The following is a 72089-nucleotide window of genomic DNA, read 5'->3' on the forward strand; positions in this document are numbered from 1 at the left end:
AGTGCTCATTCACAGGACGTGTATGGTGAATTCTCCACATAATCTAAACCTAATAATAAATGGAATGTAAATGTGTTGTTATTTAAAAAAGAAACACTGAATTATTGATTTGGTGAAGTTTTCTTTAAGGAGATGTTTATTTTATTTGATATATATTGAAGGAGTTTCCCGAGTCAGAACATTTTATTTATTATTTTTTTTTATATAGTCAGAGGTAAAGCTGTAACTTCAAGTTTTCCACTATGGAAAAGTCTCCAGGAGAGAGGATGTTTTTCTGTAACATGACAAATTGTGTGGGTTTTTTTTTTTTTTTTTTATCTTATTCATTTCAAAAACAGAAAAATGAGGCTGGAGAAGGAATGACTCTTTATGGCTGTTATAATGTAAGTGATAACAGGAAGTAACTTGTCTTGTGGATGTCCCACGACACTTCATGTAGCATATAAACACTTTGAGATGTGCTGTCAGACTGTATCACACCACCCCATCATGGATTATTTTCCTATACTAGTATTTCCCATGGAGTTTTATTCCTTACTTATTGCATCTCTCGGTTGTGTATTTTGTAGCTTAGGTGTTTAAATCTTTTTAAAATTATGTGTGGAACACGCATCAAGTTTTTAGACAACTTTCCCCACATCTGTTGATCTGCTACTTTAAATTCTTCCCACCCTAAGCAATATGGTTGACATGTGACTATGGTCAATGTACCAACAATAACAACAACAACAAAAACAATCACTAAACATAAACCTTCCACCTCCAGGCACAAACGTGATCACCATGTCAAATCTCATAAACTGAAAATGACTGTCTTCAGCAGTGGTATGCTATTGAGAACTCCCACCTCATACCAGTGCTAACCTCAGACCATTCGTTCTGGTTTGTTTTGAGGCTTCATATGCAAACATTTGCATGCATTCTCACCATTCTAAGTAGCCATGCGTCTTGATCAAGTTCAAGAGCCTTTCTTGGAAACACCTAGCACTTTGGTCTTGTTCCTTTTTGAAGAGCTATCTAAGGGAACTGGTTGAGGAACAGAAACAGGCAAAGAAATGCTCAACAGGCCCAGAAACATATGGCACTGCGTTTTTCATTGTTCATGTTTCTTCAAGTCTCTCTGTCATGCTTACCCGGCGTTAGCGAATTTGTCATGGTTAGCATTTTTGCAGTCTGCTATCTGGTATGTGATTTTTATTAACACCTCACTTACAGACTTACCTTGAAGGAGGCATGTCCAGAGATGTCTTTCTGTGAATTATGACAAATACACAGCCTTGAAATTCTAGTGCTTTTTTTACTTGCATGGTTTCCAGTAATTATCAATAGAAATATCTTATTAGGAGTAAGATTAGCGGTATATTGATGGATATAAAATGAGCCCTGATTGGGGGAATCCTGGTACCTGCCTTCTCTGGTTACTGCACTTTTTGTGTCCTGAAAACATAATGAGTTGGCACAATTTAAAACGGTGAACACTTGGAATGTGCCATGAAAAGCATAGTTATTAATAGTTTGAATCCGCCCTAATACCTGCATCAGCAAGAAGAATTTCAAGTGCAGAAAATGTGGTTCCAGTGTTATGGTTTTGTTCTTTCAAGATGTTTTTTTCTCTTCCTGATGGGTTATTTGAATGAACAAACACCTCATTAAGTAAGGAATAAAACATGTCAGGGCATGAGGTTATAAGAAAGTAATCAGCGATGAACCGGTGTGGTACAATGTGAAGCAGAGTTACTGTTACCACCCCAAAGTTGATTATTTTATGATACACTACTGCAATTTGCCAGAGATTACAATTTCATTAAGTAAATAATGACACAGTACTTTTTATTTATTTATAGTAATGATTAATATTGTAGAATGTCCTCAAAACAAGTTAGTTCCAGTATCACTTATGTTAAAGCAGCAATACATAATCGTTCCCTCACCACATTTTTCGTCTCTATTGACATTATTAAGACAAACAAATGCAGCATGTCATGTTACCAAGAAACCGCATAACCTTCTATCCTGCAAATCATCCCGTAATGAAAAACTTACAGCTTTACTTACTTTACTGACTGCTGAAAAGATTTTTGTTCTCCAAAAATGCTAAATAAATCTCCAGTGTCACCTTCTGACCAATCATATTTGAGCATTGTGATTTAAATGTCATTAACAGACAATTAACATACTACTTTTTCATGACCTTATGAATATATTAATCTCTAGAAGTATACAACCTTACAGATCAAATGTAGACATGTTTAGCTTTTTTACAGTGCTAGGAAATGCTTCCATAATCAATAAGATGAAACGCTCAAAGTTCTCTGCGCTATCACTGTGTGTGTGTGTGTGTGTGTGTGTGTGTGTGTGTGTGTGTGTGTGTGTGTGTGTGTGTGTGTGTGTGTATGTGTATATGTATGTGTGTGTGAGGTGAGGAGATTGGGCCTTGAGAAAGCAATGCTTATTGACATGTTGCTTCCGATATTTCATCCATAATCTTGCCTGGCTGTCAGAAGTGTTGATCGTGGAGATGTGTACCGGCCAGGCCGAACACGACATCTTGACCCCCATCATCTGTCATTAATGAGGCAGGGGGAGGTTGCTAGGCAGAGTTACAGGCTGAATTATCATATTAATTAGCTCCTTGTCTGGTTGGGGGAAACAGTGTTGAAGCCAGGCCAGGTTATTAAAGCTCAGGCAGAAAAAATAGATGTAAATACACCCTCCTATATCCTTTGTGCATTTCATATTCTTTTAGTGTTTTAAATAAAAGGTGGAATAAAAAAAGAAGAAAGAAAGAAAGAAATTAATCAAAATAAGTTTTCCTCATATTGATCAAGCAAATATCCCCACAAATTGAAAATTGTAGGATGTTCCTATCCTCGAGGACACCTTTGGTCCTAACCAAGATATAAAAGTATGCACCATATAGCCCCGCCCCCCCAACCCCCACCCCAAACCAAGACACACACACACACACACACACACACACACACACTCACTCATACAAGCTCATACTCATACACAGACTGACAAAAATCCCTCTTTTATAGCAGTACGATTGCCAAATCTGAGTCTGCAACCATGGAGGGCTGATTTTCCTAAAAGCACCACATTCTTATATCATGGTTAAGTGGTAGAGTGAGCACCAAATTGAAATCTCTCTACTAATCAAGATGATCTTAACTTTACAATACTTCTGGGAAAACAGGTCCTGTTCATTTCCCCTGCAGTGGAGAGTCTTGGCACAATTGCTTCAGTTCCTGCACAAAAACAGATAAGTCCCCTTTATAGGTACACACACGTCTGAATCTCTAAAAAGTTGCCTCTCAAGCCAGTGTAAAGGCAACTTGGATCCCAAAAGGATTAGCAAATTTCCTGAAGCACTAGCATCTGTCAGTGAAAGAGGGGTAACAGAGAGAAAGACAGTGCAACACTATGGCTGGATTCATACACAGAATCATACACACAAAGCAGACGGTCACTCGTGAGTGATGTGATATTATTAGAAATGTCAAAGAAGACTTACTAAGTCATCTCTGTGCTCAACTTGTACACTCAGGATGCCCTTTCTATTACAGAAATGTTCATGCGACTAATTTTGAAAACCAATTTTCCATGTTTTCAGTGAAGCTTGTGTGTGTGGTGGTGCAGAGGGTACTTTGGCTGCTAATCCTGTGACTGAACAACCTTTTAGAATTGTACTTCTCATTCAGCCCTCTGGCTTCAGGCCATACAGATACATACTGTATATATAGTGCCCTGCACTAATATTGGCACCCTTGGTAAATATGAGCAAAGAAGGCTGTGAAAAATTGTTGTTATTTTTTAAACTTTTGGCAGCCTTTTTTGATAAACCCTTTGTTGTGTTTGCAAATGTTTGATATCCATGAGAGCAGAGTATGTTTGTGTTTTTTTAAACAAAAGATAAAAAGGTTAAACAATAAAGACAATTGTGCACAGCCTTCTTTGCTCATACTTTTGCTCATATTAGTGGAGGGCACTGTGTGTATGTGTGTGTATACAGTACTGTGCAAAAGTTTTAGGCACATGAAAAGAGATGCTGTAGTGCAAAGATGCCTTCAAAATAATTAAATTAAATGTTCTACATAAAAAAATACCATGAATACATGTAAACAGTAGTGAATAAAATAAAGTCAATATTTGGTGTGACCAAAATAAAAAATAAAAATAGTCTACAAGTTCTGCAGTTTTGTAAGGAAATAAGATGTAAGTTTTATTGAGCATCTTGCAGAACCAGCCACAGTTCTTCTGGAGACTTTGTCACACTTGCTTCTTATTTTTGCAGCAAAACCTAGCAGCATTTATTGCGTTTTTTGTCTTAAAAGTGGTCTCTTACGTAATATGCTGCTTTCTTTAATGACATGTACAGTAAACATGTTTCTGTAACATTTAATTTTGTGCTAGAAAACTAATGTACGAACTGACTTGATAATGTAGAAGTCATGAAATAAAACATCTATAACAAAGTTTGTACTACAAAATAGAGTGTCTAAAACTTTTGCACAGAGAGAGAGAGAGATAGAGAGAGAGAGAGAGAGAGAGAGTGAGAGAGAGAGAGAGAGAAAGACATTCTGTCAAAAAAAAAGTAATAAAATAGTGAACATACTTCCAAAATGCTTCCCAAATACATCCACATTTTAAAATTCTGTCCTAATGATCAAAAGGTTGTGAGTTTAAAATCCTACTACTGCCAGAGAGCCGCTGTTTTGCCCTTGCGCTCTTTACCCTCAACTCAACACATTTCTAACAACACAATTTTGTATCATAAAACTTGCATATCTTGCATATTTATGTATAAAAGCACGAAAGGTTACAGCTGTTAAGGTTAGGTTTATGGACAGTGTTAGCATTCATACCTTTTCTTACTACATTATCTGGATGAACTCATGGTTACAAAATGTAACCATATTGTCCTTCTTGTTTAAACTCATACAATTTTTTTTTTCATGTAGGTTTCTGAACTATAAGCCTCGACTGTATTATGGTTCACATCAATGAAAATATATTCAAATAATTTAAAAAAAAAAAAAAAAAAACGCACTTTCATCTGGGTATTCAGTGTTCCCTCCCACCTCCCAAAAATATGCCAGTAGGTAGATTGGCTACTCTAAATCGCCCTTAGGTGGGAATTATTGTGCATGAGTTCAAGTTCAAGTTCAAGTGGTTTTATTGTCATTTCAATCATATACGGCTGGTACAGTACACAGTGAAAAGAAACAACATTCCTCCAGGACCATGGTGCTACATTAAACAACACACTAACCACGAGACGACACAGAACTAAATAAGGTCTACAAACATACTACATAAAGTGTACGTACACACATGTGCTAAAAACACAGGACAGTACAATACTACTAAAACAGAACAACAGGTACAGTAAGTGATAGCGTAGCGCTGAACAGTACACAGTCTTAGTGTGGAAATGTCTGATATGATAGGTAGTGCAGAAGATAGGTGCCAAGGAGTAACAATGAATGGATGAATGAATGAATGGATGCATGCGTAAATGAATGAATGAATGAACTTTTTTTAAAAAACTTGTTATTTAGATATTTGATATAAAAAAGAGACAGTCTAAACATGATCTAAACAAACACCTCCTTGTCTGCAGTGTGTGTGTACCGCAGTGAATAGATGACCTGAAATTGAGAGTAGGAGCAAATGTAAATACTGTTTGGGTGGAATTCCACACTTGAACACTTACGTAAGTGTGTGTTGTGTGTGTGTGTTTGGAGAAGGATGTGTGGGAGGATGGCCTGAAGCAGTGTCAATCCTCCATCCTACCAGATTACAAACACAGCTTCGTGTTTATGGCTCAAATCCTCTTTGAGGGAGTACAAGAATATCTTTCGCTATGATGTATGGAAAACTCTTTTTTTCCCCCCACACATGTGAGTTGTGTATTTTGTGTGAGACATGACGGTTCTGGCGCAGATTGTAGTATTGGATATGTGATGTCTCTGAAGTCATAAACACTCCTACCAAAGCAGCCAGTCAGCCAGCAATGACACAGAATCCAGGGATTATAATCATAAAGCCTGTTTCTTTTAATGTACACTCTCTTCAGCCTGGCTGTGTGTGTAAAGATGGAGGAGGGACATCAGCTACTCACACACCCACCCTCACCGCTCGTGACTTACAGCATGCACAGTCAGCACAGATGAGCTGCCAACAGAGCCGGTGCAGAACTGCAGATCTCCTGAGTAAAAATGCATCCAGCATGCAGAACACTTTACCGTTACTGATAATCATGAGCAGAAAAGTTTGCCGGTGCTGATTAAAGGAAAACTGGACAGCACTGAGGCAGTATTACACCAGAGACTTTACAAAAGCTGTTTAGAGCATATGAACGAGTTTGCAGGCATCATATAGCTGAACAGTGGGCTACTAATTATTAAAGAATATTTATCCCAAGCAGAAAAGTGATGCAAACTATTAAAATGATATAATCTAGAGTATCCATCCATCCATCTTCTATACCACTTATCCCTCCTTCAGGGTCACGGGGAAACCTGGAGCCTATCCCATGGAGCATCGGGCACAAGGCAGGGTACACCCTGGACAGGGTGCCAATCCATCACAGGGCACAATCACACCCATTCATACACTACGGACACGCCAATCAGGAGGAAACCCCCACAGCACAGGGAGAACATGCAAACTCCACACACAGGGCCACAGTGGGAACCGAACCCCCAATCCTGGAGGTGTGAGGCGGACACTATACAAACAGTCAGCTAACCATCTGTAAAGGGGTGGTGTGATATCACCCAAATGAATTTGATTATTTATTATCCTGTACAAACACATCCTGAATTGTTTTTTTTTCCCTCTCATATCACACTTTTTGGCATCACACCTCATTTTTTTAAAAATCTTTAAGTTAATAAGGCAAAACAATTTTTTTGTGATTTTTTGTGCAAATCCCACCGCCCTGAAGACTTTCTCATGGCAGAAAACGTACCGACTGTTACAAAGCACTGACACTGGTGACACTCCATGAATGCTAAATACTACATATACTATTTAACCATTTTTAGTTACTAATGAAAGAACCTTCATGAAGCACAAACAGTGTACTTCTGTAAATGACTACTAAACTATTGCTACTATACATTCATACCTTTCTTACTATATCTTTCCTTACTATTCTTCATGTTGTTTGCACAAACCTTTGCACCTAGAATATGACTAGAAGGAGTGTGGAGAAGTGGCCAAGAGTGAGTGAGTAGAGATGTGTATATATGTGACTCTGAGTGTTTGTGTCTGTGGGTCGTGCTGTCTACTTGTAGGTTCTCTAAAGATCAGTTCAGGATCTTGTTCTCCAAAAAAACAGTAAGCATCTGGTATATTTGGGGGTTTTTTTTACGCGTACGCTAGCATATGTGCACAGTCGTACGCAAAGTCTTTCAAAGTATACTCCATTTAAAATGTACGCGTACACAGGCGGTCGACGCACGCGCATTACGACAACTTGCACTACCCTTCCTGGCCTACAGGAGTCAGTACAGAGCAGTACAGCAGGTCTTTGGTGCAAAGGACGACAATGAACAATGCTTGGGTAATCTCTCGCCACGATTAGCACCCATATACAAATCCTTATAATCTTTAAGGCTAGAATTATACAAAAACGGGTACTTTCTAACCTGCACTCGTTTCCGTCTCTTCCGTTTGTTCCGTTTTTTTCTTCAGCTACCTTGAGAATCAGTGGCCCTGGGTCACTGTTGCCACCTTGTGGAACAACTAAATAGTGCAGAATTATTAAATGTGAATGTGCAACCTGCGCGTACAAAGTGCTAATGACAAAATTTGCGTCATGCGTACTGTACGCTATAACTAGCTTTAGACTATTAGGATCACGTAAAAGATACCAAAAAAAGGTCTTTCACAAAATGGCACATATGCAATATTCAAATTGTGGAAGGTGTTTTATGGCCTGTATTTGCATACTTGAACCTGATTGGCACTTATATTTTATGATGCAGTGGCACTTCATCACTTCATTTCTATTTTCCAGTGAGAATATCAGCTCTGTTTATTTCTTTACAAATGTCAAAAATACAGCAGTGACCATTTTTACAGTTTGAGTTTAATTAATTAAATTAATTACAATAATTTTTTTTAACTGTTAGAGAGAGTGTAAACATCATATAACTCTATCTACCATGTGACATGATTCTAAAATTGGAGAGATGGTGCAAATCCTTCAGTGATGTTTGTGTTCTTCTACTTCCCCTACTAATGAAGTTTCTCATCCCAGCTGCAGCCCCCTCAGGACGAACTCCAGCTCCTCCGGCGACACATCATCACCCACTGCTCATTGTTCTTCTGCTCCTTTTACCGTGAAACCGCCTCCGAAAAAAGCACCAAACTTTGCCACAGTGTGGGTGGTGAGGAGAAAAAAAAAGTGACAATGCCCGCATGCCCGGCAGGCTTTAATCTGCTGTGTTAGGAGGCTTTTTCAGGGGGGTGGCACTGACGTATGTGTCAGGCCATCTTGGGAATGGAAGATGCGCTACTGTCCTTCAGGGCCTTGCAGACGTGTGTATGTGCAGTAAGCGTGGGTTGTTTATTTACTGCAAGAGCTGCCCACTTCTCAGGCCTCTAGGGGAAGGATCGTATCCTGTCGTTATGCCCTAAGGCCATTCGTGACTCCGTGGGCCGCGGTTTGGCCAAGCTGAGTAGGAGAGGAACTCGAAGGAACTTGCCTCTGGGTAATCTCTCCTTTTCACTCAAAAAAAAGATAGAAAGAAAACATAGCCTAAGCTAATGCCAGAGATGTGCTCATTAAATCACAAGGCCAGCCAGTCAAAATAAAAACTGTTTGTTTGCTGGTTATTCACCCCTGCTTTACACTCGTTTCCTCTGCTGACTTAACCTTGCCACAACCTCACTCCAGTGTTTTGAAGGAACATTTCCAAGAGTGAAGTTGTGACCTTAGATTTGCAAAGGAAGAAGCTAAGAATGTGTAGAGGAGGAGAAGGAGGAGAGTGTCAGGGAAGAGGGAGAGAAGACTGAGGGGGCGAATGATGGGGAGATGCATGGCATCTGCTGCCCTGCTGTTTGGAGCTCTTGCTGACAGCTGAGGAAAGACTTGTAGACCTTCCTCTCCAGAGGCTGCACTGAATTCACACTGAGTCCAAACTGAACTTCAAAAGAGCTGGCAAAATCACTCAAGGACTTTAGTCAAGTAAAAAAAAAAAAAAAACCCAGACTTGTCTAAATAATACTTTGATAAATATTGAAGTACAGCTTCAAATTCTTCACTCAAAGTAGAATTATGAAAGTAAAAATACAAGAAAGATTCACAAAATAAAAAGACGGATGGTTAAAGTGTCTCTTTCACCAAGTAACCAAGGAACACAACAAAAAATTTCAGCTAAGGCAAACTAACTGCAGCTTTATTCCTAATCTCTCATGTTAGCTAGCATGATCCCTAGGGGCAGCTGGTATAAATGGGCTTGCTTAGCTTAGCCCCATCTTTTTCAAAGGTACAACGAACACAGATACAGTACAGTAAAGATACTTAAGTACAGTAACTATGTAATTGTACCTTGCTACGTCCCAACTTTTGGTGTTGCTCTGATAAAATGCCTACAAACCTCTTACTGTCTCTTCATTTCAATGTTTCCACTCTATTGTTTCATGTTTTGTGCGAGCTCGCTTTGAGCCCAGTATATAGCAGACTGTGGTTTTAGCCCATAGTTTATCCGGATGCTATAACTTTCTCTTTGAGCTCCTACCGAGTCGTGTATATAATCCCTGCCCCGTTACAGGCCCCTGGCCTTCCAGGCTCCCCCCGTGTTTATGAGTCATCCTTTTAACGCTCCCCCAACTCCAGCACGCCTGTCTTCAATTTCGTACAGATATCGTATATCCTGACCATTTTCTTTCTTTCCCGTATGTCCTGGAAGCAGCTTGGTGTATAGGATTTTCAGTTTGGTTATGAACGCTAAACCAGCCCCAAGGCCTGAACTTCTTCAACCTCAACTTTCTTTCATTTCATACAAGTTGGCTTTGAAAATATCCATAAATTTGCAATAGTGAGGTTCTCTGGATAGACAGAAACTTGTTCTCTGAAGCCAATAAAATATGAATAATGAATTTTAATGAATCTCTGGTATGAAAGAATGTATCAAGTTTAACTATATCTCAGCTGATTTTCCAAACGCATTGCGGCTCAAACGCCAGAGCAAATAACATAGTAATAACTCTCTAAAATGAAGATGATTTGAACTTTACATTGCTTTAGGGAAACTGGGTAGAGGCTGGTGGGACTGAAATTTCACACTGATTTTAGAGAATCTCTGTTCCCCAAGTCTTCAAGTAAGAGATTAGCAAGCCAGAGTTTGTTAATATGGTGCTTTTCATCATCAAATTACCTCAGATGTTTTAAAATTGCTAAAAGTATTAGTCACGATCAAGTTTATTTACTTTTTTCAAAACGCTTCACACAGTTAGCACAAGAGTGCTCTATCTGGACCAAACTGTAAATCATTTTTTTTATTCACTCATTATTTCACTCGTTTTCTATTACACATAAAGCTCTCTACAGCCCAACTTGCAAATGCTTATGTACTTCAAAACTGACTACATCAGTGGTATAAATTTTACTAACACCCCCCTTACTCTCAAAGATAAAAATACAGCAATATAAGATTTTATTTTTGGTGTTGACATCAGATTATTTGTTTATTTGTTTAGTTTGCAGAACCAAACACAACCAACAGTCAAAAGAAAAATACAGAGTGATATGAAGAAGAAAGGCTGTAGCTGATTTCTTTCTATCCCAGGCTGTATCCATGGATTCATCCAACCTATCAGTGACAGACATCTCCATTTTGGCTGATCCTTTTTAGCCTGTTTCACTAACACGTCCCCAAAATGCCATCAACAGTGATTGAGAAGACACATGTGAAATAATGAATGTAAAGGAGGTGGATTATTTACTCTAGCACCTTTTTTTCACCAAAATACATTTGAAGGAGAAGCTAAGAGTAGATAGACTAAGCACACCTTGTCCAGTCAGAGTACAAATTACACAATCATAAGTTGAAAAGCTTATGATCAAACTATTTTTCTTTATATTTACAATTCTTTTCTAACACTCCAGGAATACAGTTTTTTATTTATATTGATCCTGTTATTTATGGTATGTGCTGTACATTTATAACGTGATCCCTTTTGGTTTAGGCCACTCTCATTTTGGGTTTAAATCAAAATACATATACAGATATGAATATGAATATGCAAATAGTGGAGTGGCATTACACCCCTATTTCAGTAGTTTGAAAGCCACCAATGTATTTATCAGCTTGGGTGTCATGTTGGGCATCAGGTTGATTCGTAATTGTAAAAGGATCTTGTAATTAACCAGCAGAATTGGTTATACAAAATTTTCAAGGTCGTACTTATGGTCTGAAGATTGTCAGTTTGCCCAGATGTGAAAATATTTGCAGCACACCTTTAAATTCAAGCGCTCTTTCAAGCACTACATCAAGCTGTGACTAGAAACACAGGTATACAACAAATTTGCCAAGCAGGAAGGCAGCTGAGGCCCCTTGCCCTGAAGATCTTTTGGAGTGGTGGGAGGAATGTACACCTTCCTTTGTTTAGTTGTTTGGTTTAAATCACCTTTATGTCCGGACTTCAGAGGAAGTTTCCTCCTTGACGTCCCCAGTGATTGAAGCCAGCTTTGCTCTTCAATGTACATGTGGAAACGGGAAGCAAGGTGTCCTTGGGGCTTTGACCCTAACCCCATAAAACACAGACTTTCCACAGTAGCATTGTGCATGTTGTTTGAATAAGACAGTGTGTGTGTGTGTGTGTGTGTGTGTGTGTGTGTGTGTGTGTGTGTGTGTGTGTGTGTATTTGTATGAACTTGCATTTCTGTTAGTAGGTCTACATGTCCTGTTACTGGAAATAAGATTAGGTTATTGTCATAGTTAAGCAAACACTTTTAATTGCACAATTATATAGCACAAACTGCATTTTAATGGTTATAATTAACATTTGATCTTCATTGACATTCATGATTTATTTTCTAATGAAATTCTGTTGACTTTTTAGTTTAAACATGATGGTCTATTTCACTTCAGTTAATGGTCTCCTATGTTACACACAATGCTGTTCGCCTACCAGCTGAGAGTGGTGCCAGCAGAACTTAGCCTTCGTTTCATGTCCACCTAAAGATAGCAACGCAGCAGAGATTTAGTCCTTTAGTCTGTCCAGATCTTTCACCCCCTCATCTGAACACTATGCTCAAACAGAGCAGCTTGAAAAGCTTCAACTTTCATGCTTAATGCCATCACACTCATGATCTCATACATCTCTAACTAGCTGATCCTAGTTTCTGCCATAACTTAGAGCAATTATATTGTATAGCGACATTGCATTCTGAAACTTTCAGAACGTTTGCATCAATGTCTCCATTAATTCAACATTGGATTTTTCATTTCTATGACGATGTACATCACTGTAAAATGGTCTGTGAGAAAAGACGCTCTTTTGTTTGTAGGAGTTAACAGTGCCACCTAACTGTTATGCTTTATGTTTGAGATTGTTGAACTTTTTTTCTCATGGGAACAATGAAAATACAGCACCAACCAAAAAGATATTATGCCAGAATGACTTAAAACATCACAAAGGTTTCAATATAACCATACTTAATATGTTTGTGGTAGAGATTTTCTTTACTTCTAGTAATGGTTTCTTTTGTTTCATTGTTGCTCATTGATATTTTCATTGATTTTTTTTTTCTTTAGAGTGCTTCAAGATACACCTGATTGATTTGTTTTCTTGACTGCCAAGTATCGGTCAATGATCCCAAACCTGCACCATTATATGATGGATAAAAGTAAATGGAACTTCTACCCATTTCTTATTGATTGTGCTTTGGAGTGGGTCGTTGATCTAATGTAAATTTATAATCATTTGATTGCAAAAGAGATGGACATTTGGATTAGAAAAGCCTATGGAATTAAATTCCTCTCAAACATAAATATGTGAGTTCACATGTGACAATCATTCAGTTTGTAAAATGGGTCTCATTGCATAAATTTACAGATTAAGATTTTAAGTGCACATTTTTTATACTTTGTAGCCTCAATTTCTAAATTATGTTTTAATCTGTTTTATAAACTGCTGTTAATACAGTCACAAGAAAATATGTTCATTTTATCAGGTGATGTTCTACGGTACTATTTCTTCAACACTTCTGAGAACTTGACTATACTGTAGATCTATATCCAGCAAAATTACAAGTTTTACAAGTCTTACATTTCAATACAGGTTTGCATTCACACACACCGCTATCCAGGAAAATTAATAAAAATATTTGTAAAATGGAATATTTACAATAAAAAGTTAACCCACACCTGTTAAGAGTCCACACAAGGGAACCAGACATCAATGTATCAATGAAAGGAATGTTTTTTTTTTCTTCTTAGGAGTCTGCACACACCAAATCAACATTGTACTGGTTTAAGGTATCATATGCTGATGCAATCGTGTAAATAAATAAATAAATAAATAAATAAATAAATAAATAATTTATATTTTTGCAACAGTAGAGGAAAATCATAACCCAATTTTGTCAAAGCTAAATTTATTATTGAGTTGTAGTTCTTAGTTATTATCTGTCACTTCAATTGAATGAGTTTAATCCAAAGCTGAATAACCCATAAGTTCAATAAGTTCCAATAAGTTCAGCAATATACATCTCTATGGTTTCAACAAATAGCTAGCATATTATTAGATAAATGTAAATAGGCTCACAAAATAAGTATGTTCTGTGGAGATTATTTTACAGTTAAATGTGTCCCTGGTTTTTAAAACCCCTTCATTAGAGGAACTAAAATTCTAGTATGCTTACAGATTCCCGTTAAAGACAACTGCACATCCACATTATTACCAACACCATCCAGAATAACTGTGTGTTTAATTTCCAAATTCCTAATGATTTTAATTTAACCAGATATCTAATGTCCAGGATGTTTGGAATGGAGTGCACATTAGAAGGAATCCAGATGTAGATTCACATTGCATGTAGCCTATTGAATACCAATGACCTGTGGAATAATCCATCCTCTCATATTAGCAGCATTTTTAAAATCTCAATCTGTGTGGTGCAGGCTAAAAAAGAACTTGAGATAGGTACTCAATTGTCCTTGCGGCGCGAAATGTGGGTGCGTGTTACTATTTTTCATCTGCTTTACATTTCAAATGGGAGCCGAAAAAAGCCAGACTGTTCTGCTCTGGACGGCGTCCACGTCAGCGAATGTCGTCTCCTAGCAACCACTTAGAAGCAGCAAGAGCAGGAGGAAGAAAGGTGCCCAAAGCATGCACACCATTTTACCCATGCATACACATTCCCTACCCAGAAAGGTGCACTTTTATAGTCCTTATTTCTGCTTGGTGAGGTCTGCAAAGCTGTAGTGTGACACATTGCTCATTTTGGGGGATGAAAAGCATGTTGATGTGGACTTTTACCCAGAACACTATTCAGTATTGGGACTGTTAACAAGGAGGAGGTAACGTAAACGTCAACTTAAAAATTTAATCGGTTTAAGTAGTATTAGGTTTGACTTTGGTTGGAAAAAAACAAGAACCATCCATTGGTTGATTAAAAACCAAGAACCACTCGTCTGTAATCATCTTTTCACATAGAGTTCAGTAACTAATTATTAATTACTCAGTAATTGATTATTCAGTGGTACTTCAATTGTATTTGGCAGGGTCCCAGATAACAGAGAGCATTATTAGAACATTAAAAAAACAATTATACAGGTTCTAAAAAGGTTTCTATAATAAAAATGTACACAGCAATTTGGCAGATGTGCCACATAAATGATTAAAAAACATCTGCAATTGTTTATATGGTTAAGGTTCTTAGAACCTTAACATCCAGAAACTTTCAGCTAACCTAAAGATATTAGGTGGTGTGATCCAGACAAATTTCAGTTTTCTTGAAGGAAATGTCTTTGAATGAAAAATGTTTCACAATGCATGTGCACAAAGTAAGTAATGATACATTCAAGGCTTGGTTTTCAGACTCGTTCACATTATTGACGATACATCACAAAAGTACAGATTTTATTTACATCCTACTAGGGGTAATAACCTCCTGCCAGGATTGCCTTCCACATGTGCAAACTTTTCTTATCTATAAATGTAGTAACAGAAATAGCCATTGTAAAACACATCCATGTTCAAATAAATCACACTATTCGAGTGAGTTTGATTCTCCATTAAAAGTGATTATCTATGAAATATAATGTAGGCTAAAATTATGACACATGCAGTAAAGCCCATTCAAATTTTATTACAAAATAGAATAAAAGCATAATTGTGCATAATGAGTCGATGGAACATTTAGGGGTACTTTTTTGAATGACTATACATTCAAAAATGCTCCACATCTAGAACTTTTCTCTTTATGACAAGGACAGTTTTATCTCAGAAAGTCTTCTTGCTTTTCCTTTATATTGTTTTCGTGTCTGTTGTTTTAAACCTTTGTGCTTAATGATGGTGTTGGTTAAAGGTCAACACTGTGTGGGTGTAACCTGGTCTATGTTCAGTGTGGGGGTTGAGGTAGAAAAGAAAAGAAGTGGTTTTCTATACGGCCATGTTTGTTAAGCTAAAATAAAAACAAGTCCCTGCTTGTCCAAAGTCCACTTCATTAGTTGTCAATTTGATGTAAAATGGACACCATTCCTCTCTTGGCCTTGAGCCAGCAAAGTGGGAGCTACTTCAGTTGCCCCTCTCGCCGTCAGCCTGACAGCCTCAGCAGATGATGATAAATGTAGAGGTGGAAAGCAATTACTGTAGTGGGGTGCACTTAGGCTGAGAGAAATCAGAATAAACCAGTATGGAGCTTTCACCACTAATTACTGAATATGCTGTACTGGGAGTAGTGGGATGCTTCTGTATTTACATGCAGTATCTCAGGTCAGTGTGTACATTTAACCCAATGTGTACACACACACACACGCATACATACATACATACATACATACATACATACATACATACATACATACATACATACATACACACATGTCTCAGAGTCTTGCCATGTATTCTCCAACCTCATCAGGCATTATAATAGAAGAATCAGAGCTGTTATCTTGGCAAAGGGAGGTAGCACAAAGTATTGACTAAAAGGGTGCCAATAATTTCTGCACACCTATATTTAACAACGATATATATTTTTGGATAAACCTGTGCTTTATTATTATTATTATTATTTTTGCAATTGTTTAATTTGTTTTGAACAAAAGCTCAAAAGGTTAATCAGTAAAGACAATTTTTCACAGTCTTCTTTGCTCATATTTACCAAGGGTGCCAATATTAGTGGAGGACACTGCATTGGTATTCAATAGGCTATATGCAATGTTAATCGACATCTGGTTTCCTTCTAATGTGCACTCCACTCCAAACATCCTGGATGTTATATATCTGGTTAAATTAAAATAATATGAAATATAAATATATTAGATTATATATATAACATATATAAAAGTAGCTTTTTATTTATTTATTTATTTATTTATTTGAGTCACAATTTTGACCAGTGGGAAACCACAGCATCCAAATTTGAATTAGTTGATCAATTTTCCCAACTGTTAAACAAAGAAACAAACACCAAATCATCATTTAGATCATTTAGCACCTTTTAAAAACATGTTTACAAAGTGCTTTACAGGCTAGGAGAAAAAAAAACCTAAAATAAACAAAAATATCGATATATAAAAATATAAAATGAAATGAATAAAACCATACTAAGATATTAAGATGTTTCTCTAGAGTGTAAACTATAACAAAGCCAACACATAATTATTCGCATCTTTATCTTTAACACTGAAAGTGTCCAGGATGATTAAATCTAAATAAATCACTGCTTCGTGGACAGAAACACACTGCATAACAAGAGCCATTGTGTTGTCCCAGTGGCCATAATTGTGACCAGTCATGTGTCCGTCATAAGGGTGATACAAAAGTGGTAGAAAAATCATATTAAAATATCAGTAAGAGACCATTTAAAGACTAAACTCCCCAAACATGGTAGTTATATCAGTAGTATGACATTTTGCACTGGATTGTGGAGCGTGTCTATGGAGAAATTCCCATTCAGTCACAAGACCAGAAGAGGTCAGGCACTGATGTCTGCCAAAAAGGCCTGGTACGTAGTAAATACTCGAGTTCTTCCACTTCAAACTTGGGAAACCATGTCCTCATGGACCTCGCTTTGTGCACAGGGGTATTGTCATGCTGGAAGAGATTTGGGCTTCTTAGATCCAGTGAAGCGAAATCGTAATGCTACAGCATACACAGACATTCTATACAATTGTGTGTTTCTTTATGGCAACAGTTTGAACAGTGTGATGGTCAGGTGTCCACACACTTTTTGTCGCATAGTGTATATGTTATCACCTTTTTAGTGCATGCACTAGAATTTTCTGTTTTTGATGCATTGTTGATATTGTCGACATAGCAGTATTAGTGCTGATTTTGCTTCATCTGGCTCTCATTTTGTCCTTGCAAGAATCTCTTACATTTTGGAATTTGATCTTTTGCTGCACTTCCTTTACACAATGACTGCAAAAATTTATTTGTTTTTTTAAATATCCAGTGACTGAGTGCCAGCCAGCTCCATCTCCCTGTCTCTGAGTGGCCTGGCCTAAATGTGGAGGTGCTATATTCAGACGGTTGTGAGTGTGGGTGTTCAGTGAGAGAGCGGCTCAGGCAGCGAAGTTGCCTACACACTCCTTCATTCTGACTCACTCTTCACAGTGGTACATGAGGACAAAAGTTAGGACCAGAGGCGCTGAAGAACCAGACTGAGTAAAACAAAGTGTGAGCCAGCGTCACTTCCTCCTTCCCTTGAGCCAGCTGCCTTGTGACACTACACATTTAATCATGCTCTCAAGTATGACCTTGCCATACCTAAAACTTTACCCTTCTAGCTAATATTCTACCATGTAAACACTCCTGTTCTTGTTTAACCTACTCCCTAGCAACTCATTGTGATATCGTTGATAGAAACACACCTCCTACAGGTCTTATGACAAATGACTTCACCTAGTTGTTTTAACTTATTCAACTCAAAGGATAATAAACTTTCTTTGGTTAAAGCCATTGTCCATAGTAGAGAGGTTGTTGTTCAAAAATCAGTCAATAAATTATTTTGGTCTGGAGATGACCTTGCTACCGTGCTACTTGTATTTACTGTTTCTAGAGATTGTTTATGAAAAAGTAAGAGTGCAGTCAGAGATTTTGGCAGATGTTAGCTGAAGTTGAAATTCATTACAGTCTCTATCTTCAGTATTCCCCAAAAGCCACACCCCAAAAACACACGCAAGCATACTACCTAGTCCAGAAAGCCTGAATGTGAGTTCAAGAGGGTTTTCCAAGACCACATTAAAACTATGTGGTTTTATATGATATATATTTAAAAAATGGAGTTTTGGGCTCCCAAGTGGAAGAACAGAAAAGTTTTCGCCTTATCATCCGGTGATCATGAGTTCAAATCTTGACGATGCCACAATCATATGTGGCTGGCTATCCAAGAGAGCTAAACTGGCCCTGATTTCAGAGGGTGGTATACTCTCCCTCTATTAATCACAGCAATACTAGCCAATCATTGGTGTCTGTGAAAAAGCAAACTAACGGGAATTCCATGAACAGTTTATGCTGTTGACCCTGTTTGATATAATAAACACTAGCCAAGATGGCAAAGTGACAAAACAAGACTTTTTGTATGGTTGCTAAAAGTAGTAATAATTCAGAGAGGGATTATACAGCAGTGGATTCAGAGCACTATGTCTTGCATTTTGATCATATTTTACTTTTGCATTTATGTTTTACATAGCCACATTTATCAATAAAAAAGTGACCAAAACAGATAGAATTTACAACAAACACCAATTAGCTCATTAATTAACTCATCTTCTATTTTGAATATGTTGGATAGGGGATCATGCGGCAGTCAGGGACCAACCACAGTACAATAGACATCAGTGTTTATCTCACATGCAGACCCATTTTTCAAATACACAAAATCAAAGTCTATATTGTTTTGGGGGAAAAAGTGTATTTTTCAATAGTTTTTCAGTATGGAAAGAAGCCAGGAATGGAGTTTTCAAAAGTACTGACATTACAGACACCTCTTTGTTCTGATATTGTTGTATCCATCCATCCATCCATCCATCCATCTTCAACCACTTACTCCTTTTCAGGGTCGTGGGGGAACATGGTGCCTATCCCAGGAAGCATCGGGCACAAGGCAGGGTGCCAGTCCATCACAGGGCACAATCACATACACATTCACACACCCATTCATACACTACGGACACTTTAGACATGCCAATCAGCCTACCATGCATGTCTTTGGACTGGGGGAGGAAACCGGAGCACCCGGAGGAAACCCCCGCAGCACAAGGAGAACATGCAAACTCTGCACACACAGGGCCTCGGCTGGAATCGAACCCCGGACGTGTGCAGCGAACATGCTAACCACAAAGCCACCGTGCCCCCGTTGTTGTATCCATCTTTTTTTTCCCCTCTTCCATTTGCAGAGCCCAAAGTGCTGAAGAGACTTGATTGTTTCCTCTGACCAGGTGCCACTTCTGAAATATTAGCAAATATTAAAAAAACATTATTGGCTAAATTGCTGACTGCACCTTTAATGTGAATTTGATCATATCACATTGGTTTCTCTTATGACTGAATCTTGTGACACAATGTCCCATTACAATCCTCATTATATTGAATTAGTCCTGCTACAAACCTCTCTCTTGAGACATAGAGTGCCCTCCACTAATATTGGCACCCTTGGTAAATATGAGCAAAGAAGGCTGTGAAAAATTGTCTTTATTGTTTTGATCTATTGTTAAAAAAAATCCACAAAAATACTCTCATAGATATCAAACTATTGCAAACATAACACAGGTTCATCAAAAATAGATATATAATTGTAAACTATAGGTGTGCAACAATTATTATACCCCTGTTAAGAAGTTCCAGTCAACTGTAAATGTTATGAATCAACCTGGAATTGGAGGTGTGTCTATATTGTCATAAGACACTGTGTAGAGGATGGTTTGAGAGGCCAAAAAATATCTAAGGATCACAGCTGGAGAATTGCAGAAGTTATTTGCATCTTGGGGTCAAAAGTCTCCAAAACTACAATCTGAATCACCTACATCACCACAAGTTGTTTGGAAGGGTTTCAAGAAAAAGCCTATACTCTCATCCAAAAACAAACTCAGGCGTCTTCAGTTTGTCAAGCACTACTGTAACTTCAAATGACAAGGAGTTCTGTGGTCAGATGAAACCAAAATAGAGCTTTTTGGCAATTAACACCAGATATGGTTTTGGTGCACACAGAAATGTAGCCATATGGAAAAGTTTACATATGGTTAAATGGTTAAATATGGTGGTGACTCTTTAACGCTTTTGGGCTGTTTTTCTGCCAGAGGACCTGAGACATTTTGTTAGGATACATGGCATTGTGGACTCTATCAAATATCAACAGATATTAAATTAAAACCTGACTGCCTCTGCAAGAAAGCTTAAAATGAGCCATGGTTGGATCTTCCAGCAGGACAATGATCCAAAACATTCATCAAAATCAACACAAAAGTGGTTTACTGACCACAAAATCAAGGTCCTGTCATGGCTCATATTTACCAAGGGTGCCAATATTAGTGGAGGGCCCTATAGTTATCCCCCAGTTATCATAGTTAACCTGGTGAACAGTGTTAGAAAGATGATGTCATTCTGTTTCTGCAAACTTTTCTCCTGAGAAGTTACGGTGGATGTGAATGTTAGGTACGGAGTGTTTCTTTAACGTGCACACTCCCGTCCTCGTGCTGTCATTGTCATCCGTGGGCGCCAGTAAATAAAGTCCAAGCCAACTAATTCCCTTGACATTTACACAGCTACCTCTGTGAGTCAGAGCGGAGAGAGAAAGAGAGAAAGAATAAAGAAAGATGCTATTAAGAGATGAATGGATCGGTTTATTTGCCTCTAGAGTGGATTGAAAACATGTTGATCCTGGGTGTGTGCACGTGTACATGCGCTGTCCTTCTGATATTGTTAACACTGTATACTGTTCCTCTGGCTTACCTAGGCCTTTGTAATCTCAAAGGGAGCATCAGCTTGTGGACGTGCGTCATAAGGGGAGAGCATCACCTCGCTGGAGTGTGTGCAGGCGTACAGGACACTATCACACACATCTATCTCACACAGCTCTGACGGAAAGCCACATCCCCACTCCTCAATGGAGCCATTCAGATTTATGTAAAACAAAAAAAAAACATTTACATTTGCATTTACATCAATTTATTTGGCATATTTATCCAACTGAGGCAGCATATAGCTGTTAAAAAGAGCCAACAGTGATACAAGTGCTGGATTTACACCTTAGTGGTTTTCCCAACACATTCGTTCACAAGACCCAGTTACACACATGAAAAAAGAAAATAAGATAAGAAGTGTGCATGTGCTCATTCAGCAACATTAGCAGCATATACCTGCTCTAGTGTTGCCAGCTAAAGAGTTAGCTCAATTTTGACCAAGTTACCAACAAGCAGCCAATGTTAGCAGAAGTAACTGAAACCAATCTCAAGCAAGAAATCTTGCTTTAGGCCAAGGTCACAATTAAGTTAGCAAATATTGAGCTGTTATGTAATTAAAACCATTAGCAAGGCTTGCTCACCAGAGTATAAAAAACCCTGTCCCACAGATAATAATGCATTCTAGGCTACAAAATAATTTTGAAGGCAGGTGCGGTTATTTGCCATATTTAGTCCCTAGCATATGTATCCACTTCCTGAAATGCAAAAAATGAAAAAAGAATGCGTCAGAGAGTCTCTTATCAACTTGGTATGGGTTGTATAACTTCATCTTCATGCTGCCTACACATTGTGAGCCCATTATCAGGTGAAAGAAAATAAAGAAGAGTGCGATCCTGAAGGCTAATTAAAGGAGTTATTCTAATGTCAGCTACATGTATAAAGTCACTTGATATTCACATATGCCACAATATGCATTGTTTATTATTTTTATTATTATTATTATTATTATTAATTATTATTATTATTGTTGTTGTTGTTGTTGTTTAGAAATAAGTGTAAGTGTAAGTCAGTTACAATCCTGAAGTACACACTGTTTTTTTCCTGTTAAAAACGCATCCAATTCAGCTAAGCAGCTACGGTCATTTTCAGGCTGTATTAGTTGAAGTGGGTGTATTAGAGCAGAGAAAATACTCAAATGTGCAGGACAGGGGGTTCTCCATGACCAGTTTTGGGAACATTAAATGATCTTCTAAGCATGTGCCATAAAATCAAGCTTGACAGAAACTCTTTCCTTCTGAATTAATTTAACTGTCATTCTCATGCAAGTTTTATCATGGAAAAAAACTTTAAAAAAGTTATACACGTTACCCAGGGAAATGAATCATGTCCGAATAGGTCTAGAAACACCAAGGAAGTCATGAGAGTGTTTCAATGTCTTCGAGACTCCACTTCCAGGTCAGCTCTTTATTATGTTTCTTATTCACAAATGTGCCTATTATTCCATCAAGGAACTAATGAGCTAATAAAAATCAACGTCTAACATGCTGACGCAAAACCTCATTACCTATTTACTTGGCTACTACTCTTTTTTCTTTTTCTGCCATTATTATTTTTGATACAGATATTGATTTTCATAAAGTAAAGGCAAATCAAGCATTTTTCAGGTTGTTAAACAGGTAACCTCAGATTTACTCACACTGACCAGATGTGAGTTTGTACAAATACGGCAAAGATTAAACTGATGTATAAGGAATCAGATTTGACAAATAAAGGCCAGTGTGTTTTTCAGTGGCAATTTACAAGTACATCCAACTCTGTCGTGCTTGTTTTCTGTTGCTGCATGAAACAGATCTTGTATGAAGAGGTCGTTGATTTAGTTACAGGAAGAAAAGGAGCCACTGTAAATTCCACTCACAGCATACTCATCAAAGATGATATTCATCAGGCTTGCTGAGTCATGTAACAGACAACAATCCACCAGTCACGGTAGGTCTTTCATATGAACATAACAACGTGTGCTCTCACAGAACATCTCACGTAAATCATCAACCAAGATCTTTTCTGTCAAAAGGGTAAGAGTTCAAATGAATGTCATGTCACCTAATGAAGTATTAACGTACAATATTTGGTGTGTCTAAGCAGAAAAACACACCTCAATCATGAGCAAAGACCTCAAAGAAGACATGTTGGTACTATAAGACCTTAATGAAGTTGTGTTCAATCTCTTCACTTCACCCTTAATCTTACCTTTAGATATTTAAATGATATTGACAGTGGAATAAATTTTCATGCAGACTTTGACGTAGTCTCCTCCCCCATGTCTGCCTTTGCTTTCTTTCTTCTCAGATTGATAATGGCTTATTCTCTCACTGCCTTTATTTGACAGGAACCAATAATCTTTGGGTTTCTCAGCTTGATTAGCTGTGTTTGCAGTCAATACACTGGAGGAAGTTGCGATTATAGGGTGTGGTAGGGGGAAAGGATCTTAGCACGTTCTTTGACTGTGTTTCACACTCAGGCGTGACATAATTAACATCAAACATAATCAATGACAGGGTGGTATGATGCAGACCAAAGTGAAGTTACTGTTACCACCCCGAAACGGATTATTTTCCCATAACAGCATGTATAATTTATATGATTGTTTATTTATTTATGATTATTAATTTATTATTATCATCACTCATATTGATATATGTCCCAGAAACAACAGAAATAATAATGCATTAGAAAAAAACATTATACAGTATACATTTTGCAGCAGGAACTACTGTCCTAGAAAATAGGACATTTTCTGTAATAGGACATTAATTTTTTGTTATAGAAAATTAATCAACACCTTCTGACCACTCAGATTCAATACAAGTCAAGCATTCAATAGCACTGTGGCATAAATAATGTTAGTTAAGGAAAAAACTAAAGGTAAAGCATTACACAAAAAACCTGTTCAACGTCTCATTTTTTCCATGAGCTACACCCTTTTACTGTTCTATGGTGCTACAACATGCTTAAACATTGAAAATCAGGTGCTTATAAAAGCACAAAACAGGAAACTGGATGTTGAGCTCAGTCTATGTCACAGCAGCCTTGCTGAACTTCCTACCACGCTATGGTTCACTAAACCTCCCCATGGACACACAGCACAATGCTGATAATGCTGAGGGTCATGCCAAAGGACGGCGTCCATCATGGAGCCTTGAAACCTGCAGAGCATGCACAGCCCAGTGCCTCGTCATGTTCTTGATTGTAAAGATAAACTAACAGTATGATAAGAGTATGTTAGTTAGTTTATCTGTTGATTTGTTAGATCAGATTCTTTAGAGGACAATGTCGGTATGACAATGTGATTCCAAAAGCTTGTTGGGTGTAGTTGAAAATGAGATGTCTACAAAAGGGCAACATTTTGACTTCAGGTTTTTAGGGTGTTGTGTAGACACACTTCAGTGTAGTGTGATGCTCTGGGCAATATTCTGCTGGGAAACCTTGGGTCCTGGCATTCATGTGGATGTTACTTTGACACGTACCACCTACCGAAACATTGTTGCAGACCCCTTCATGGCAACCTATTCACCCCTTCACCATTGTTGCAGATCCCTTCATGGCAACAGTATTCCCTAATGGCAGTGGCCTCTTTCAGTAGGATAATGCTCCCTGCCACACTGCAAAAATTGTTCAGGAATGACATGACAAAGAGTTCAAGGAAATGACTTGGCCTCTAAATTCCCCAGATCTCAATCCGATCGAGCATGTGTGGGATGTGCTGGACAAACTAGTCTGATCCATTGAGGCCCCACCTCACAAGGTACAGGACTTAAAGGATCTGCTGCTAATCTGTCTTGCTGCCAGATACCACAGCACACCTTCAGAGATCTTGTGGAGTCTGTGCCTCGATGGGCCTGACAGAGCTGTTTTGTTGGCACAAGGGGGACCTACACAATATTAGGCAGGTGGTTTTAATGTTATGGCTGATCTGTGTAAATAAGGTTTTATTATTATTATTCCATCCATCCATCCATTTTCTATACCGCTTATTCTTCAGGGTCACGGGGAACCTGGAGCCTATCCCAGGAGGCAAGGAGCACAAGGCAGGGTACATCCTGGACAGGGTGCCAATCCATTGCAGGGTGCAATCACATACACATTCACACACCCATTCATACACTATGGTCACTTTGGACATGCCAATCAGCCTACCATGCATATCTTTAGACTAGAGGAGAAAACCAGAGTACACGGAGGAAACCCACGCAGCACGGGGAAAACATGCAAACTCCGCACACACAGGGCAGCGGCAAGAATCAAACCTCCAAACCTGGTGGTGTGAGGCAAACGTGTTAACCACTAACCACTGTGCACCCATTATTATTATTATTGTTATTGTTATTATTATTATTATTATTATTATTATTATTATTATTATTAGTGGTAATAATACTAGTAGTAGCAGTAGTATAAATCTGGCAATGAACCACTAACACATATAAACAAACACATAAAAAAGCAAAAATAAAAGATGCAATAAAGTGAAACATTCTGCCCATACAACAAACACCTTTTATAAAGCTAGGATGCCTGTACACTGATGTCAGCCAGATCCTAATCAGCTTGAACTAAACCTCCCTATGTCCCACTTCCTTCAAGCGCCCCTTAACAGCTGTGTCAACAAGCACAAGGGTCTTGGCCTTAAACAAGTCTTCAGGAGAGCCATTGGACATGCACCCCCTAATATACTGCCATAATGTTTGCACAGATTATACTCTAATGACAGCTGCTAAATCTGAAACCACACACTTCATGAACAAGGACTCTTCAATTTGTCGTCATGTTTCTTAACTGGCTCAGTCGTGTTTAATATATGTGGGACACTTTATTGGTTTTAATGAACCTGGGGTCAGAGTTATTTCTTGGCTTTGGTTGAACTGTATTAGCTGAACTTTTGTGCCTGTTGTAAATTAGATTTCCGTTAAAGAGCTGTGGTAGAGCTCCCCATAAGTTAAACGAAAGGATATTTTAATTTTCTCTTGCAAAATGTGCATCAAGCATGGAACAGGAGCCACATGTGAATGCTTAGAAAGAGGTAGAGACTTTCATTAGGTGCAAGCTCCTGTATACTAAATTGTAATAGGCTGTATTTTTAATATATTATATTTTACTTAACAAGGAATAGTACTAGAAATATAATTACTCCTATAGAAAAGTGACTTCTGATCATACTTGCCAATTTTTTTTTTCTTGATTTATTGCAATCACATTTCCCCTGCCAACATTAAGATTTTATTGTTAAAGTAAACCATGTATATTTATTTAACAGCCACGGGGCCTTGGTTTTTCTAGCTGCTGGCTGTTATTTGTCTTTCACTTGTATGGTTCCCTGTCTCTGGTTTCTACTTTTGTCTGTTTTTCCAGCAGCACTGTTGTTTGGTGTCATAACAAACTGGCCTGCCCTCCATTCAAGTCCTGTTCAGCTATGCCCATTCACACACGTTGGCTGAAGGTGACTGACTGCTTGACTGTTGCTCTGCTATATGTTTTATTTTCCTTTCCTCTGAATTCCATCAGGCTAACAGAGGTGTCATACAAGAAGCCCAGGAATATTTTGCCACAAAGCACCCCTATTTTAAAGGGCTTGTGTTTCAAACACGTGAGGACTGATTGTGGCCTGGTCATGGTGGCAAAGGAAGGGCAGTAAAAAAGGGAGAGGGTAAAGATACGGGTGTTTATATGTGGGTAAATGATGAGGGTACTCAGGCCGAAGCTGGAGCTGGCTCAGGGAACCAATAAACCTTTTTAAGAACTGGCCATGTTTCCACCAGTAAAGGAGCCAAGACATTACCTAATCAAATGTGGGAGTTTTCTAATCTGTGTTTAAAAAAAAAAAAAAAAAACACTCATGGAGGGCATTAGAAAGTACTTCTGGCTTTGAGAACATAGTTTACCATCCAAAGTCAAATCCAACAGAGTATACTAGGGGCTCTAGGAGTTGCATGACTATTTTTTTAACTAGTCCACCAGTTATTTAAAATAGTAAGGCTACTCATCTTTTCCATAGTTAAAGCAAAAAGTGATTCAGGACATCACTATTTAGGCTGTTATTATTAGTGCAGTTAAATGCTGATAAACAATAATCAAACTTCCCTTTTCAGACTACACTGATAACTGTAAACTAAATAAATAAATAAATCATTCAATGCAATAAATGTGCAGAAATGAATGTATAATTGTATTACGCTATGTTGTGTACCAATTTTTAACGTGCACTCATACGGACGATTTGTTAGCAAACATGACTGGAATTGAGAGTGCACAGCATGGAATAGATCCCTCGTTATAGCTCAGTGGATGAAATATGCTATATCTACAGCATCTGGTAGGTTTATCTAGGTAATGACGCAGGTGTAGCAATACCCTGTTCAACTCCTGCCTCACCAGAAGCCGTAAGCAAGTCTAGACTAGATTCACTGAGCTGGCATTCATCACTGATCTGACCCTAAACTAGTGGGATTGAAATTGACTAGCAACCCATAGTTACAAAAGCACGCTTTCACATAGTGCTAGTCACAGAAATCACTATGACACAGTGCAAAGATTTTATTTCAATTTTATTAAGCTTTAAAGGACAACAAAAATAACTGCTGGAGGAGTTCCTTTGGGAAAAGGCAGCAGGAGTGGGATTAAAGGTCTTGTGATATACAAACATGCTAACATTTAATTTAAGCAAAAGAAAAAAAGACTTTTCCAGAGTAGTTAACTGATGATCCTTTACCTCTTTGGCCCAGAGGATATGATGGCTGTTTTGTTCAAAAACTATTTGAAACGTTAACTTGTTGGACCACAAAACACGATTCCACTGTCCTACTGTCCATCTCAGATGAGACCGAGCACAGAGAAGTCGGCAGTGCTTCTAAATAGTGTTGATGTATGGCTTCTGCTTTGCATAGTAAAGCCTTATCTTGCATCTCTGGATGGTGAGTGACAAAGGTTTACCAAAATATTCCCGACCCATGTCAGGATATCCGTTACAGACTCAAGACAGTTTTAACATAGTGATGTCTGAGGGATCGGAGATCACGCGCATTCAGGAGTGGGTTTCGGCCTTTCCCTTTATGCACAGAGATTTGAGCAGATTCCTTGAATCTTTTAATCATATTGTGCACTGTAGAATGTGAAATGCCCAAAATTCTACCGAGTTGTCTTTGACGAATGCTGTTCTCACAGTGTCGGATTATTCACTGATGCATCTGTTGGCAGATTGACAAGCCTCGACCCATCCTAATAGCGATGTGACAAGTTCTTGCTCTTAAAGGCCTAGTACTTCAAGAGCAAGGACTTGTCACATCGTGATTAATCCTAAATTGCCCCTGTCACAACTTTTTTGAAAGTGTTGCATGCATCAATTTCAAAATAAATGTTTATCTTCAGAAAACAATGCAGTTGATTAGGTAAAACATCAAATACCTCGTCTATATACGTTTATAGTTTAAATACAAGTCAAAGTACATTTACAAATCACTCCTTTGTTTTTATTCACATTTTCCATACTGTCCCAACTTTTTTCGGAATTGGGGTTTTAGAAGCTCATAGTACATATGATCTTCATATTTGGATAGCTGCTGGAGGACTGATATTCATTTGAAGGTTCAGGGTGCCTTCTATGTAGAGCTCTATAGGCATAGCCGCCTCTAAACATGGAACTCCTATAATTTTTGGCTGAACTAAATGTCTCCCCATCTGTCTTTTATAACAAACAGACTCAACATCATATTGAGGCTGCAGTTCATAGAGGAAGGGGCTAAAAATCACAAACTAACTTCAGAGCTGAAATTGGGCTCGATGTGCTATGCACGCACACACAAACACACACAGCCAACTCTTCAAGCATGACCCCAGGCTGTTTGAGCCATGGCGGTGACTAACATCTTTGGCGAGGAAGTGACTGATGCCTCAGAGCTGCTTTCTTCACTGCCAGGGCCTATGAGCTGGGAAAAAGGCCAGTGGCGATACAGGAGGGAGCTACAGGCAATTCTAGGCCTGGCACATCCCAAAAAGTGTGTGTGTGTGTGTGTGTGTGTGTGTGTGTGTGTGTGTGTGTGTGTGTGTGGAATGCTATGAAAAGGACAGTAAGTACAGAACACTGGCAAGCTGATAAGCAGTGCGCCATGTGCGTAAATAGCTGTAACAGGCGTGCCAAAGGACATGGATGACGTTTTGCCTAGGTAAGGCATTTAAAAAGGGCCGCTGCAAGGCTCTGGGTCAGATAGAGTAAAGGTAAATGATAAATCTCTCTCTGTAGTTTCCTGACCTGCTTCTATATTTAGTATGCCCTAGAACAAAGTAGTCAGATGTGGCTGGATGTTACTTCCTGTTAGACTTTAACCTTTTATGTGTGCATGCATATGTGTGTGTGTGTGTGTGCATGCATATGTGTGTGTGTGTGCGTGTGTGTGTGTGTGCATGCGTGTATGTGTGTGTGTGTGTGTGTGTCTGAGTGACTTGTCCTCTGATACATCAGCTCACATTCGCTGACAAAAGGCCAACTGAATAAACCCACAGGACAAAAAAACCTGATTATGCAGTGACAGGTACTGTCCCTAGGAAGGTCCGTTAAAGCTAGCCTTTTGTATTCTGTGCTGAATGAAAGAAATAGTGCTGACCGCACACCACAGGCATTAACACACAGCACACAAGCGTTGGGGTTTGACCTTCACGTTGATTCCTGCTGCTCTGCTGCTCTACTAAAGGCGCTCCTTTAGCTTTTGAAAGAACAGCCACATGTTAGCATGTTTCTCAGAAAGCTGCATTTGTGTGAGTTGGTGGGTCGTGCAGCTTTGAGCAGGTAAATAAACATGCAAAGCAACGACCCTGTTAATGCCTTTGAAACCCATTAACAGCTGCTCTTTTCCAACATTTCTGTAAGGTTTTAGGGTTCATAAACTAAGTTGAATGTAGATTGGACTGTATTGTTTGTGTATTTGAGATAAAGAGCCTCATGACAAAATTCATACACAATTCATTTACATATTACATTAAGATCAGATTTTCATTTCCTGAAGCAAATCCACAGCACCAGGAAGGAGCTGAAAGAAGGAAGGAAGGAAAGAAAGAAAGAAAGAAAGAAAGAAAGAAAGAAAGAAAGAAGCTACAAACTCATTTATACTCTCACCTTCTTAAAGTTAGCAAGACAAAAAAAAATGCAGCTTGTGTTACCAAGAAACTGCAGCACATAAAGCCTTCTGTCCTGAAAAATGTAACTTACAGCTCTGACTGTTACAGAGCTCTGACACTGGAGTATCCTTACAAAATTGTTAAATAAACATTCAACAGTCATACATTTTTTAAATCAGTTCATGTGGAGTGAATTTTATTTTTTAATAGAAATAATAACATGTTACAATTAGTGCATAAATCAACACCTTCTGGCCAATCAGAATCAAGAATTCCATCCATCCATCCATTTTCTGTACCACTTGCACTGTAAGGGGTTTATAATGTTAGTAAACTCCAGTTTCTATCCAGTGGCTACAAATAAGTCATAAGAAGAACAGACAGCAGTGCAGACAACAAAGCTATTATTATTCCATTCATCCATTTTCTGTACTGCTTATCCTACACAGGGCTGCAGGGAGCCTGGAGCCTATCCCAGGGAACTCGGGGCACAAGGCAGGGGAACCCTGGACGGGGTGCCAATCCATTGCAGGGCACAATTGCATACCCATTCACACACTATGGACAATTTTAAAATTCCAATCAGCCTACACCGCATGTCTTTGGACTGGAGGAGGAAACCAAAGTACCTGGAGGAAACCCCCGAAACACGGGGAGAACATGCAAGCTCCACGGACACAGGGGGAGGCGGGATTTGAACCCCCAACCCCGGAGGTGTGATGCAAACATGCTAATACCCTGAATCAAGAATTCAATATCATCATTTTATATAATATCATATAGCCCTGCTTTTTATTGTAGCGCAATTCAATTCTATTCTGGTTTACACACTTTGCCATATACAACTCCTGAGCAAATTGGCTATAACTAAAGCAACGCCTTTACAAGTGTCCTTTGACCGCAACTATTTTCAGCCACTCTGTGACCATGCTGCCACCCTCTTCCCACCAAGCACTGGGGCAACATAGATGGATCACACCAGAGAACTGCTTTGTTTTCCAAACAAACGTCACAGCCTGATTAGCAGGCGTTGACCAGGCCTGTCTCTGTATATGTGTGCTGACTGTTGGAGCAGTTCAAAAGGGACGTTGGTGTGAGACATAAACAGACACGGTCTCAAGGGAGGAGTGCGGTGAATTCTGAGGTGACACAAACTTAAACACAGCGATGAAATGGTGGGCACATGACAGAGAGGTGAACCTCCAAACTGTTTCTCAGTTCAGTCACTATATCTGCCACAGTGTTCATTTTGTATCTGTCCAACTGATTAAAAACAGTACAATAAAGTACTTACACACAGAGATGCTAATAGCCAGTGAGATCCTGATAGTTATGGCCAGTTAAGTGTACAATACATCTCAGATGGTCCGTGGATGGAGTGTCTGAGACTGACTCTACTTTAAGCCTGACCAACTGTGACTCTGTCCTTTTCCGTTATTGTTAGCACTTAATGTTGTGAAGACACTGAGCTGGACAAAGGCTGTGTACACAAAACAAGAACATAGCACTATATTGGGACATCTCACCCTGTTCTCCAAAAAAGATTCAAATGACTCAAATCTCCAAGACATGAGTGCGAGGAGACGTGATAATATTAGTGTGTGACTCAGACATTGACTCCGTTTTCTAACAGGAACAAAAAGTAGCAAGAATACCAGGTTCTCTGAGGCGAGGGTAATGCCACTGCACAGTGTTTTGAATAGATTGGATTACTTCGTGTGATTGTGGGCTTCATTGTACAGGGAAAGGATTGCGAATGAAATCCCCTCTCAGCCACCAGCGCTTATCCCTGCCTCTGTGTCGTTCTTTTCAGACACCAGGCCTCCATCCCACATGCATGTAATCTCAGTGACAAGACAGGGAAAAAGAAAATTGAATATGTGCGAAAGGGAACGTTCAGGAAGCAAGTAGAAAATGCAAACCGTGGGTTCGGTAAGTAACGGTTCTGTAAAGAAAGTGGATTAGCAGGGTCTTGTAGCATGGAATCCCGTACGTCTTCTTAAGTTCATTTCAGAGGTTATTAGAAATAATAAAAAATGAGCTCAGCATGCTGAATTATTCATGTCAGCACCTTAATTATTGATGGAATAAAAGAAGAAAAAATAAAAGAATCCATTGTGTAATTTTTGCCTATCTAAAATGTGTACTGATTTAAAAGTCTTAATGCAGGGTCAGACCAGGTTGTCCCTGAACAGCTGGAGAGGAAATTTAACATAATGACGTTAGTCATTATCACCTGGGACATCAGCAGGACACCATGGAAAAATGGAAAGATGCTGAGAGGCGTCCATTTCGTTCACCTGCTTTGTGTTTTGATACGGTCAGTGCCTCGGTGGGATGGGTGAAGAGGGATACAAAGCTTTTATCCCACCTCTTATTGTTTTCCCCTTGTTTTACCCCCTCCTTTGCTTGGCTTGGAGGGCTGTTTGTGAGTGTGTGTGTGTGTGTGTGTGTGTGTGTGTGTCTGGGCCCAGACACTTGAAATGATTTAGTGTGGGTGGAAAGGAATGCGTGCCCAGATGAAAAAAAGAAAAGAAAGTGAAAGAAAAGCGGACTGGCGAGAGGGGGTGGAGAACCAGCAAGATAGCCACAGATAGACGGAAAAAGGGCAACTGAGTGGGGGGTGGGGAAATGGGGGGTGTGGTGACGAGAAGGAGCAGACACCACCTGGGATGGAGAGACTCTTCATGCTAAGGAACATGGGAAGAAAAGGGCATAAATAGAGAGAGTGGTGTGGGATGGGGGGGTTACAGAGAGAAAGAGCGATGGGAGATAGGTTCTGATGGAAGGGGGTGGGAGAATGATACGCACTGTGGGGGTCGAGAAATAAAGAGAGAAAGAGCATGAAAAGCTAGCAACCCACTCTCCTACCTTCTGCTCTCCTTCGAGCAGATTTCCAATAGCTTTTGCAGGTCTCGCTTAGGGGAACATCTAGTCCAATCAGAATGCAGCCTACACACCGGGCTCCGAGACCTAAGTGTGTGTGTGTGTGTGTGTGAGGGAGAGAGAGAGAGAGAGAAAGAGACCTCTTTGGGTCCTAATGATGCACAAGCAGAAGCTTAAGGTTAGCATATGCCACATTAAATCCAACATCCCTCCCTCCACCCATCACTAAGCACACGCTTCAATTTCATTTCCCATCATCCTCCTCTCTCTCCATCTTTCCCTACTTACCTCCATACCATTCCCTTCCTCTCCCTATTTATCTTTGTTTTCAGCTCCCATTTATTGACTCCGACCTCTTCTTCTTCTTTTCCTTTCTCTGCATCTCATTGCCTGTTCCCCCAAAGCCTCCCTTCCTCCCTCCCTCTTTTGTCAACTCCCTCCTCACTACACACACACACACACACACACACACACACACACTGAAGGCAGCAGGCCTGTGTGTCCACACTCAGTTGGAGTGGCTGCAGTACTGGGGCTGCCAGAGAATTCCGCCCGAATACCAATGAGCTCCCAGCTTTTCTAAGGGAGTGCAACCACTGCGTGGGTGGACAAGCATGCCCCCCCCCCCAACACACACACACACGTCACAAATGCTCCTAGCATACAAAGATACTCCTATGAATGCTATAAATAGATAAAATAGCCAAATGTATCTGTACCGGTGAGTTTTATTTTGATACAGAGGGATGGATCGAGACATCCATCTATTGATTGTGCAACTCAAGTTGCCTTTTCCGCTTGTAGGTCATCATCGACTGTTCAGTATTGACCGGATGATCAACTCGAAAAGACTGCATGCACATGGTGCATCCTGTTTGAACATAAATACATGACCTACAAAGTGAAATTAGCTAGTCTGTTTTAAATGTTCATCCTGCAGTGGTAATGAAAGACCAGTATAGTTGTAGCAATTTCATTAAACCAGACATGGTGCTCTAGAGGTGATTGCTCAGACTGATTACATGTAGTACACCTGAATTTAAAATGCATCCTTTAAATGACTAACTTCTCTTGAACGGCAGAGCCTGATTATATAGATTACTATTTGCGTCAAATTTGCAACACAGCACTAACCTGACTTATTTATACTGGAACCTTTTAGCCACAAAACCTGTGTGGTAATCTGACTAGCTAGCTAACTAAAGCTAGTAATGAGCTAGTTTACCAGTTAATCTAACTTGGTTAGGAATGAGCCTAAATCATGGTGGATAAAGTGTATTAAACCACATCCTACTCATGTTTACTTCATTCATGTTTACTTTGATATAGTTTACTAGCAGTTAAATAGCTGGCCAGCTGACTTAGCTAATCTTAGTGATGAACCTAAATCATGGAGGTTATGGTACATTTTTACATGTTAAATAGATTGCTGATAATGTGAGAGTGTAAATTACATTATTAAGAAAATCACATTAGCCACAAAAACTGTGTGCTAATCTGACAAGCTAGCTAACTAAAATTAGCAATGAACAACATCGTGGTTGTTATTATATATTTTGACAGGCTTGGCTACTGCTAAATAAATCCCTGAGAATATAACAGTGCAAATCAAGACTCCATCCCACTTGTGTTTACCTGTGAGCTAGTTTACTAACAATTCACTAGCCAGCTAGCTAACTTAGCTAATGTCAGTGGTGGTTATAGTAGGTTATATGTTCACAGGTTTGGCTCATGTTAAATATATTGTTGATAATATGGTATGTAAATTAAGTATAAAAATGCTGAAATCACGCTTCTACCTGTGTCTACCTGGGACAAATGTGAGCTAGTTTATTATCAGTTAATTTCTTGGAGCTATCAATGTGTTTGAGGTGGCTGGTAGATTCTGGCATTTTAAAGGTGACTATAATGGTGTACAGAGGGCATTTTAGGCAGAAAAACTAATTAAACCATATATTATGCTACATTGATTATTTCATTATTTAAAAGTAGCTGATATTCAGGAGAAGTTAAAGCCTAAGGTTCTATAATAAAGACAAATTTGAAACGAAACCCAGTGAATGCATTCTTTGAAAGGTTGCAGGACAGACTAATCTGCATTAGTGTTGTAACTGTGTGTTCTGGAGTGTCCCACCGATCAATCCATTGATTGTCGCCTTCGTTTCCACAGCAACAGGAGAAACGCTTTAAGGAGATTATCTTTCTTTAGTAGGGAGAAATAGGAAAGGCAAACACCATCACCCCTGCAACTGTTGCTTTACAGAACTAAGGCACATGAATCCTTAGACAATTCTGTGCTCCACTATCTATGGAGCGTTTATGTGAGTCTTTTGCAGTTCCTTTAACTGGAATATATAACTACGCCTCTGTCTGTTGTCTTTGTGTCCAGTTCTCAGACCATCAGTGCTTCCTGGCAGTGTGACAAGTTAAATGGCATAGAAGTAAAGTAAGCATCTGAGTTGGCAGAGTCATTACCCTGACCACGAGGAGCAGCTGGCTGTGAATACTTCAGCAAGGGCTGTCTGGCACGCTGACGGGGAACACGGGTTCTGCTGCACATCTGCTAATGACCTGGTAGCATGCAGGCTGAGCTGAAACTAACTCTGACAGTGTCTGAAACTTTTTGAATACCTGGGCTTGTAGGATAATTTTCAAGACATTGTGATAGTCATCTAAGATACTTTATCAGTTCTGGATCCTTAGATGTCCTACAAGTCTACTCACCTTGACTAGATGTTTCATGACAGCATTTAAGTACAAGCCTTCAAGCTAAATTTCTTTATGCAGCTGCAACAGTAACAGTGGTGTATTGCTAATTTGTTTGGGTGTGGAGAGTGACATTCAAAATCTGCTGATGCATTAGAGATTTTCAACCCACTTTCAACCTACTTTGGACCAAATTTGCGCTAACATTACTGCTAAACTAAGACCACCTCCTTAGCACAGACACAAGAACAATGTATTTTTATGACTGCAACAGTGAAATACACTTTTATGTCACCCCAGTTCAGTATAGTTCAGTAGGCTACTAGAGCCAACGGCTTACTAAAACCACCAGACTAAATTATTTAACAGATCAAAACAAACATGCCACTTGCCCATAGTCTTGGACATTATGAAAAATGTCACAATGCTAAGCCGCTTTTATAGAAATGAGAGATGATTTGATTGGATACCATCTAAACACACGTCTTGACAACATCTTAATTCGAACCCAATACCCTTTTTACTATTATGGCACCTCTTGCAAGGTTACTGCCTAATGCGATGGTCAGAAAAATACTGTATAATGATGATACTATGCCTTAGTTTTTCACTTGGGTTATGATACAACAAAAATAGGACTATTCAACTAGTGGCTTTATGAATTAGGGTATAATACAATATTTATTTGATTAAAGACCCCAAATGTACCCCAACTCTCGTTCCATTCCCTCTGTCTTGCACTCTCTCTCTTCTAGCCCTTCTCTCCCCCTCTTTCCCCACCTTGGCAGCATGAAAACAAACTCATTTCCATACAAATGGAGTGTGGGCCTGCAGCCAGTGGAATTACAGATATTTTATCTCTCGACTGGAGAGCCATGCTGCTATCACTCGCTAGTCGTTAGCCCCTGCCTTTGTCTCTACTGCTATCTCTCTTTCTCTCTCCCTCCTTCTCTTTCTCTGACATTCTGCAGTGCATATACCTGACTGCAGCACCTGTCATGAAGGACTGGCAGCTGTAAGGCTCAGTTCAAGCTCCTTGGCAGAGCAAAAACAGCAGCTGGCTCCCCAAATTCTAGCTGCCATGTCTGGCATTGGTTAATGCAGAGATGTGGGCACTCAAGCTCTCTCCTCTGCACCCCCCCCCCCCTCTCTCTCTCTCTCTCTCTCTCTCTCTCTCTCTCTCTCTCTCTCTCTCTCTCCCTCTGTCTTTCTCTAGCCACCCACTCTGTTTTTTTTCTGCCCAAGCACCTGACAACCTCTTTTTTTTTTTTTTTTTGAAATCCTCATTTCATCCCCCACAAACAAAGCCCAGATTGTTGCTATGTTCTCTCCTCCCGCACTGGACATGCATGATGCATAACAGGGAAAGTATAAGGGCCACAGATGGCCAGTGTGTAATATACTTAGTTATAGTTCCCGCTATCATGGAAGCTCGGATTACATGATCTAATTCTCTGTCTCTCTCTGTTGCTCTTTGTTTCTCTCTGTCCCTTGTACAGAAACACTGTCCCTATTCAGAGAGAAAGAGAGAGGGAGAGAGATAGTGAGAGAGAGAGAGAGAGAGAGAGAGAGAGAGAGCAGTTAGGGAGAAATACTGGGAGAGAAAAAGAGGACTGGGTTGTTTGGCGTCTGATTGGGGAAGCGTTATTTTTCCACCAGGAGAGTGCAATAAAAATTGAATGAGGGGGATAAATAATTCAGCCTTGGTTTCCAGCGAGAAAACAACGAAAGTGCAGAAATCGATGCTCGCTTACTCCTTGTGCATGGTTCAGCAGAAAGAAAGTGTGTGTATAAATGTGTATGTTTTGTTGGAGATGGTGTGTGTGTGTGTGTGTGTGTGTGTGTGTGTGTGTGTGTGTGTGTGTGTGTGGGTGGGTGGTAGCTAGCTTGGTACTGGCAGAATTTTAATAGCGTACTAAGATATGCTATCCACAGACAACTAAAAGTAAACCAGTAGAATAAGGGTCTGACTAGAAATCCAATGAACAATAACTTTAACAAGGACATGAATAAATATGTGGTGATAACTCAACATGATGAGTGTAAAGGAATGTACAAGCATAGGCATTGCTGTTGTTGTTTTTAAATAGAGGATAAGAATTCAGAAAATGAAATGGTTAAAGAAAGAATAAATAAGCATATGAAGGGGTTAACGGGTTTTTTGCATAGTCAAGTGCAAAGTTTGCATACAGTACCCATAGGAAAAAATGGAAGTGAAAAAGAAATGTAATATAAAAGTGCAACAAGAAGTTATCTAGTCTGTTAGCTTTCACAGATTTTCCTTTATTATCAGAAGTAACAAACTTGCCCAATGCTGTATTTAATGGGAAATATTCTCTAATGATTTGTATGCACATAATTTGCCTTTATAATTTCCTCCAACCTTCATATCCTCTCAGCCATATCGTGTATCCTCTCCGTTATAATATAATATTGAGCCCCTTTAGCCACCCTCCCCACTCCCCAATTTTTCCTGACATCTCTTTTATAACTATGCCAGGTCACTTGGCAAATCTTTACTTATTCTTCTTGAGATATTTGTTCTAACTGTATCAGATGTCACCTATAAATACTGAATCTGGATACTAATATGGTCATGCTAAAAAGTTCTGACTATTTTATGATTGATTTTGACATATCTTTTGGATTTCTGTGCCGTACCAGGATGCGCCCACATTTCATGTGTAACATTTTGGAATTCAATTTTTTCTATATAGACTGTAAAATATTTCTCTTTTGTTTTATTATTTAAAAACCATGAGGGTGCTAACCTTTCACCTCAATTGTAGATACAGACATGTGACAAGTTAAAGGACAAACCTTATAATGAGTCTTTATTGATCACATATACATTACAGTATACAGAAATTCTTTACCCCAGCATATTAGGAAGTTGAGGTTAGAATGCAAGGTCAGCCATGATGCAGTACCCCTGGAGCAGAGAGGGTTAAGGGCCTTGCTCAACAGTGGCAGCTTGGCAGTGCTGGGGCTTGAACCCCCAACCTTCTGATCAGTAACCCAGAGCCTCAACCATCACCGGTTTAATATGGGTGTGGTCTCTACCAGGATGACTCCACCCCCATCCACAGTGCACAAGGGCTCACTGAATGGGTTAAACAGAATGAAAATGATGTAAATCATATGATATGGCCTCCATAATCACCAGTCCTCAACCCAATTGAACTGCTATGGGAGATTTTGGAGTGAAGTGTTAAACAGCACTCTTCACCACCATCGTCAAAACACCAAATAAGAATGTATCTTTTGGAAGAACGGTGTTCATCCCTCCGGTACAGTTCCTGAGACATAGAATCAATGGCTCAACACCTTACTAATACACTTTATGTTGGTTTTCTGTATATGATACAGTGGAATGTTTTAATAGAAAGTGAGAGTGTACAAAAGGCCTTTTTGAATACCAAAATATGTCTAGTTCACTCTGTCTCTCTTTGTTAAGATCAAGAAGACAAAACCAATATTCCCATGGTAGAAAGACATTACACTGGCATTCTCATTCTTTACAAAATCTTTGTTTTTTTTCTCTTTGTAATTTTTTGGTAAATGTGTTAAAGGTATAAACAACACCCATAAAATTGTAATAGAGTAATATGCAAGAAACAAGAAAGGGAGTACATAGATGTGTGTTTTTATAAGTGTGTGTGGTATGAGGGTGGCTTTCTGTTTTATTGGGTACTGAATCAGAAAGATAAAACCATGGGGAGAGATAGAGATATAATAAATATAGCTGTCTGAGTAACCTTAAGCAAGGTAATGCGAGGTTAATGAAGCACTTCACCATCCCACTGGCAGAAGTAAACAGTCATGTCTGTTTGTTTGACTTTTCCACACTCCTGGGACCGAGAGACAGAACAGGACAAAGGCGTGTGAAAGGAGAAGAAGAAAAAAAGTAAACAATTGCATGATGCTCCAGTCCCACTCTGACACCCACGTGCTCTGCTGAGCCATCACTTCATACACAGAGGAGAGGCTGTTGTATTTCCTATTGTTTAGCAGTTCTTTCTTTAGCTCTTGCTCTGCCACTCTCCTCTTTTCAAGAGTCATGGTTTACCAGTGATTCACATTTTGGCTAAAGCTGCAGTGTTACACCAATTTGGTGCAGAATTTTACTGCAGCAGTTTGCTCTCCATTGTCTGTTCAATGATGAAGCTGCTATTATGAGATTATACATTAAAAGTGATAATAGTGTGAGAAATGTAATTCATACAATTCTCCACTTCCTTGATGAACAGTCCAGCTTAATTTGAGCAGCTACCAAAACACAGGTCAAGCTAGTCAAACTGGTAAACCATCTTTGCTATCTGGGAACTCATTTTCCAACATCCTTATTACTTGACAAAACTGATCAATAAATGTTTGGGATTTTGATGTCAGCTGTGTCCATGTTGTGTTCCTGTCTTAAAATTAGTAATCGCATTAGTAGGGGTAATTCAGAAACTGTTTACTTTCTACCAGCTGACAAAGATGACCTACCAGCTTGAATTTATGGGGTAAATATGGCATTTTGCATGGAAATGATTTAGGTTCTCAAAAATGGTTGTGGCCCTAGAGTTGTAGCGTTTAGTAATACATTGATGTTTTGTTCGTGTTTATAGATCACAGTAAGTCATGCTGTATCCTATGTATATTTACACTGATTTTAGTTACTAATGGTAACCAAAGAACATGCAAAAACATGAGGTAAGGCTAACTAACAACAGCTGTAATCAATCAAATGTTTGCTAGCATTGCAGTAACTGTTACAATGCAAGCTAGTTTTAATGCTAATTACTTGCTGTCACAATTACAGATTACAGTTATAATTATTAGGACTCATTTCTGTCACATCTGTTCAAATTTAGATTAGTTAAAAATCTTGATAAATGCTAAAAGGTCACCATGTTTAGATTATGTTAGATTAAAGAAATGTAGTGATGTACTATTTATAAATGACATACATAAAAGTCAATAGTATTCAGAAATGTTAGTATTAGTATTAGTATAGTAATATAATAATTGTACTTTTCTATTTCTCATCTGTTAATGTGTGTATTTGCAGAAAAGAATTACGGAAAAGATTTGAGATGTACTTCCATGACTCGTTTGTTACATTGGCCGATCAGCTACATTTTACAGCTACTAAGTGGAAATTGCATTAACTTTATTTTTCCCCAAATTATCCTTTCAAAACATCCCTTGTCACACTCCGTAAATATTCCTGTATATACAGTACAGTGGCAATAACATAGTACTAGTCTGCTTGGCACAGCCTGAGTATATTCAGGAATTAGTAAGTCTTCTGTGCAACCCATATGTCTGGATGAATCATAGTGTAAGGTGATTAGTTTGGCAGAATATCACTGCAGCTTTTTCTTCAGCCTCTTGAAAGTTGCTGGATTTCTCTGCCTCTGATCTCAGTGGGAGACTTGATTACTCAAACCCAACAGAGTGGGCTAACGCCTGTTATCCAGCACGAGGTGGTTGCTGAGGACCCTCACCACTGCTCACTCCCACAGACTCTTAATTAATTAATTCAGTTAACATAGTTGCCGCTAACTACCCCCACTTCATGTTTGACAGAATCCGCTGGAGCATGAATTTCCAGCCTGAGACAGTCTGGAAATGAGGCTCTGATAATCTCAACTCACGTCAGGTTACTGCTTTCTCTCAGCTTTCGGGAGGCAATCACCAAATCTAGGCACCACTGTGATCAGAGAGTGACTAGTTGCTAGGTGTTTTTCACTTCCCAAGTTTACTTAACATGAAAGACAGAATGTACAAATTTTCAAGCTTGCACATGACACAATCCCACAACAAAGCCCTATATGTTTTGATCTCCTGTAGTTTTAACATCAGAAACTAACCTTTAAGAGGCCTTGAAGAGACGCCACTTATTTTTTTCCATAAACTCAGAGGTGTTAACATGAGCTCCCACTGAGGACTGTTTAGGGCAGACGTGTTACAGCATGCAGCAGAACCAGATTACAGGAAGGGGAACTGTAAACCAACAACAGAGAGCAGAGTTAAACTCTCATGACTCATGACAACATCCTGCTACTCTAGACCCTAGGAGTCTGTGACTTATAGCCAGTTGTCTATAGCTTATTTATTATTATTATTATTATTATTATTTTAAAAATATATACATTATAAGATGGAAATCTTTATCAACGTTGCTGCCATTATTTAGTTGTTATAACTATATATTGAATGGATCAAATGTATGGAGGTTCTATGGGTAAAATAATCAGGAATAAAAAGGCCCAATAAAAATATATGATGATACATATTTTGTGACTTTGGTATTACACTCGCTCATTCACGTCATTATTCAATCGGCCAACCATGTGGCACCAGCACTGTGCAGAAAAGCATGTGGATACACTTCAACAGCTTCAAATAATGTTCACATCAAACATCAGAATGGGGAAAAATATTTGTAATAAATGTGAGACCCTGGCTGCAAATCATTTGAGAACCCCACTTTAGACTGTCTCAAAAGTGCTGTCCTGACCAATTCCCCTTTCAGTAATACAGTTCCACCTCAGACACACAGAGCAGCCTGTGAGTGGGATAAAATTTCAATTCTAACCCCATTTCTCTAATGTTATTAAAAAGAATGCTGTATGAAATTAATTTATGTTTAAGTTGCAAGATTGCTTTCAGTTTCATCAGGCAAAACAGTGGTCTTGACATTTGATTAAAACATTATCCAATCTACGTTAAAGTTCATCCAGTGGAAAATGAAAATGGCTAACCACACCGTTATCATCTAGCCAACAAGAATAATAATAATAATAAAAAAAAACAACCAGTGAGACAAAGCTAAAAGAACAAGGCTCACAGTGTATCTGGGTCATGAAAGGCCTTTGCAGTGTCTTTACATTCTCCTCAGTGCCAGCTTGGGTGAGTCTTGGCCCAGAAATAGACGGCAGACAGAAATAGCAATAGGTGTGCTTACATCTGTCCTCTGACACCTGTCTACCTAACTGCTTTATTACAGGGTCCAGAGAGTTCCCCAACTGCCACTTATCTCATTCCGTCAGAGCAACATAGGATAAACAGTTATTTTCACCTGCTTCAGGAAGACAGCCAAACCCTGTATTAGCACCAATCTGTTGCAAGTTAACACATGCTAACTGCTTATAAAAACTGCATATGCAAAATAGACTAGACAGTATTACAGTATTACTATTACTGTGGGCACTTTGTTTGATTTATATGTTACATACTAGACTTTGTTGGCAGATTAACAATGCAAGCTAGCTGTACAGTCCCCAGATATACCAATAAGATCTCACGTCCTTCCAAGCTTTATTTTTATTTGGAATTTCTCTATACCCATGTCATGAGAGGTCATATATGACAGGATAAGATGAAACCACAGTTCTAAGTTTTTCTTCCGTTTGTAGCACAAATCACAGATAGGAACTAGCGTTGTGAGTGGGGAACTGAAGAAAGATTGGACCACATGTAAAATAGGATTGGCCCGAGGAATCATTCAGGCCAGTTGTTTGGAGTTGTCACTTTAACGCCTCCATAGAAATGTAGCTTTTCATGGTGTTGCTGAAATTGTGGTTCTGTATCGTGCATGTACATGGAAAATGAATGGTTGCTTGTTAATTTGTCACCTGCTAGGGTGATCTGGCTACAAGTTTCAGAATATCAAAGGTTGCATCTTGATTAGCTATTCGCAGAGAGAGTGAGAGAGAGAGAGAGAGAGAGAGAGAGAGAGAGAGAGTGAGAGAGAGAGAGAGAGAGAGAGAGAGAGAGAGAGTTTTACTTGAACAGTGGTGAGTAAAATTGTTGGCCATTTGCAATGTCAGTCAAAAGACCTCTTCCCATAAAAGAAAGTGGTTCTTGCCCATGTCAAATGAAACATATCAGACTGTACTTGTACTTTCTCTTTAGGATGGTAGTCTGGCTAGTTGCGAAACTAAATAATTGCTTGCTGCTTCACAGAAACCCTCCACACTGGTGTAAACTTGCCAATCTTCATTGCTGAATATGTGTGAATGCACAACCATGTTCAAACCTTCCCTTCCACAGAGGTTTGTATATATGCTGACATATATGACAGACATTTGTAGTACCACCTAGTGAGCACAAAGAAGTGAAGGTGAAACAACTCAACGCCAAACATACGACATCTCATCTAAATTTTAGCCAGGGTGAAAGTTTTAAATACGTCTTTAATAAAATCTATCTTTAATCTAAAAAACCAAAATCACTTCCGCTTCTTTGAGACCTCAAGAGGGTACTTATTGGTAAAAAAAAAAAAAAAACCCAATAGAAACCATCACAGAAATTCTAATGGTTTCCAACTCAAATACCATTACAAACCTTCAGCTGTTAACCATTAAAACCATTACCAAAGAGTTATCATTATGTAGTAGGGCATAATAATTATGTAGGTCCTTAATGATATCTATAGGCATAATATGCCACCAGTAGAAAGCAACAAATTACCAATAGATACCCACAAGGTCCATTACAGTTTCCATTAAAATCAATACAATTCCCATTAAAACCGTTAAAACCATTAGAAATTCTCTGAGGGTTTCTATTGTTGTTTGGTTTTTTTAGCAGGGTTTACATTGCTGACATTTTACAAAAAATTCACTTGACTCTCACAGAGATAGAAGGTGGATTTTTACTGGAAAGATGGACATGCAGATGATAATGTAGTTCAACTATATTCAACTTTTTTTTTTTAAATTTAACTAAGAAATGATGTGTCTTCATGATGTTATTTAAAGACAATTTGTAGTTCTAGTGCAAAACTAAACAAGTAAATGTCTCCAAAGATGTCATGGCTGATGTTCTCCATTGCTGGAAAATTTGGGAAATGAGATTTTTCTGACAAAACTTTCCTATCATTATCCCATGCCACATTTCAGTCAGAGCTGCAATTTCTTTTAAGTCAGGCCAGGCTCTGGTCAGTCAGTGTTCACTAGGCATCATTCCTTGTTAACCACATTAGCGTTGTTTGCTTGATCTAGATGTGGCAAAAATCCTAGCACGCAGAGAGAAAATAGAATTTTATTACAAAACAATTAGCGTATGTTGGTGATTGAGCTGGCTACATTTTTAAGCAATAATAACCATTGTGTAATAATAAGTGTTTTTGTTTTACTGAACAAAGTGTTTTCCCCTTTTTTTGTATTGAATTTCACCTAGATGAAGTCAGTGTGAAGGGAAAGTAACCTCGACCAGAAGCAAATGTGTGTCTTTCATGTCCCATGTCCTTTTTCATTTGTGTTTGGTCTGACATGATATTTTAGTTGGACAAAACCCAGAAAAGCATACATTTCAGATCACCAAAGCAAGGGGTTAATAAATTATAAATGCTATGGATAAAACACAGATGTTGGCTTAGAGGTTGATCTACTCAATCTTTATCAAAGTGCAAGTATCAGCTGTTGTAAATTGCACCACGTCATCAACCAGTCACTTAAGACTCAGCTTTTTATGTTGTTTTTTTCCCCCCACTCTTTATAACCAGGACACATTTGACTGATTAATATCAGTGACATGATGTTTTTGGCTAAATGAAACAGAACGCACAGTCATCATAAACATAAGGCAGTGAGAGATATCATGAAGGTTTCGGATTTGAAGGTACACGAGGAAGAGTCATGTCATTATGATTCTCATTCACCTGACTCATTTATCTACCTTAAGGTTTTTCCAGGTGCTATAAGACTACACTTTTGACGTACCATGACGGAATGAGTTTGTATGTACCCGTACGAGTGTGTGTGTACGTGACATATTGCTAATGTATCTGTGCATATGTAAGTGAAAGAGGCAAGGCCTTATCAGCATGTGCACATCTGCTGTGCTTTGTTAGGTTGTTATGTCAGATAGAAGTGCAGAGAGTTCTTGGCACAAAGGCCTATAATCAAAACCCACACCCTGAAACCCACATAGCACATGGTACCACCCACCCACACAATCCCGCCCACACACGCACACACCCGCCCACACACGCACACACACACAATCACACTTACATACACTCAGCCACGTGCACATCCTGTCATCCCTACACAGGACTGGACTGACCACAAACTGCCACCCCCATGTTAATAAGTGTTCATGTAAATTCTACGCTCTGGAGCAAAACAGAAAACAGCGCAGTGAGCATTTGCTGAGACGGCGCACATTTTCATTTATACACATAGACTGAATGTGAGGTCAGTGCTGGCAGCTTTGCTTTCATTTTCCCCAAAATGGCCCCACCTCAACTCTTGTGGCAGCCTTGCAGGAAGAAAGAGGTTTTATTGTATCTCTCAGATCCTCCTCTCCTCTGATCAGACAGGGCTACAGATCAAGGTCTCTCCTCAGTGGTGACTAATGCTATAGCAGAACACTTCCACAGTATGAGTCACACACACACACACACACACACACTTGGAAGCGCCACCGCCGTGAAGCCGTGCTTGTGGGCCCTCTCACACACTCCACACTTACACTTTTGGAGGCTTACTCATTCTCACGTTTGCCAGGGTTCCTTTTTATGAGCTGCTCCTCGCTGGTTGTTCTGAGCTGCCTGTCACACTTATTTTAGGGAGTGAGCATACAGTGTGTTCTCTTTTGGTGAGGCAGGACTAAAAGATCTCTTACATAAACTGCTTTAAAAATAAAAACTGATTTAAACCATTTCACACATTGATTGGTTTAACTTCATAGTGAAATCTGGTTGCTTTTCAAACAAGCTCAATGTTCGCTGTTACAGTCAACAGTAAATGATCATTGTCATAGCTCCTAGATATGACGTCATCAGGAATATTCCCTGTTCAAATGTTTAAAGGAATATTTGATTTATTTTTTAAGACAAACTCTATCTACTTCATCTGCCCTTATCACAGACAAGAATTCCAACATTTCCCTGTACTGAGAAAAGAACTGAAAACCTGTTGACTCAAAACTCAACTATAATGAGGGCAGTTGTTAAATTACATCAATTAATGTTTATGCAACACATATATTTGTGTAGAATGCTTTCATGAATTCTTCAGAAAATGTTTAATTAAACTCAAAAAGTATGTAATTTATTCTTTCAGAGATGTAGTTGTGTGAGCCTAATGTAGCACTAATACCACAAAACCTTTAGGAAAATGTAAGTATCCAGAATTGTTTTTACTGTATTAATCCACAGGAATTAAACATTTGGGGTGTGCTGTTACAGGAAAATAAACAACATTATGGTGTGATTTTCCAATAACAGGAGAATCCTGAAGTGTATTATTCATCTTATAGCACAGCAATTTGTCAAAATTGTTTAGTTATTAAAGAGCGGCATCATACTTTTTATCCATGTATAAGTACATTTAATGTTATGGAACATCCGCAAAACAAGCTACTCCCTCAAGACTCCTTTAAACACCATATTAGACATTTTTATACACAATATGTAACATTTTCTTTGTTAAGTAACATATTTTTTAGCTGTTTATTATTAGTCTTATATTATTTGGAGTACCCTGTAAAAGTCCCTGTGAATTTGTTGTTACTATAAAAACAATAACATATTAGAATAAGTGGAATAACATTTTATTAAATAGAAAATTAATTTTAAAACACCTTCTGACCAATCAGATTCATGCATGTAGCAGTTTAAATTTTAAATTTGCATTGTATAGTCATGTACTGTAAACATTCAATGGCAGAATTCGACATCTGCCCTCTGGTGTCTATTATAAATAAAGCTTTTTAAATAAGCATGTGTTCTTTCCTTTGTACAGCAAAACATTTTTTTTTTTAAATTCTTTTCCATAGTCATTGCAGATATGTTTCAGATGATAGATAGAGATCAGTTTTAAAAATGCTGGAGTATTCATTGGAGTAATCAATGACCTATTTAATCATGTCTTCAAATTACATCATTAAACAAGATTAACTATAATAATTGTATAATTGTTATAATTTTACCCTGTGCAGTTATAGCACACAACTGCACTGAACACCACTCATGTATTCTGAGAAAGTTTGTTCCTCAGCTCTGCTCACTATCACTAACACTCCTCAGGTTCTAGTCTGGAGGCCTCGAAATGTCTGCTCCAAATATTTTCCCCCACCTCCAACCAGAGAGAATTATAGTAGTTCTGTGTCATACAGTCTCATACAGTTGAAGACCTTGACCTGCTTTTCTTTTTTACCCCCATCCTCTTCATTTCTCCACCCCGTCCCCCTATTACTTCCCTGCTTGTGTTCTCTTCTCCTGCCCCACCCCCTTTACTATATCACACACTTCCTCCCATTCCTACAGCCACTGGCCTTGTCCCCAAGGCCATTAGCGCCCCACCACGCATTCTTTTGCACTGACGCACTAAGTTTACAGACATTGGACTGAAGTCTGTTGGATTTCCCATTCCCGATATATTCGTATACAAATCTACAAGGCACAATATCCTTATTTGAGGTTGCAAACATGGAAATTGAAATCAGGTGGTTTCCCAGAGGGAAAATGTATGAGATGTGATATAAGGTGACAATTTGGACAATATTCCTGGCATTATATGTTGCTTATTTGGTTTACTGTGGGTTTTTTTTTTTTTTTTTTAAATATGTAAGCCTCTAATATACTACAGTGCATCCAACAATCTGCTTTGTGTTTCAGTGGCTCCTACCTAATAAATAGGAACAGTACAGAAACAGTTTGACATAAAGGGATCATGACAGCCTCCCCCACTAAAAGCAGAGTTGTAGACTGATTGAATGTGGCCCTTGTCGAGAAGGTCATCTTTTTCCAGTGCACTTCACCTGCGTGTTAGCTCTAAGTTGACACATCAGCACATTCAAATGTCACTGTCTACAGTCCTGTTGCATAATTTTCACTTGGGCTGAACAGCTCAGGGGAATGCAATGTTCCGAGTGCTGCTATTTCCCAGCCTCGCCCTGTGCCGCAATAACCCGCGCTCTCCTTTCCTGAATCTGCCATATTTGGGTATTATTTGTGTTACATCAGCTAAGAAATCATTTTATTTAGATTGCAAGACAGTAGGCTGGTTTAAACCAAATGTGGTGTTTTGGCAGACCGCACTTTGACCTTCCCAAGCATCCACACAGCACTCACTGAGCCAGAATGAGTGTGTGAATGTCCTCAAAATCAAAATGCACTTTAAAAAACAGTTTCAAGTTCATACTAGATACACAAAGCTTTGTTCATGTGTCCTTCCAAACCAGACGTCCCTGTTATAGCAGCCTCTCCGGGGGCGGCTAGGTGCAGACACACATGCACGCACACTTGCCAAGCTAAAGTGTGTGTGAATACGGGGGCCGGCAGCTGAGGTGTGGGTGGCAGCCGAACTGAGCAGCCTGCTTAGAGGTGATGAGGCCCGGGGCTGCTTGAATTGGCGCTGCACAGAAGTCGGCCTTTACGCCGCTACGCCCATGCATCACCCAGCCACCCACACCCCATGCCCTCTACTCTATGCAGAATGCTGCTCTTACTCACTCTCACCAAAGAACCACTATTGCCCATTGTGTGAGAGGATTGGTCCTTCAGTTTAAGTAGTCCCAAAGTGAGCGGTGGAAAAAAAAATAGGCACTCAAGAAAATCTGAATTCTATACTTGATGCTAATCAAGAGCTCAGCATGTGTTGTGCCAGTTTAGGCCCTTGAGCTAGTGACAACTAATTTAAGAGACTATAAGAAAAAAAATCTTAACACTGATATAACTGATTTCACCCTGACAATCATGAATAGTTGCTAATAAAGCAACAGGTGTTAGCATATGTTGTGCGGAATTTTACAAAGTAAATCAGGCCTCATCTTATCAGTTAAGCCGTGTCTACCAGGAACTAGCTGACTCATGGTTTGGCTGTTTTTATAAATTCGTTTTGGGAGGCGAATGGGATAGGCGATGTAGACTTCTGCCACCTGTTTTGACAGAATGATGAATGGCTTTTTGTTTACCCGTGTCATGAAGAAACGTGAAAAGTTCCTAGGCTGTAGTGCTCAAAGACAGAAAAAACAAGCAGGCATCAGTCACGACGGATCGATTTTCACATGCCTAACAAATACTATATGTACTTTTGTTTGCCCTCTTGACCCTGAGTAAGAGGAGAACAAAGCTTAACCCCAGACTTCACGTTCATCTGATGTCTGGATATGGCTAATCTTTCTAGGTTCATGTTTGGCTAACGTTAAATGACAGACTATGAGTAAATATTGATGACTCATTGTAAGTAACGGGGGAGGAAGAACAATCATTACTGTAGTCTGTGATGGGAAACAGGAGTCTGATATAATAACCAATGAGAAATGTGCCCTGCGTGTGTTCTGTGTATTAAAGGTCAGAAATTAGAATTGTTGGCTTTGGGAGGTTGTTTGAAAGCTGTCTCCACCCTGTTCTATCAGTTACCTGTGACGGCAGAGTCATTGTTCAAGGCCAGCTGTGTGTGAAGGGTCATTTCTCACCATCAGCCTCTACAACTTGTGAAAGCTGAATTCAAATGACACCCACACTCAGCTAAACCCTTATATCCTGTGTGTGTGGGTGTGTGAGTATGTTGTGTTCAAGGCTCTTCCTGTTTGAAACTCACCTGGCTCAAATTCCACATGTGATAATTCCTTGATAGCACAAGCTCAACCAATCTTCAGCATTTTCTTTCATCTTTTTCATTTCATTATTGTCAATTACATTTATGGGTTAATGAAATTACACAATGCACTGTTCTGACAGATCATTTCAGTATAACATTATACAATTATTTCCTGATGAACTGGCGAATCTATGGCATGAGGACTTTCAAAATCAACAGGGTTTAGTGTATGAAGCTTGAGTTGAATCCTTAAGCACTTTGTCTTGACATGACATGAGAAATGATTAATCAGTGAGTGATTAATTGTTAAAAATGTTAGAATCTATTAGGGGTTTCTTTTTTCTTTTTCAACAGAAAGTTATTTGTTCAATCATGATTTCTGCACAAACGGGGAAATGTATCTATTGAGCCTGTGAGGCAAAGCTCAAAAATATAAGAGAAGACGTTTATGTAATTAGTGTCGAGCTATGATTAGCCTGTTGAGTAAATTTCCAATACAGTCAAGTTGTCTGTCTGACTAACTTGGCTATTCGGCATATTTCTCATTGTTTTTTGTTTGTTTGTTTGTTTGTTTGTTTGTTTGTTTGTTTTTGTTTTTTTAGAAAAAGAACTAGCTAGTTTTCCTGCTTGCTAACAAAGTAAATCTACAAAGCTACATCATTGGGCTAACTTCAGTGTGTACTCAGCATACTAGTCGTTGCTTTCTTGGAAGAAGAAGCTAGGTTGTTCCTATCAAAAATTGTCTGGATAACTAGACAGTTGGTTTGCTATTGATTGTTTTCTTGCTAAGTAATCATCTGGCTAACTTGACTAGTTAGCATGTTGGTTGGAATAAGATTCTCTCTAAAACCAAGAAAGCTGGCCTGACCAGCTGATGCCTGTGAGCAACTAAGACTAGATAATACTACTACATTCAACTTAACTTGGTGTGAGAAATTGAAACGTACGCCTTTCTTTTTTTCTTTCTTTCTTTTTTTTTTTATACCTCTGTGCATTTGAGCTTCAAAATGGTGAGAAAAGCACACTAATGCCTCTATATTCAACTTTTGTGATCTGTATAGTCAATGTTATAGCTTTAACAAGCTAATATGCCCATATGTTGATTGATCTAAATCAAGTACAAGTATATATGTTATAACCCATTAAAAGTAAAGAACAGACCCTCCTGGATTTTGTGATTTTAGGATAGAAGAAATGAACACAAAATCAAGCAAACTCCGCAATATTCAGAGGCGTTTGCAATTTTTCAAAATTACTGCAGATTTGGGCCAAGATGTGTTCTGTGACGACATTACAAGTCACATTCAGTCAAAGCCCTCTTCGATTCACGTGCATTGAACATCAGTACAACTAAAAGGTCTCATTTACCAACAAACATCACTGAGAAAGTCAGTGCACAACAGTTTAGTGCAATAGAAATTTTGCAATTTCAAGTAGTTTTCTACAAAAAACACAGTTGCATCGCAAATTAAAAATAAATGAATAAAAAAAAATGCCACAGCATAATCAAGCATTTTTGCATACAACAATCATGAAAAAACTATGTGATATCCTATACAGACTGAAGTGCTACTTTCCTGACATTGCAAGTAGCAATTCCTAGTTATGGGGTCATTTTCTTTGGTTTTTCCTGCTCACAATTCAGAGTTAAGAGTTTTAGTCAAATCTATCCCTAGCTGGGGGTTTTTTCAGCAGGGGAATGCACACAAGTAGGTTACCTGCTTGCTATCAAATTAAATGTGCAAATCTATCCAAATTATCTGTATCATATAAATAGTCACCATGTTTGTTATTGTTTTCTTGCAAGTAGAACTAGCTAGCTTACCTGCTTGCTAACAAAGTAAATCTACAAACCTCAATCTTCTGGCTAACTTGGCTAGTCAACATGTAGTTGTCTTCTTGGAATAAGGCACACACATAACTGGTTTGCCTGCTTGCCAGCAGTTATCAACAAACCTATCAAAATTGTCTTTCTAACTTGGTTAGTCAGTGAGTTGATGAGCTATTGATTATTTGCCTTCAAGTTGTTTGCTTTGCTAACTTGGCTAGTTAGTAGGATTAATATGTATATATAAATAATTGCTTGCTTGACATCCAGCCCTGTCAAACTGTCTGGTTAACTTGGCTAGATGTGCAAAATAAAAAATAAAATAAAAAATCAATGAATAGTTCATTTGTGCTTTTTCATTTTCGATTTTATTTACTCTTTAAGTAAAACTTTTGCAAATCTGAGACTATATTTTTGGTGCTGTAAACTGTGTTCAGTGTTTCTGTTAATGGTAAATCCTTAATTATTCATTAACATTACTTGCTGTTGATCACATGTGTAACCCTAGACAGGGCCATGATGTTGGACTGCTATAAGACACTGCCTGTTGTGTTTCTCCACTGTTCTTCATGTTGGTAAGCTCCTTGCAGTTGACTCAGACAAAGGCCTCAGCATGTGTTCAGGAGGAAGGCATGCAGCAGTACCTTGTTTCTCCGTCAGATGACCTAAAAACATGGCCATGTGCCGAGTGGGGTGCACAGCAGACATACCAAACATTTTGAGTGGGCTGTTCCCAACTTCACAACCCCACAACACTTCCCTTTCCCCACCCCACCCCCCGCTCTCATTCTTGCAAGTTTTTCGGTTTTTCTGCCTGCCTCTCACTGTTTTCCCCCAAACTTTTTCCCACTCTTTGCCCTCTGTCCTGTTTCACCCATCCGCCCCAGACCACATTCTTCTGTGAGTGGGAGGAAGGTCGAATGGGTATGTGGGAGCCCAGGGGAGCAGCAGAGGCTGTGTTCAGAGGAGAACTGGTGCACTCCTCCCTGTTTCTCCTAGACGGAGGGGTATGATAGGAGGAGGCGGTGGTACAGAAGTGGAGAAATTGCTCAAGACAACTGTTTTTGCGTTCTTGTCCTCAGAAAAAGACGCCCCGTGTCTGGGCCCCAACAGTAGAGCCAGAGAGAGACAGAGAGCGAGAGCTAATCAATGAGGGACCCCTGCTGGTGCTCATGGATCACTGCAGATTCCTTATATCAGGTCATTTCAAAGTGATAAAGTTCTGTGAGTGAGTAAGTTTATTACAGGTGTGTTTACATCTTGGTTCCATGATTCAAACTAATAAACAAATCTGACTTTTCAAATACTGTTTGTGTTTAATATTTTTGACATATTTGAAGGCCGAAATCCACTTTCAATGCAGTTAAAGCAAAGATTAAAGCAAAGATTTGGGGAAAAAGCTCTTCTTTTATGAACATCAGTTATAGCAAACTTTATTTTCTAGGTATTGATTATGATGGACTGGCATCCCTTCAAAGATGTATACCTGCCTCACACCCAGTGTTCATAGGATAGGCTCCGGATCCACCATTACACTGATCAGGACAAAGTGCTTAATGAAGATGAATCAATAATTGAATCTATCAATTATGTAGCAACATATAAAATATGAAAGATATGAAATTACGTAGCTGTATGTAGTTCATTTCCATGTCCTTATAGTGTTTTTTTCTTGTGTTTAAACATCAAACAGTGCTCTACTGGACACTATGTAGGGTGTACATTGCTATTATGTTATACCCCATGTAGTGAGAATATGTAGTGAAAAGGAAGATATTTGGGAGTCAATCAAACTGTTTTATAATAAGTAGCCAACATCAAGCTAAATTACAGCACCAAGAAAAAAAATTAATCTGATGGTAAAATTATGTTGCCTCCAAATGAAGCAGGATAACTGATTCTGTGCCATCCGTTGAAAGTTTGTGAGTTCAGACACCACAGATACCACTTTTACTTTTTGTCTCCACACTTCCACATTGTTTGCAAGTTGCTTTGGACAAAAAAAAAAAACCTATCAAGTGAATAAATGTTATTATTTCCAACATTAGTTACTGGAAAACAGAAAATCCCTTCTTTACTGGTGGCTTATAGGACTGCACTGTCTAAGGCAAAGCAGTCAGGATTATCTTCATCTTCTGTGTCAGTGCAGAAGCACTGAAAATGAATCATTTCCAGCCAGACCTGAGACGGGAGGTTGTTGTGATTGTGTAGTTCTTGCTATGAAGCAATAAAAGGTTCGAAGAACAAGAAATGATTGTTGTGGCAGTCACTCTGATGGATCTGGACTGCTGTGTTAGTCATTTTTATGATGTGTCACTTCACAGCTTAATGTCATTTCTGTCTCAATCTATCTGTGTTCTGTTTTAATAAGCTATTTCAGTCCTAGATATCTGTCTCGTGATGAATTGTTTGTTTTCACAGTAGATTCAGGAGGCCTTGCAGGTCTGTGGGGCGCATGTGAGAGGGTACGACAGGAAAGGGTGGGCGAAAGGAGACTCGTGTTTCCTCCTGTCTCTTCACTCCCGGCCCTCAGGTGATCGATCAGCAGAGACCAAGCTAATGTACACCCACGTGCACTGATGCAATACATAAGTGCATGTTAGCACACAGTTGTATTATGTACACCCAAGCATACAAATGCACATTTTCATAAATTGTGGAAAAGAAAGTTGATTTACTCCGTCATGAATTAATTTAGTTTAATAATTACACACATTCATTGTTGTCAATCAACATCAAAGCTTTTTTTTTGCCTCTGGATACACAGAGTATGACTGACCTAATGAAAAGAGAAAATCAGCTTCATCCTCAGCTATGTGTTTATTATTGGTTTAATAAATCTGACAATTTGGAAAGAAACTCTCAATCACTTTTGGGTATGAAGCACAGCTGTCTTTTTTTAATTATTTTTATTTCCTGCCTTTGTATTAGCAGGTTTGCAGGTCAAATTTATGATCATTAATTAATGATAAAAGTGTTTATAATAAAATATATGATGTACAGTATACATATAACTATTTTCAAAGCAGCAAAGAAAAGAATGTAAGGCTTTTTTTCTTGAAACCCTTCCAAACAACTTGTGGTGATGTAGGTGACTTCAGATTGTAGTTTTGGAGACTTTCTGACCCAAAGACACAACTAATTTCTGTCATTCTCCAGAAGTTAGATTGGAGATTTTTTTGACCACTCGAACCATCCTCTTCACAGTGTGTTGAGACAATGTAGACACACGTCCAATTCCAGGTTGATTCATAAGATTTCCAGTTGACTGGAACTTCTTAATTATTGCCTTGATGGTGGAAATGGGAATTTACAATGCTTGAACAACATTTTGCCACACATCACAGCTATATTCCTTGATCTTACCCATTGTTATGAATGACTAAGGGTATGTGTTACCTCATACCTCATATACCCCTGTGAAACAGGAAGTCATGGTTGAACAATTTACTGTTCCTAGTCACCCAGGTGTACTAAAGAAAATTTAAATATCAATGGGAATATACTTCAAATACATTTTTCTCATATAAATTCATAGGGGTGCCAATAATTGTTGCACACCTATATTTAACGAAAATGTTTTTTGATAAACCTGCGTTGTGTTTGTAATTGTTTGATATCCATGAGAGCAGGGTATTTTTGATTTTTTTTTTAACAAAGATCAAAAGGTTAAACAATAAAGACAATTTTTCACAGCCTTCTTTGTTCATATTTACAAAGGGTGCCAATATTAGTGGAGTGCACTGTACATATAAAATCTACTAATATATAAATATACATATATTATTAAAAAGGATGTCTATATGTGTGATAGGGATGTCTGAATGAAACTAATAACCTGTGTATTTTCCAAATTCTTTGGCACAGCACTCTTTAATAAATCTATATTGCTTGGCGAGTAGTAAATCATTGCTCTATGCTTGTCTTGATTGTGAAATTTTGAGCAACAATATGCACTCCAGGTAGCGAAAGCAAAGCTGGCATTACTGCCTCACATGCACACACACGTTGCTGCTCCTGCAGGCTGCCATGGCAGCAGTGTGTCCTGTCAACAGCAGCTCATCTTGAATGAATGTTACTGTAGATGATCCTGTAGAGCTGTATATCCGCCCGTGGCTGTGGGGGTGGGGCAGGTGTGCGTCAGTCATTAAGCGCGGCTACACACCCATGGCAACGAATGTTGTTTGTGTACAAGCTTGCCAGGACACGGTATGAGACTGTCTCCCTCTGTCCCAGGGACAGCACACCCTGGGGACAGCAAACAAGACGCCAACATCCTTCTGGGGTGTGTCTCTGTTTTTACTCTAGGGCTTAAATCTTGTATTATTAGTGAACAGGATTTTTAATGAAGAGCTCCTATTTGTATTTATGTTGTTATTTTTGGCACCTTTACCTACATTTTGAACCTCACAATTATCCGTCCATTTAGCAGGAGACACCTCCTGTGCCGTGTTGAGGGTTAATGATGCTTCCCTGTATCTGTTCCAACAGGGTCAAGCTCTTTGGGGGAGGCAGGGATGGCACGTTACCATGGCAATGTGCTCACAGGCTCTTCCTCTGAGGATGAAGAGGCTCTGTAGCAGTAAGAATGGCTTGCGTGGAATGTCTTTGAAGTATTCTGTACTCTACTGGCCTTCATCCAGGCAGAATACACAGCATGCAACCGAAGGCATTCCTCTGAGGGAATTACATGTTTAAAGTAGCAGTGTGTTTTGGTAAGGATTTTAATGGACATTGTTTTTGAGTACATGCTGACAGGCTTGTGGAGTAATGGAATACATGTAACGGCGTTACGTAATCAGGATACAAAAAACATAATCCGTTACATCCGTCAAAAAACAAAGTAATCAGATTACAGGTACATTTTGTAAAAAATGGGAATACTATCAGGATTACAATTTTTTAAATTTAGAACAAAAGAAATTAATCTTTTGACATAACACAATATAGACAGCTGCTTGATTATAGTTCTGGTTCTCTCTTGCCAGTCATGTCTCACATGAGTAACCTCCTGGTGCATGCACAATAAATTTTGGGCAAAGTTAATTTGGTAGAAATGAACTCTGCCACATATTGGAGGGTTGAGACGGATGCAAGTGCAGATAAGAGCTTTATTGGATGAGAGTTAAACAAACAAATCCAAAACGTGAAACACAGGCGTGGTCAGAACAGGCAAAGGGTCAGGCAAAGAACTAAATGAGAAACTAGGAACAAGATCAAAAACAATGAAAGAGACACAAGGAACAAAATGCAAAGGCTTGGTACGGTGGTAACCCTCACACACAATACTTCGCAATGAACAATGAGACACAAGGGGTTTAAATACCAAACGAAATCAAGGGTGAAACCAAAACAGCTGAGACTAATGATGACACATAAAGGAAACAACCAATAACAATACAGGGGCAGAGACAGGACCAAATCATAACAACAAATGCACACGTGTCAAAAGTAAACAAAGTCAGTGTCACTATAAAACCCGAAAGCTGCATGCTCCAGCGCTTAGCGCGAGGGGAAATCTTGACAAACACAAATTGTTCTCTGAAATGCTTTTGTTAGGGTGACCATACGTCCACATTTTCCCAGATATGTCCTCTTTTTTGGACCTTAAAAAAGCATTTAAATTTGAGAAAATGTCTGGGATTCGGCTTTAGTTTCATTATGATGTGCTTATGGTCTAATACTGCAACGTGTGAGCAAGTTTGCATTGCTTTAACCCTTCTCTGTAATTTCCACCTTCTCACACACCAATTGGTCGATTATAAAAGACTTGTAGCAACTACTGGCCAAATTCTTGCCTCTCAACCATTAGCCTACTTTCAGTGAACGCGGGAAGGTGGAGTGCTGTTGTGTACGGCGTCAGACAGTGACTTGACAATAGTGATGGGAAATTCAGATCATTTTACTGACTCTGATCTTTGAAGCTCGTTCAGCAAAATGAGCGGATCTTTTTCCGAGTCATTTCATTCATTTCAGCAGAATATAATTAAAATGTTACATGTTAAATTTCCCAAGACATCTAGTACTTACACAATTGTTGATCACATTTGGAATAAAAAGTAAACTATAGGCTAATGCAACCAAGGCCGAATGAGAAACAGAAATTATTCATTAATAGCTTAGCTGGGTCTTCAGGCTATGCAGTGTGGTAGTTCACCTCAGTTCCCCATCAGTGTCGTTCTTTTGTCACGTCACATTTGTCACGTCTGTTCTCAGAAAACAGACATGCTTAGTTCACCTCTCAAGTCTTCAGGTTCGAGTCATTTGTTCATCCCATGACTCACACCCGAAGACTCGAGAGATGAACTAATAATTTCTGTTTCTTGTACTGCATGGTGCATTGCCTATGGGGCGGTCACTGGTAGAATGAACGACTCGAACCCGAGGACTCGAGAGGTGAACTAATCATTTCTGTTTCCTGTACAGAACCTATGGGGATGTTGCAGTGTCAAAAATGTAAGAATCACTCTCTGAGACAACTCGTTGCTCCCAAGTCATATTAAAGATTCGTTCAAAATGCAGGAATCATTCATGAGCAACAGATCACTACTTGACAATAGCAGCAAATGACAGCTGTCCTGAGTCGAAACAATGACTATGGTCATTTTTCATTTCATGTTATCAAATGTCTTCGTATTACATGTCCATTCAAATGTGTAAATGATGGCAGAAGTTACACTCGTAGCATTTAATATTTTATTTTATTCCATGGACATTCAAAAAGAATGTAGGAGAAAAATGTAAAACATGGGCAGAGTGAAACCAATTTTATTTATATATATTTATGTGATGCTAATAGTGTCTTTTTCAGTGTATTAAAGTCTGCATTCATAGTAACATTCATAGTTTTTAATGCTAATCTCTAAATAAAAGTATTTTAGATCATATTGCTTTTCTCTTGACTTTATTTACATATGTGACCTTGAAGTAATCCAAAAGTAATCAGACTACATTACTTTCATATTTTGATACTTGGATTATGTAACTTATTAAATTTTTTTATGAAGTCATTTGTACCTTTAACAGAACCCTCCCAACCCTGCCCGTAACACAATCCTGCATATACTGTAATGCTTATAGTAATAAGGTGAAGTGGTGGATTAAGACAAATCTGACTGGTGAAAGAAATGGCATGAGTCATGAGTTTGTTTGAGCAAGCATGTATGATTCACTTTAATACAGTTATAGTAATAGCCTTCCCTGCAGAATTATATACATTTAAATGAAGACAGACATGTGTTGTATACTGTTTATGTGTTGTATGTGTTTATTTGTACGTTCCAAATAAAACAAATCACTTTATATCAGAAACGCCATCATACGTTATTTTACATATACGTAAAACAATACGCTAATACCATTTCCTTCCTTGTTTTGCACCGACACCCATACCAGATTCCAGTTTATTTTGACTAACACTTCTTGTTACTCAAATTAAACTACTACCCACTATTTCCCAGAACTGATAAAGATTTAAACACATACAGAGACACATGCACACATATACACGCCTACACTTGTGCATACACACACACACACACACACACACCAGAACCGCTAATGCTGGAAATAAGCACTATCCACCTCCGTATTTGGCATGTAAACAAACGCAGAGTATCAGTGAGCTCATGCTTTACTTCTTAAAGCAACAATGCCAAGAGGTATGGCAAAACCACTTGTAATGACCTATGAGTTTTACATAGTATTCTTTGGCGATGTATATATTATTTGGTCCTTGTCTGATTTTGTCCACAATTAAAAGAATACTCCTGCATTTTTCAACCTAATATTAACCACATCTGTAATGTATCTGTAATGAGTGATCGTCTCTGACAATAATTTTGTCATTACATGTGGCAGACAGCCTTATCCAGAGCAACTTACATTTATCTCATTTATACAACTGAGCAATTGAGGGTTAAGGGCCCAACAGTGGTAGCTTGGCAGTGCTGGGCTTGAACTCCTGACCTTGACTGTAACCCACTGAGCCACCACTGCCATGTTACTTATATTGGCAGTTGTTGGGGTAGTCAATAAATACATATAGCTAAAACACACACACACACACACACACACACACACACACATATATATATATATATATATATATATATATATATATATATATATATATATATATATATATATATATATATATATATATATATATATATATATATATATATATATATGTGTGTGTGTGTGTGTGTGTGTGTATATATATATATATATATATATATATATATATATATATATATATATGTGTATATATTATTATTATTATTATTATTATTATTATTATTATTATTATTATTATTGTTATTTGAAACTTAAATGCATATATATACCTCAGGGTAGCATGGTGGCACAGAGTGTAGCAAACTTCTGTGGTCACATTTCTGTGGTCATGAGTTAAGGTATCTGTAAAACAGGGATTTTGCATGTTGTACCTGCATGACTGAAGGTATTCTAGTTTTCTCCCATCTCCAAAAACATGCCTGTATGTGAACTGGCTACTCTAAATTTTCTATAGGTTTGAATGAGGGACTGTGAAGCCCTGTTTATTCCCACTACACACCTGGGGTTCTTGCTAGATCTCAGTATTTGGAATATTTGCTGCTCTGTCAGAAACAAAAGAAGCTTTCAGGATTGCTACAGTATATACATAGGAACAGCATCTTCTTATGCTTTATCTGCTTTGATACGTGTTTTGACCAGGCCAGGCAGCAGAGCCGTATTATCAATAACGTATTTGAGGCATTGCATTTTCAAGTGAGATGAAATCATAACATTAATCCTGTCCAAAAGAAGTACATGTTAATAGGTGAAGATCCTTGTTTAAAAATGACAGATGTGATAGTCAAGGAGTAAACGATGCCCATATTTAATGAGATAGTAAATTTGAATGCTGTGGAATTGTGCTATGTCACCCTAATTGGGTTATTTCATTATTTGGTTAATATCTAATTATTTGGTTCATATAGGTTTTTCTTGCAAGGTGGAAGTGTACAGACTCAGTATGCTACTGGTAAAATGATTCCAGTTACATCAATAATACAATTGTAATAATTTTGTAATTATAGAAGTTGAGAGAAAAACTATGGAGTTTTGAGTATTATGAGTCCTATATCTGTGATTGCAACGTTTATTTACTTTGTCATTTTGACTCCCACAATTCAGGATTTAATTAGACTGTGCATTTCAACTGCAGGTCTTCAGTGATTCTATGAATAGATCGCAGTGTGGACGTGATGCATTGCAGGGCCTCAACACGCAAATGCCTTAAAATGATATTGGCTGTTTTGACAAAGTTCACTGACCTATTTTCTAAAACAAGGCTAACTTGAAGACTACTGGCAATGCTGCATCTGACTGACTACATCCACTGTGTACAAATACTGCAATCTCACTGACTGCTGAGTGTGACAATATGAAATTACACACTATGGATTATTCAAAAACTACAGTGAAATAAATAGCAAAATATATGTAGCTATGTGGTTCAGAGAGTGAGTAATGTGACAGCTTTTGGGAGTTTTAAGATTTAAACTTAAATTCAGATACATTTAAGAAGGCACTTAGAGAAACAATAGCTTTGATTGTAATTTCTCAAGAAGAAAAAATATATTGGCTAAAAGTTTTGAATGATCTCTATAGGAACAGGCTCATATTCTGCTACTGAGGATGGTCCCATGTGGATACCCTAAAGATTTTCATTTCCCAGAAACAGTTTACTCGCCATTGCTTCAGTAAATAATTCAGTAGATAATCTTTCCTGTATTTTTTTTACCTAAGAGCTGCTGTAATCATAAAGACTTCCCAGGACTCTTATTTACAATCTGCTCATACTGAACATCTTGATTTATAATCCCACTATCTGGTGCCACCCAGAAGACGATGGTTTCCTTTTGAGTCCTCTTGGTTCCTCTTAAAGTTTCCACTTCATATACTCTCAGGGTTTTTTTTCTTTCCACTATTGTTTCTGGCTTGTTCATTAGCTACCTAGATCTACATATGAATTTCTATAAAGCTTCTTTGTGACTATTGTTAAAAGCACTATACAAGTAATTCAATATAACTAAATTGAATTTAAAGCTATAATGGTTCGGGGAACCTTTGAGCACACTGGTAATTTGACAGAGGCATAATGAATATTTGGGTTAAGATGAAGAATCCCAGTTTTGTTGTACATACAGTGAGGGAAAAAAGTATTTGATCCCCTGCTGATTTTGTACGTTTGCCCACTGACAAAGAAATGATCAGTCTATAATTTTAATGGTAGGTTTATTTGAACAGTGAGAGACAGAATAACAACAAAAAAATCCAGAAAAACGCATGTCAAAAATTTTATAAATTAATTTGCATTTTAATGAGGGAAAAAAGTATTTGACCCCCTCTCAATCAGAAAGATTTCTGGCTCCCAGGTGTCTTTTATACAGGTAACGAGCTGAGATTAGGAGCACACTCTTAAAGGGAGTGCTCTTAATATCAGTTTGTTACCTGTATAAAAGACACCTATCCACAGAAGCAATCAATCAATCAGATTCCAAACTCTCCACCATGGCCAAGACCAAAGAGCTCTCCAAGGATGTCAGGGACAAGATTGTAGACCTACACAAGTCTGGAATGGGCTACAAGACCATTGCCAAGCAGCTTGGTGAGAAGGGGACAACAGTTGGTGCGATTATTCACAAATGGAAGAAGCACAAAAGAACTGTCAATCTCCCTCGGCCTGGGGCTCCATGCAAGATCTCACCTCGTGGAGTTGCATTGATCATGAGAACAGTGAGGAATCAGCCCAGAACTACACGGGAGGATCTTGTGAATGATCTCAAGGCAGCTGGGACCATAGTCACCAAGAAAACAATTGGTAACACACTACGCCGTGAAGGACTGAAATCCTGCAGCGCGCGCAAGGTCCGCTGCTCAAGAAAGCACATATACATGCCATATATATATAGATGTTCAGTGAACATCTGAATGATTCAGCGGATAACTGGGTGAAAGTGTTGAGGTCAGATGAGACCAAAATGGAGCTCTTTGGCATCAACTCAACTCGCCGTGTTTGGAGGAGGAGGAATCCTGCCTATGACCCCTGGAACACCATCCCCACCGTAAAACATGGAGGTGGAAACATTATGCTTTGGGGGTGTTTTTCTGCTAAGGGGACAGGACAACTTCACCGCATCAAAGGGACGATGGACGGGGCCATGTACCGTCAAATCTTGGGTGAAAACCTCCTTCCCTCAGACAGGGCATTGAAAATGGGTCGTGGATGGATATTCCAGCATGACAATGACCCAAAACACACGGCCAAGTCAACAAAGGAGTGGCTCAAGAAGAAGCACATTAAGGTCCTGGAGTGACCTAGGCAGTCTCCAGACCTAAATCCCATAGAAAATCTGTGGAGAGAGCTGAAGGTTCGAGTTGCCAAACGTCAGCCTCGAAACCTTAATGATTTGGAGAAGATCTGCAAAGAGGAGTGGGACAAAATCCCTCCTGAGATGTGTGCAAACCTGGTGGCCAACTACAAGAAACGTCTGACCTCTGTGATTGCCAACAAGGGTTTTTAAACCAAGTACTAAGTCATGTTTTGCAGAGGGGTCAAATACTTATTTCCCTCATTAAAATGCAAATCAATTTATAACATTTTTGACGTGCGTTTTTCTGGATTTTTTTGTTGTTATTCTGTCTCTCACTGTTCAAATAAATCTACCATTAAAATTATAGACTGATCATTTCTTTGTCAGTGGGCAAACGTACAAAATCAGCAGGGGATCAAATACTTTTTTCCCCCACTGTACTCATGTCCTTTTTAGGCACCCAAAGTATTTGCATGGGCTATTTAGCACTGTATTTATTTTATCTTTGCTTGCACTTGGCATATGATGATGTCTTTTATGAGGGCCAAACCAGTGCATGTGAAGCACAGATAATGACATCAGATAAAGAAAGCACAACGTACCAATTGGAAAAATTACCAAAGCATTATTAATGAGGTTGTCTGTTTGGTTGACATGTGGAGTGCCTCATAAACAAAATGTCTTGTGTCAGAAGGGATGCCACAATATACAAACCACAATATACAAACCACAGTGAAATCTAAAGAACAGAACTGGTTTAAGGCAGGGGTGTACAACTTTAAGCCCTGTTCACACCGGGACGATTTTTGCAGCGTGAAAAAACGGTCTGTTTAACACCCCAATGGCTGTCAGGGGGAGTGTTCACACCCAGGCAATAAATGTCCCGGTATGAACAGGCCCTTAGTCTTGGAGTTAGTGATGTGCACAATTGATTTAAGAAAACTGGAGGAGTAGTTTGTAGACATTTCAATGTTGGAAATATGAAACAATGTGGGTGGAGATTAAATTCAGAGATCAAAGTTTCAGAGATAATTCTGATAGTTGCAGTAGAAGAATTCTGAAGCACACAAGAATACTGTAAATTGCTGGATCTGCTACAATATAATGCTATTTGATATTTTGTCAGGGCAGGACAGTGGTGCAGTGGGTAGCATTTCAACCTCAAAGCTCCAGGGTCCCAGGTTCTGTCCTGAGCTCGAGTTACTTACTGTCAGCTTCTTTCCCAAAAGCAGGCCTAGGCCCTAAGATATACTGGCATCCCATCCAGGGTGTCTTCCCTCCTTGTACCCAGCGTTCCCTGGATCAGATTTGGATCAACCACTGACCAGGATGAAGCAAATACTGAAGATGATGATGATGAATAATGGTGTTTCTACATAATTTGACAAGGACCATGGCCCAAAATAGTGACATATCAATCAAAGCAGCATAAATGTGGGAATATATACAACTGGTCAATAAATCGAACACCAGTGAATCACATGCTAGAGACAATTCAGTAAAACATAAAAAAGTCTAACACAAGCCACAGCCTGAGAATGCATAATTTTCTCAACCCCATGAAACTTCCAGGATCAATTGATAGTTCAAATTTTCTCACTTTTTTTATTATATTAATTTCCTATTAGTTTCACTGTAGTTACTGGATGGCTATTAGTTTAATTAGTGCATGATCAATTGTTTCACATGGAAGCTCATTAACCTGTTATCTTAACACTTCAATTACTAGCAATTACTTACTTAAGTCTGAATTTAAGTATCCATACTTACTTGAGTTTTTCTTTCACCTAATACTTTTGACTTTTACTTAATACATTTCAAAAGAAAAAAAAAACATCTACTAATTTCTCTGTGAATGAGTTTTTACATGATTGTTTTTATTTGAGTATTCTTCTAAATGTATTATTACTGCATGATGTCACAAAATTGCAAAACGAAGTTTCACTCTGGCTCACTGCAAAGCAAACTCAGAATTGACAATATTTCACTCTCTCACAATGAGGCAAACAAATAGTGCCCTCTACTGTCCAAATCTGTGCTATTACAGTAGCACACAAATTCACTGCAATATGTCAGACACATCTTTGGACAATTTTTATGATGTCATATTTGTTTTTTGTTTGTTTGTTTGTTTGTTTTTTGTTGTTTTTGTCACATATTTCATGTACTGAAATTTTATTAATCAGTGTATGACCCACATGAGAACAACAGAAAAGGCACACACAGAGAATGAGTCAGAGAGAGAGGCTAAATGGAAAACTGTGGTAATGTACAGGAAGCTGCTGAGTGTGTGTGTGGGAGGTTAATGCAGAGGACAGAACTCAAGTTGGTCCTGAGGTTAAGATATTTATAATCTGCCGTTTGCTTCACCTCATCCCCCGGAGTGTTTTATCTTGTCTTGTGTAAGAAACAACACCATTATCTAGGTCAGTATGTGGTGCACAGGTATGTAATTTTTCAAAAGAGGATTGGGTATCCTAATTATGACATATTTGCAAACATCTGCAATTCTGCAAAACCAGTAATGCAATTAAAATGGTGCTTAGCAGATACATTTCTGACATGAAAGGCAGTGCATATGCAGTTGCATTGTGACACATTTTACTCTAACCTAATTGAAATATAACAATGACACAAAGTTGAAAATGTCTGGTTTTCATTTGAAAGTATCTCCATCTCATATTAGAACCCCACCTCTTTTTATACATCGCTTCCTCATCTCATGTAGTTGCTTGCTAAACTGTTCTTTGACCCCTAGTTAATGCATAAAAGAGCTACCAAAATGAATAGAGCTGATTTTAGATGACATCAGCTTCTGAAGAAATGACCGTACCGACTAAGAGAGCCATGAGAGTGAAAGATCATGAGACTGAAAATCCAAATAAATCACAAATGAAACACTGCAGAAATGATGTGTAGTGAAAATGGGCAGTATGACATATTGTTTGGTAGACCACAACAGTGAGTGACTAAATCATAAGTTCAGCCATAAAGAAAAAAATAATTGTAGATGTGACGAAGACAATGATAAAGAAAACACCAATGCGATCCCATGTGGTGACACACGCACAGAAAGGCCTAATAATGATTGGTTAAAAAGTGCATAAAAGTCCTGTACTGTAACAGCTTAAAGTCTTATATACAGATCAAATGAAGATAAATCCATTCTAGAGATGAAAAGAGAAAAAAGGGGTGCAGAGAAAAAAAAGCAACTGCTTATGATGAGAATCTGAAAGCATGATGGCCTGTGCCAAATGATGTTTCAGGATGAAGTCTGAATGGAACTGAAGAGTCTTAACTGTTTCAAAATTGGCCAAAAAGGGAAATTGCTTTACTACAGGATGCTAAAAGTCATGGGTTATGGTGCTTTTTGGAATAAGTGTCTAAGATCATATAACTAGGTGCACGGTGGCTTAGTGGTTAGCATGTTCGCCTCACACTTCCAGGGTTGGGGGTTTGATTCCCACTGTGGCCCTGTGTATGTGTGGAGTTTGCATGTTGTGTACTGTGGGGGTTTTCTTCTGGTTTCCTCCTGCAGTCCAAAGACATGTGTGGTAGGCTGATTGGTGTGTCTGTAGTATGAGGCTTCAACTTTAACCACTGTGCCACCCTTTATTTTTTTTTTTACTCTGTTATAACAGCCACACTAAACTGTGAATCAAGACCAGTCTCAAATGTTTTCATAAGATATGTTAGTCATTAAGGCTAATGTCATCTCTCTTTGGTATAGGAACTAAGCAGGTTAACTGGTCAGCTCAAATCCTCAGGACTCTGAGACTGATACAGGAAAGTCCTGCAGTCTTGCCCATTCTCTTCATCTCTCTTCTCACCAGAATGCCCATAATAAAGAAGGTGTTCACAGAGCAGTTCACAACAATCATTACTGAGTAGGCAGCTGCAATGTGCTAATGAGGGAGATATTGTAAAGTGATGGCTATAAGGGCAGGGGCATTGGGTAGTTGTGAGGGGGTGTCTGACGATGATGAATAATGAGTGTTGAATGGCTGATGACGCTGATTCAAATCTATTCACATACACATTGATTTAACTTGTTGCTCATATTCAAGTTTCTCTGCTCCATGACCTATTTTCCTGAAGCCTGTTATCTTCATTATACCACTCTAAACATCTCTCATATTGTTCCTCTGAACTTAGAGAGATTGCTGAAACAATGTAAAACATTTCATGTTGGCTAAACTTAGAACCAAAACTTCACTTACTGCCATAAAAATGGGAGTAAACTCACCTTGAAGATAAACTTTGTTTCAACTCAAAAGTAGTCACAAGTAGGCTACTCAAGACAATGGATAACTCTGACTTTAATTTCTGGAAAACTTATAAACTTGAGTTCAATATTCAAAACTATATGCAAAAATGTATTATATCACCAATAAAGTATCACTAAACTAATTATCTAGTTTTCTTCAACAATAATAATAATAATAAATTAGATTTATAGCGCTTTTCTGGACACAGACAGAGAGACAGACAGACATACATACAGACAGACAGATAGATAGATAGATAGATAGATAGATAGCAAGATAGCAAGCAACATTTAAAAGGTTTTAAACTTTGGACTACTTACTTATGTGAGGCTTTAAAATATTGAGGTTTCATTTCATTTGACAATTGTTTTAAAATGTGTGTTTCACAAGGAAAAACAAATGTATAAATTATGCAAGTGAACAAAGTTACTTCCACTAGCGGAGATAATATTTACATTTCTCACTTGAGTAAAAGTTAAATAATTTAATGCAAACTTTGTTAAAGGCAACTCTTGCACCAATTACTGCACCAGTGTGTACTTAATTGTGTGCTTGTTTATCAAATGCAAATTATTATAATAATACATATAGTAATTGTTAAATATGTGCATAATTGTTATAGAAATCATTGTGACTATGCAGCAGTAGGCCTACAACCTTGAATTACCGTGGGTGAATCTTATGCCCACGTATCGCACATGATGTGGTAAACATATTTTAACCACTATATACTGCACGTATATGGGGAATTACATAGGGAATAATGACCCATATCTGATTCGCCCATGTTGCTGTAAAGCTATTAAACATTCAGGCAGATACATTGACGTTTATACACGTATTCACGCACTCGCAGATCAAAATAGGACAAACGGAAATAAAAGCAAAATAAAATAAAAAGATCTGCTACTCCGTAGACATATGAAATGGGCATTATTCTTCTCCTCTCCGTCCATTACATGTATAATGCGTGGCTATTCTGTAGATGGCGGTATAACGAAGGCGTGGCCCGACTGACTCCTCCTTTATGCATATTCATGAGATTACATTAATAATCATGAGGCCCGGTTGTTCATATAGCGACGCCATTTTAAATCCGGTCTCATCTCTTGCGCACTTGGTAGGAGTTTGTGTGTTGCTTCAGGGAATTGCTGAAAGGTAATTGGTGCTTTGTGATGTATTTTTATGTGTTTGTTTTCCCCCCTTTGTATGTGTGTGCTGGTATAAAGAGCGTAAGATGGGCTCACGTTAAGCTTTTGAGGTTTCAGTGTCTTTATTTACTTAAAACGATCCATGATTTATTTAAGGAAAGTTGGCGAAATTATCCCATAATCTCTTGTTAAATTAGCAAATAAGCTCTTGTGGGGAAATACTGTTGTTCATAACACTTACCATGTTTCATTCAAAATGGCTATTTAGTTAATGTGACGCAGATACGTGTCTACTTCCAGTAAAGAAATGTACCGTTTTCCCGAAATGCAAACTATGGATATTTAGCTTACTTGATGGAGAAACTGCGTATTTAAAACAGTCTAAATTGATTTGCCGTGCAGCAACCACATAGAATTTACAAGCCCCGTCTGGAAACGAAACGGTAGTAAGGCCACTAGCAGCTCGGTAATATTAGCAGTTTATGCTAGCTAGCTTTGTAGCCTCGCTTTTGTTCTACAAGGAAGGAATGAGCCGCGTGATTAGCAAACGGCTAACGAGGCCTAGTTGTCTTTACAGACATCATTATTATCATTATTAATAACAGTAATATTAATTTTGTAACTGCTTGTATAAACAATGTTATTTCTTGACCTTCTCTTGTTTGTACTAACACTATTGGTATCGCATACGTGTTAAAAAAAATCCCGCCCTATTCTGTTTCCGTCAGAAATGAAAGCTCGCGGCCATTTTCTACAGCGCTAACGCTCTAACAAACTGAATGGCTATTTAAGAAAGTAAAGGAAAATGTCCTTCGTAAACTATCGTTAGCTTTATTCTTATTGCTTTTTACGGTTTATACACTCCATGTGGTGCGTCTTTTGTCCGATATGTAGTCTTTTGAATACGATGCAGCCAGAAACACCTTTTCCCCCCACAGGGTTAGTAGCTCGTGCATGAAGCGCTCTCTCTCCCCGCATGGCGCCATTTTCTCATTTGCACACACACTGAATCGTCGTGTTCGTTTATACATTAAAAAAAAAGAATAGAAAATGGTCTGTTTCTTTCTTTATTATAGGAGGAAGTATTTGGTCAATGCATCCCAAACTAACTTGGTAGGTGTATAAAGAACACGGACGAAATGAAGTGGTATTGAGGAGTTAGGAAATGGAAATAGGCAACCTCTTTATGAATGAATAAATAAATAGTGTGTAAATGTAGCTGAGTAAGATGGCGTTTTAGTGGTATGGGGAAAACAAACTAAGATTGTGGGAATAACGTTAATATTTTGAGTCAAAATTATACCATGGTAGAGTGGGTTTTATATTGGACATCTGCAGATTCGAGATTCTCCTTTTTCTCAATAATAAAGGATTGTTTGTATGTGTGTATATATTTTATTTATTTATTTCGGTTGTATTCTCTGCCCATTCCAGAGCAAGAAAATACACATCACTTGTGAGGGTTTTTTTTTTTTCCTTGAGAAATTTGAAATGAGTCTTGAATGTCCAATCCAACTTCCCTTAAACTAATTTAAGTTGACTAGTGCAGACTTGCTTGTACACTACATCACTTCAAACACATTCATGTAAAAATCAAGACTTTATTCTCAATATTAAGACTTGATTCTCATAATCTTTATTTATGTGGCCTGAAAATGCCATTGTAGAGTCACCAAGTTTTCATAGTAACTAACATTTTGGCTTAGAGAAGGCATCATATCTGATGCCATTAAACTGTATGTATTATGGGAATGCTTTGTGATGGTCCTGAAACCTGCCATTGATTTTTGATTTTTTTTTTTTTGCCCCCTCCAATTTCAGATGTCTGACGAGGGGAAACTTTTTATTGGTGGACTCAGCTATGAGACCACGGAGCATTCCCTCGAAGAGGCTTTTTCCAAATACGGCACCATCGCCAAAGGTAACTTTGTGGCCTTTTTGTATAGAAATGTGATTTTTCACCTAGCTGTATGTCTCCAATTAATGTTTTGTATTGAATCCCCTTTAGTTGATGTCATCAGAGATCGTGAGACTGACAGATCCAGAGGTTTTGGGTTTGTTACATTTGAAAATCCAGATGATGCAAAGGATGCAATGGCTGCCATGAATGGAAAGGTAAAAAAAAAATCTCATGCTGGTTTTTTTTTTTTTTTTTTTTTTTTTTTTTTGTGCGCAACCTATTTTATATACATGAATAACTTGGCAGAAAATAGTAATTACCCATTATGGGATGTTTTTATTGATGGAGACCTTCCTTCTGTAAGTTGCTTGCAATAAAGGCATCTACTGATTGCTGTAAATGTGAACTTTTTTCCCCTCCCCCCACCCAGACTGTTGATGGCAGAACGATTCGTGTTGATGAAGCTGGTAAATCTGGTGGGCGATCTGGTGGGTTCAGAGGTTCTGGTGGCAGGGGATTTTTCAGAGGCAGCAGAGGAAGAGGTGGGTATTGTTAGTAGGCCATGTATTTTAAGTGCTCTTATTTATATAACCTTTTTTTTATTATTATTTTTTTAAAATGTCCTTTTAATCACTGTCTTAACCCCAGGAGGTGGTGGGTATGGCGGTGGTGAACGTAGTTATGGCGGTGAGAGGAGCTATGGCCGTGGCAGTGGTGGTTATGGTGGTGGTGACCGTAGTTATGGAGGCAGAGATCGGAGTTATGGTAGTGGTGAAAGGAGCTATGGCGGCGGTAGTGGCTACTCCAACAGGAGTGGAGGCTACTCGGGTGGTGGTGGAGGCGGTGGAGGATACAGAGACAACAGGTTAGTCCTTTGCTTAACTTCATATTGTGTATTATGAGAGCAAAATTGAGAATGGTAGCCACATTTGTGAAGAAGTGACTGTTGTAAGTGTTGCAGGCACAATATTGGCAAAAAGGGCTCTTGTCAAATCATTGCAGCATGTCATGTTGGTGAGACCCCAAAATGCAAAGATGACACCACCACCCCCCCCCCCCCCCCCCCCCCCCCCAATCCCCAATCCTAAAGACTTTCTTGGTTCTGAAATGATTTCAAAATGCTGACACTGGAGACTTCTTCCAACAATGATGTATTAATACTTTATCACAAGCTATTGTCT

The 72089-nt window shown here is 38.6% G+C and overlaps 1 protein-coding gene and 1 long non-coding RNA gene across 3 annotated transcripts in view; one reads left to right on the top strand and one right to left on the bottom strand.

The window, feature by feature from the left end:
* Positions 1 to 18074: 18074 nt before the first annotated feature.
* LOC108270572 (uncharacterized) lies at positions 18075 to 33527 on the bottom strand. Its single transcript, XR_001813703.3, has 4 exons — positions 33432 to 33527; positions 33129 to 33230; positions 21145 to 21294; positions 18075 to 19643 (listed from the first exon to the last, which is right to left on the bottom strand). It is a non-coding gene; the product is annotated as an uncharacterized LOC108270572 (long non-coding RNA).
* Positions 33528 to 68977: 35450 nt separating this feature from the next.
* The window catches only part of cirbpb (cold inducible RNA binding protein b), a 6099-nt gene continuing 2987 nt past the window's right edge, over positions 68978 to 72089 (top strand). Inside the window, exons 1-5 of one of the 2 annotated variants that reach the window (XM_017478403.3) lie at positions 68978 to 69015; positions 70830 to 70929; positions 71017 to 71123; positions 71339 to 71450; positions 71557 to 71773. In XM_017478403.3, coding sequence (XP_017333892.1) covers positions 70830 to 70929; positions 71017 to 71123; positions 71339 to 71450; positions 71557 to 71773 — 536 coding nt within the window. In that variant the 5' untranslated portion in view covers positions 68978 to 69015. Of the gene's footprint in view, positions 69016 to 70829; positions 70930 to 71016; positions 71124 to 71338; positions 71451 to 71556; positions 71774 to 72089 lie in introns of those variants that run through there. The other variant, XM_017478402.3, reaches the window with a different exon arrangement.

The sequence above is a fragment of the Ictalurus punctatus genome, chromosome 10 (genome assembly GCF_001660625.3).
Source record: "Ictalurus punctatus breed USDA103 chromosome 10, Coco_2.0, whole genome shotgun sequence".
NCBI classification, from domain to species: Eukaryota; Metazoa; Chordata; class Actinopteri; order Siluriformes; family Ictaluridae; genus Ictalurus; species Ictalurus punctatus.